This window comes from Gopherus evgoodei, unplaced genomic scaffold (assembly GCF_007399415.2).
Source record: "Gopherus evgoodei ecotype Sinaloan lineage unplaced genomic scaffold, rGopEvg1_v1.p scaffold_37_arrow_ctg1, whole genome shotgun sequence".
Taxonomy (NCBI): Eukaryota; Metazoa; Chordata; order Testudines; family Testudinidae; genus Gopherus; species Gopherus evgoodei.
Window position 1 is genome coordinate 1,122,872 of NW_022060049.1, and position 68,127 is coordinate 1,190,998.

Genomic DNA, 68,127 nt, shown 5'->3' on the forward strand with positions numbered 1-68,127 from the left:
GGGGCAGAGGGGAGGTGTGGGGGATGGAGGGACAGAAGAAGACCAAGGAAGAATGAGCGGCAGAGGGGAGGCTTGGGAGGATGTGAGGCAGGGGAAACCTGGGGGGTAGAGGGGAGCTGTAGGCAATGGGGAAAGAGGAGACCCAGGGGGGACGGGGGCAGAGGGAAGCCTGGGGGCAGAGGGGAGGCCCAGGGGAGCTGGGGACAGAGAGGAGGCTTGGGAGGATGGGGGGTAGGGGAAAGCCTGGGGAGCAGAGAGAAGGCCCAGGGGGGATTGGGGCAGGGGGAAGCCTAGGGACAGAGGGGAGACTTGAGGGGATGTGGGGCAGAGGGGAGGCCCAGGCGGAATGGGGGGTAGGATATTAGTTCAGTGATTGACCAGTTTAGGAAGCAAGAGAAAAAGCCAGGCCTGGCCCAGGGGGCTCCCCCTTCCTCTCTTGGGCTCAAGATTAGCCAAGGGGCCTCAAAACTCTACAGTTAAGGAGAGAGAGCAGGGTCCAGTGGTTACAGCAGGAGGACTAGGAACCAGGACTCCTCAGTTCTCTCCCTGGCTCTGGGAGGGGAGTGGCGGCTAGTGAGTAGAGCAGGGGGACTGGGAAGCAGGATTCCTGGGTTCTATCCCTGGGTTGGGGAGAGAAGGGGGGACTGGGAGCCAGGCACTTGGAGGGGAGTGGGTTCTGGTGGTTAGAGCAGGGAGAGGAGGCTCCCAGATGGGTCATGCTCTCCAGGGGAGATTCTCTCCTCACCTGTGGGGTGAGCTCATCCCCTGGAGCCTGAGCATGCACAGCAGCTGGCCCCACTGACCAGGAGCTGGGGAATGGGTAGGGGCGGTTTGAAGGTCTGGGGATGGGGGAGAGACAAATGCCTCAGGGTCTGCTGGTGGAGAGGGAGGAGGATGTTGCAGGGGCCCATGGGGGGGCTGGGTTGAGCCCAAGCGATTAAGGGGGAGAGTCTGCCCCAGGGATGTGGGGGTGGAGGACTCTGCATGGGGTGTGGCTCTGCGGAGAAGTCTGTTGGGGCAACACCCCTCCAGCTCCATTGCTGGGTCGAGGGCAGACAGAGCACGATCCTGCCCCCGAGCTCTGGGAGCTGGGGGCCAGAGTCACACCTGGTTTGGACTCCCTGGGGGCCCAGGGCAGGGGCAGGCTGGGAGCAGCTCTTTGCCCTGCAGGCTCTATCCCTCCCCACACTGCCCCTGCCCCCATCATGGGGTTAACTGAGCAAATCAGGGGCCTGAGGCTGGCCTGTACTCCTGCACCAACCACTCCTTGCATCCCGACAAGCTCTGGGGCCACTGGCCTGAGCTGCAGCCCTTGACCCCACCTGCAGGGGGCAGCAGGGGGAAGTGAAGCTTACAGGACCTCCCCCCCTTCCTGCGCAGCTCTCCCAGCAATTCCTCCTAGCCCGATCGTGGTTCTCTGGCCAGAGCCCAAGTGGGGAAACTCCCAGTAACAAATCATGGCCAGATGGACCAGCCCAGTGCCTGGGAAAGGGGAAGCAGCTCAGCTGTAAAGACCTCCCCCTGTACCCTCCGAGCCGCACCCCAACCACCCAGCTGTTCCCCTGACCCCTAACCACTCTGCCTGACTTCCCCAGCCATGCTGAAAGCACAGCGCTCTCCAGCTTGTTTCCCATTTACAAGCCTGTAAATTATTGCTCCTTTGCAGAGACTTTATCAACATCACCTTGGAGGGGAGGGGACCGGGGGGTGCAACAGTCCAGGGACTTGACTCCTTCCTTAGGGGCTGCTGCCACCTCCCCAACACAGGACTTTCTGTCCCTCTGGTCCTTTTTCCATGGTGGGGGGGGGCACGAGGCTGGGATAGCAGGGGGCTGTGGGTCAGGACTGGGTTCTGAGGGGTATCACAGTGGGGAGGTTATTGGTTGGGACTAAGGGACATTGCAGAGCTGGGTGGGTTGTGGGGTGGGACTGAGGGGCATCACATTGGGTGAGCTGTGGGTTGGGACTGAGGGGTATCGCAGAGCTGGGTGGGTTGTGGGTTGGGACTGAGGGGCATCGCAGAGCTGGGGGGGCTGTGGGTTGGGACTGAGGGGCGTCACAGAGCTGGGGGGGCTGTGGGTTGGGACTGGGGGCATCAGAGATCTGTGGGGGCTGTGGGTTGGGACTGAGGGGCATCAGAGAGCTGGTTGGGCTGTGGGTTGGGACTGAGGGGCATCGCATTGGGGGGGCTGTGGATTGGGACTGAGGGGCATCACATTGGGGGGGCTGTGGGTTGGGACTGAGGGGCATCGCAGAGCTGTGGGGGCTGTGGGTTGGGACTGAGGGACATGGCAGAGCTGGGGGGGCTGTGTAGGGGAGAAGTAAGAACTGCGAAAAGCCAAGCAGAGCTGGACCTTGCAAAGGGAATTAAAACCAACAGTTAAAGGTTCCATAGCCAAATAAATAAGAAGAAAACAAGGAAAGAAGTGGAGCTGCTAAGCACTGTGGATGGGGTGGAGATTAAAGTAACACAGGGCATGGCCCAACACCTAAATGAATCCTTTGCTTCAGGTTTTAATGAGGATAACGAGGCACTTAGAGGTAGTCACATAGTGGCTGATGGGAATGGGGATATGGAGGTAGAAATTACCACATCCGAGGTGGAAGTCAAACTCAAACGCCTCACTGGACTAAATCAGGGGGCCCAGATAATGTCCCTCCAAGAATATTAAAGGAACTGCAACATGAAATTGCAAGCCCAATAGTAAACTCGAGGGTCGTATCCTATGGCTGGAGTTCCTATTTTAAGAAAGGGGGAAAAATGATCCGGGAAACTATTTTTTATCTCAGCTGCATGCAAGGTCTTGGGACAAATTTTGAAAGAGAACGTAGTTAAGGACATAAAGATGAACAGTAATTGAGATAAAATAGAACCTGGTTTTACAAACGGTAGGTCCTGCCAAACCAACCTGATCTGTTTCTCTGCACAGATAACTGAGGTTTTAGACAAAGGAAATACAGTAGATCTAATCTACCTGGTTGTCAGTAAGTCATCTGATACAATTCCACATGGGAAATTATGAATTCAATTGGAGAAGATGGGGGTTAATATGAGAATTGAAAGGCGGATCAGGAACTGGTTAAAGGGGAGACTACAACCAGTCACACTGAAGGGTGAACTGTCAGGCTGGAGGGAGGTTACTAGCAAGTTGCTCAGGGATCAGTCTTGGGACCAGTGTTATTTAACATTTTTATTACTGACCTTGGCACAAATAGTGGGAGTGTGCTAATAAAATCTGCAGATGACACAAAGCTGGGAGGTATTGCCAATACAATGGAGGACCAGAATATCACACAAGATATTGGTTGACCTTGAAAACTAGAGTAATAGAAATGCAATGATATTTAATAGTGTGAAGGGCAAGGTCCTGCATTTAGGGACTAATAAGATTTTTTGCTATAAGCTGGGGGTGTATCAGTTGGAAGTGACAGACGAGGAGAAAGACCTGGGTGTATTGGCTGATCACAGGATGACTATGAGCCGCCAAAGTGGTACAGCTGTGAAAAAGTCTAATGCAGTCCTAGGATGCATCAGGCGAGGTATTTCCAGTAGCGACAGGGATGTCCTAGTACCATTATACAAGGCATTGGTGAGACCTCACCTGGAGTATTGTGAGCAATTCTGGTCTCCCATGTTTAAGAAAGATGAATTCAAATTATACAGGTGCAGAGAAGGGCGACTAGGGTGATCAGAAGAATGAAAAACTGACCTTGTGAGAGGAGACTTAAAGAGCTTGTCTTGCTCAGCCTAACCACACAAAGGCTGAGGGGAGATCTGATTGCTCTCTATGAGTACATCAGTGGGACAAATGGATATAAACTGCCCATCAATAAGTTTAGGGCTGAAATTAGATGAAGGTTTCTAACCATCAGAGGAGAGAAGATCTAGAACAGCCTCCCAAGGGGAGCAGTGGGGGCAAAAAACCAAACTGGCTTCAAGACTGAGCTTGAGAATGTTCTGGAGGGGATGGGATGAGGAGACAGCCTTCAATGGCATGTAACTGATCTGCAGCTACTAGCATCAAATATCCCCAATGGCTGGAGATGGGGAGGACTCTGAGTTATTACAGAGAATTCTCTCCCCAGTTTCTGGCTGCTGGGACTTGCTCACGTGCTCAGGGTCTAACTGATCAACAGATGTGAGATTGGGAAGGAAGTTTCCCCTGGGTCAGATTGGCAGAGACGCTGGGAGGTTTTTGCTTCCTCTGCAGCGTGAGGCCTTGGTCACTTGCAGGTTTAAACTAGTGTAAATGGTGGATTCTCTGTAACTTGAAGTCTTTAAACTGGGATTTGAGGATGTCAGTAACTCAGCCAGAGGTTCCGGGTCTATTCCAGGAGTGTTGGGGGGGTGAAGTTCTGTGCAGGGCCAGCTCCAGGCACCAGCATTCCAAGCAGGTGCTTGGGGCGATAATCTGCAAGGGGCGGCAGTCTGTGTGTTTTTGCCCCCAAGCAGCACACAGAATTGCCACCGTGGAAAACAGGGGCAGTCCGTGTGCCATTAGGGTGGCATGCATGTTTCTGCGGTGGCAGCAATTCAGCGGCAGCTTCTATGTTCAGCTGTCCACGGCGGCACAGTTTCTGTCTTCCAGCTGAAGACAGAAGCTGCCTCCAAACTGCCACTGCCGTGGAAATGCGTGTGCTGCCCTAAGAGCACATAGACTGCCCCCACCATCCACGGCGGCAATTTGGCACGCTGCTTGGGGCAGCAAAAACAGTAGAGCCAGCCCTGGTTCTGTGGCCTGCAATGTGCAGGAGGTCAGACTAGATGATCACAATTGTCCCTTCTGACCTGAAAGTCTCTGAGTGCTCACACCCCGTGTCCTGCCTGGCAGGGCCCCTGGCTCTGGGCTCACTGCAGCCTGGAGGTTGGTTATGAAAGGCTTTTGGTGGGTTTGTTCCTCTTTACACAGCAGCGAAGAGCTGAAGGGAGCACTGGGCACCAGATACTAAATCCCCATGGCCTGCCAGGCCCAGGCATGCACCCACGACTGCTCTGGGGGCTCCAGAGCACAGATGTGGTGAGCGCCACTTGGTGGGTCACAACCATGCTGCCCTAGCCTACACCACACCTGTCCATGGCACACAGCCATGTGGGGCCCTCATTCTTCACAAGCCGGAGCAGATTACACCCCCCAACCCCCAGCTGGGCATGGCAGTGAGGTGAGCCCGCTAAAGGTGGGAAACTGAGGCAGCGCAAGGGGAGTACCCCAACCTAGAGATGTGACTCAGAAGTCCTGGCTCCCTCTCTGCTGCCATGACCCTGTAGAACGGTGTGTGTGTGTATGTGTATAAGTTTTAAGGTTTTAGCTAGTGGTTATAGATCAAATTGTTTTATCATCATAAATGTGGCATCTTTGTCTTGCCCCCTAAAACGATCCTGTGTAGTTTTGTCTGCATAACAACCCTCTCCATAAAAGCAGCAAAGAATCCTGTGGCACCTTATAGACTAACAGATGTTTTGGAGCATGAGCTTTCGTGGGTGAATCCCCACTTCGTCAGATGCAACATGCATCCGAAGAAGTGGGTATTCACCCACGAAAGCTCATGCTCCAAAACGTCTGTTAGTCTATAAGGTGCCACAGGATTCTTTGCTGCTTTTACACATCCAGACTAACATGGCTACCCCTCTGATACTTAACCCCCTCCATGTGTTCCCCTTTGGGGAGCAGCTGGGAACTTCCAGGCCCAAAGGGATTTAATGTCCAATCATTGCAGAGAAAAAACAACCCAAGAAACAACCAAGTCAGGCCTGCATCCCTGCACTGCTCCAGAGCCAAGGCTGCAGCTGGGGAGGTGCAGCAGTGACCTCAAACAATGGCCACATGGGGCCACTCAGCTGAGCCAGAGAAGCCTATGCCCAGGGCCCCCATTCCCAGGCAGGGCAGACACATGGGAACTCAGCTGGGAAAGTGGCAATGTCCAAGTCTCCCTGCCCTGCCCCTGCAAGCCCCAAATGTTACTGGCTCTACCTGGGGATCCAGGAGTGGCTCTACCTGGGGATCCATGTGCAGCTCTGTGGGGGGATGTGGGGCTGGAGGGGAGATGTGGGGGGAGGTGGAGATGGAGGGGACATGTGGGGGAATGATGTGAGGCTGGAGGGGAGGTGTGGGGAGATGTGAGCAGGGCCGGTGCAACCATTTAGGCGACCTAGGCGGTCGCTAAAGGCGCTGGCATTTGGGGGGCGCCATTTTCTTCAGCAGCGACTGCGGCGGCCGGATCTTCAGCCACCCTGGTCGCTGCCGGCATTTAGGCAGAGGGAGCTGGGGCAGGGGAGCGCGGGGAGGGCCGCCTGCAGCAAGTAAGGGGGAAGCGGCACGCAGGGGAACTCCCTTCCCCAGCTCACCCCTGCCCCACCTCCTCCCGAGCACGCCGTGGCTGCTTCACTTCTCTCACCTCCCAGGCTTTCGGCGCCAATCAGCTTAGGTGCCGCAAGCCTGGGAGGTGGGAGAAGTGAAGCGGCCACATCATGCTCGGGGTGCTTGTGCACGCAGGGGTGAGCTGGGGCGGGGGGAGGGGTGCCTCAGAGCGGAGTGTGGGGAGTAGCCACAAAGGGGGCGCCTTAGGGTGAGGGTGTGGGGGGAGGGAGGGCGCAAGGTGGAAGTTTCGTCTAGGGCGCGAAACATCCTTGCACCGGCCCTGGATGTGGGGCTGGAGGGGAGGTGTGGGGGGACGATGTGGGGATGGAGGGAAGCAGGGGGTGGCTGGGAAGGATCGTTTTGAAGCTGAAAGATGCATCTTTGTCATCCATGACTAACCAGGGAACAGCTGCAGCGATTCCAGCAAAGCCCGTCTGGGCTGGGACCCAGCAGAGGCTGTGGCCGAGGGAGGGGGCGCCTGGGAGATGGTTATGGACAGAAATAACCTGCACAGGCCCCACTGCCCCCCCCCAGCCTGCCTCCCCCATCCCTACTGCCAAATACATGGTATGGAGGGACCAGCCAGCTCTGAGCTGCAGCCACTTCTGGGGTCGACCGGGGCCAGTTTAACAGCTACATGCACTACATGGCTGTGCAAACATGGCTGTTTAGGACAGGAAGTGAAGGATGAGGTCATAGCAGGGGAGATGGAGTCTGGCTGCCTGTTGGGGTGCCTGGCCTGGCTCTGGGGTGAACCCCCATAGTAGGAACCATCCCAAGGGCAGCACCTTGCTCCAGCTAGGATGACCAGATAGCAAATGTGAAAAATTGGGACGGGGGCAGAGGGTAATAGGAGCCTATATAAGAAAAAGACCCAAAAATCGGGACTCTCCCTATAAAATCGGGACATCTGGTCACCTTAGCTCCAGCCCTCCTAGGCCCCTGGAGTAGTTCTGACCCCACAAGGGGTGGAGCCTGGGCACTTCAGGGTGAAGCCTGCCCTCTAGCTGTGCCACCCAGAACTCACTATTCTAAGGCTGGGCAGCCTCCCCAGATCCAGCAATGTGCTCCCTGTCGTGGAAAGAGGTGGGGTCTGAGCCAGTCACGGGGTGCCCTTAGGCACCCCCAAATCCTCACTGTGTGAGCCCCCTGGGAACCTCTGAACCCTCACTAAGTGAGCCCCATAGGCACCCCCAAACCCATTTCTGTGTGTGTTCCTTGCCCCCCTGAACCCATCACTTTGCCACCCCAAACCCTTCACAGGGAGTACTCCTAGGCACCCAAAACTCTCACTGTGCTCCCCAAGTCCCACACACTGTCCCTCAACCTGTCTGTGTCCCCCAGAGCCCTGGAGGTGCCTTGCTCCCCCAGTCCATTGCTCTGGCTGCACCTTGGCACCCCAAGCCCATTGCTGAGGCTGCTCCCTGGTCCCCCAAACCTCTGCAGATGTGCTCTGAGCGGGCTGGGGGCTTGGCAGCTCTTTCCCAGCGCCCCGGCAGCCAGCCCTGCTCCACAGCTGGCTTCAGCATTCACACAAGAATGACAAAGAAAAATAAATAGGAGGATCTGGGCTGTGAGATTTGCACAGAAAGGGGGGAGCAGGAAGGGCTCACAGAGGAAGAGACTGTTGGACCTGGCACTTTGCAAAGCCTGGGGCAGCAACAGGGGGAGCTAATGCTATGGGGGGAATAGAGGAGCTGTGACTAGTGCCCCTCGCATACATCGTAGCCCTAGGGCAGGCAGCTGCCTTGGGACCTGAGGCCATTCCCATAATTCAGTCGGGATCCCAGGCACCCAGCCATGCTGCTGATCTCCAGCCCAGGGGACATCCCAGCCTGTCCATAACAAGAGTCCTCATGATGACCGTGTCTCAGCCCCCATGAGATGAGTTGTCTGGGCCTCAGCCTGGAGGTCACTATCTGCCCCCTGCAATAGGATAGGCCCCATGTTGGCAGCCTCAGCTAAACTCTCCGCTGCGCCCAGAGGGGCCTGTCCCAGTTAGGGGGCGGTGCCTTGCTGAGGGTCCGGGTGCAGATGCTTGCCCTGCAGTAGATGAATCTTCAGGGCCTGATTTACAGAGGCGCTGAGCACCCACAAGTTCTGCGAGTGCTCAGCCCCCCTGAAATGAGCCCCATAGCTCCAGCGGTGTCCCATATCCCATACCCCTTGGTGTCATGTGGAGACCAGTCCAAGGATGGGAGCATGGCCTGCCATGTGCCAGCCTCAGGGCACTCTGCCACTAAGACACAATTGGGGTAGCTGGGCGTCCCCACCTCATGTGCTGTGGGGTGAGGGGCCCAGAGAACGTCACCTGCCCTGCCCCCGCTCACACAGCAGCTATGCCCGCTCCAGTCAGTGGGGTCTGAGATGGCAGCAGCAGCGTTGCACCTAGTGGAGTAAAATGGGTGTGACGATATCTCATCCTCACCAAGGGCTCCATCATCCAGACAGCCCCCTAGCACCACTTGGCCTGTGACACCAGCCAGCAATTCCCCGAGCCCCATTGCTCCCTGGGGAGATCGGTCTCACCCCATGATATTGGGGGCTGAGGTGCCCCAAGGGGAGGGCATCTGCCCAAGGCCACCCAGTGAGTTTGGGGGAGATTTGGGACCAGAATCTGGAGCACAACCCCCCCCGCAGTTGAGCCTGAATCCCCAGGCCCCACCAAGGACCTTCTCTTTGGGGAAAACGGTTCTGCCAGATACACCCCCACTGCCAGCTGCAGTGGGGGCAGCAGGGCTAGGAAGCCTGCGGGGGAGGTTCTGCTGTGCAGGGTTTCTCCTCTGAGCTGCTGAGAGCTCTAAGGCCAGGGAGCAGGTGGGCCTGGGGGAGGAGAGTGGCCCTGTAGCGAGGGCACTGGGCTGGCCCCCAGCAGACCTAGGTTCTGTTCCCAGCTGTGCTGCAGCCCTGCTGGGTCACCTTGAGCAGGTCGCCTCTCCTCTCTGGCCTGTTTGCTCTCCCAGCCTGTGTCTGCTCAGCCTGTGAGCTCTGTGGGGCAGGGACTGTCTCTCCCTCGGCAGCTGTGCAGTGCAACGGGGCCGATCCCAGCTAGCAGGGCCGGCTTTAGGAAGTGCGGGGCCCAATTTGAACAGTTTCGACAGGGCCCCGGCAGGGATGACTTAAAAAAAAAGAAACCCCACACATGTAAAAGAACACGTGGGGCTTGTACTCACCAGGTGGTGCTCTGAGTCTTCGGCGGCACTTCAGCAGTGGGTCCTTCACTCACTCCAGGTCTTCAGTGGCACTGAAGGACCCGCTGCTGAAGACCCAAAGTGCCACCAGGTGAGTAAAAATTAAAAAGGCGCCTCTAGCCAGGGAAGGGATTCTCATTGGGCGTGGGGCCGAATTGGTGGAATAGGCCTAAAGCCGGCCCTGCCAGCTAGGGCATGTATATGGGCCACGCTAGCAATAACTCCCACCAGTACCAGCACCTCGGAGAATCAAGAGCCCTAGTCTCTTTGTGATGGAGCAATCTCTTGGGGAGAGGGGCAGGGCAGCCCCTGTTCCCTCCTCAGGAGGCCACTCAGGCTGAGAATTGGGAGCAGGCAGCTAGCTGTCTGTCCCACATGCCGACCAGTAGGAATAGCAGTGAGCTGGGGAGCAGGCGGTGGTGGGTGGGATGCTGTGCCAGGGAGCAGGAGGCCTGGTGCTATTCATGCTCTGCCACTGAGTTACTGAAGGGCCTTGGGCAAGTCATTTCCCTTCCCTCCCACTGGATGGTATTTCTTGCTTCAGAGCTTGAGGGGAGTGGGGCCTGTGGCTTGCAGCTGGCTGTGAAGCCCTATCAAAGTGCAGTGGTAGTAGCGGGATTAGAGCCCCACCAGCCCTGTGCCCATTCCTCCAGAGAGGCTTCTACTGCCTGGGTTGCCCTAGTCAGACAGGACGGAGCTTCCCGGTATGTGATTGCCCAGGGAGGTTGCACATGAGCCTTGGCATGGCTGTGGCAGCCAGACCCAGGGGGTCAGGGTGCAGACGTTCACCCAGATGTAGATGAATCTTCAGGGCCTGATTTTCAGAGAGCTCAGTGCCCCTGAAAAGAGCCCCACAGCTCCTTAGCTCTGCCCCATATCCCATACCCCTTGGTCCCTTCATGTCCTCTTCCTCAAGTAGAATTCAAACTCCCTTCACCCTCACAATTTGCCTCCGCAATGACACCTGGCCTTCTGGAGCCTGGCAGAGCAGTGTCTGGGCTGAGCTGCCTTGGACTCTCCAGGAGCCCAGCTGTCTTGTCTGAATTGCCTTGAACTTTCCAGGAAAGCTCCATCCTGACAGGGCAGCATGAGGCCGAAGGCTCTGAGCTGACAATGTTACCAGTGTGGGCTCAGCAGGGCCCAACTCCAGCTGGAGATGGAGCAAGGGGGGACTCTGCACTGAGGAGGGGCAAGTGGCTCTCTCCAGCCCCTGAGCAGATGGGGCAAAGTAGCAGAACCCCCGAGATGCTAACCAGCCCCCCATCAACTCTCTCCAGTCCCCTTGGCTGGTTCTGTTCCAGCTGGGACTCAGTCAGTTCATCCAGGGTCTGTTCTGTTCCATCCCCCAGTCTGCCTAGCTCCCCCCAAATGCTAACAAAGCAGCAGGGATCCTGCCAGGGCTACAGCTGCCCCAGTGTGCGGACCCCACCAGTCGCCTTGGGTTGGAGTCGCCGGAAGCGGGGGTGGATGAGGGGCCGCCCCTCGCCACAGCCAGCCAGCGATGGAAACTTTCGCCTCCTTGGGGACTTGGATGCTCATAAAAAACAACCGCTTTTTTGGTCATGTTGGAGGGAGGATTCATGACTCTGTGGGAAAGGCCGAGGGTATGGGGTCTGAGCCAGCACATCCCTGACCCCAGAACACACCGCTGCTTGTGCCTCCTCCCCCACCCTGCTGGGTGGGGGGCAGGTTTGGACCCCCCTCCCCTGGGGAACCATTATCCGGTCGCTCAGAGATCTCCCAGCAGAGCCCCCCCATTGCACCCCGCTCCCTCCATAGTCATCTGTCCCCGGCAGCCCGAGCCCCACTGGGCGCCGCGGTACCCCCTTCTCCCCCCGCCTGCAGCGAGGGAGCCCGGTCAGGCCCACGCCACCTGCCGGCGCCAGCTCGGGCAGGGGAAGCTGGCTGCAGCCCGGAGCTGGGCCTGGCCGGGAGCGGGCTGGGTAGGAGGGAGGGGAGGGAAGGAGCGTGGGAGCCCGGGGAGGAGGAGGCCGGGCCCCGCCCCGCGCAGAGGAGGGGCGGCCGGGCCAGGACTCGAGTCGCTGCTGGCGGGGGAAGTTTCCCAGGGTCCGGGAGGGAGGCAGCCTGGCTGCGCTGGTGTCTGGATCTGGGGCGCGGGGATTTCGGCCCCGCCATGGATCTCTAGGGCGGGTGCGGCGGAGGAGCGGGGTCCGGGTCCGGGATCGCGAGCGGAACGGCGGGATGGGCTCGGGGGTCGGGTCCCGGGCGCTGCTGGGCGGCAGCCTCCTGGGCATCGCGCTGCTGGCGCAGCTGGGAGCCGGAGCAGGTAAGCGGGCAGGGGCAGGGGCGGGGGATCCCTTGCGGAGGGCGCGCCGGCTGTGGGAGTTGTGGTCTGGAGAACTGGAGCAGGGATCGCGGCAGCTGTGAGTGCCAGGGGACCCTCGCCCCCGGCTATCTCTTGTTGCTCAGTCCGTTGTTGGGGCAGTTTCGGGGACCCTGTTGTTGAGGGGTCCTCTCTTGGTGTTTGGGGGTCCTGGCAATATTGGGGACCCCAGGTTGGCGTTCGGGTGGGGTGTCTGGTGCCGTCGGGAAGGGGGGCGACGTGATCTGGTCCCCTCACTTTCTCTTTACAAACTTTGCGAAAGTTTTTTTTTTTTGCGCGGCAGGGGGCGGGGGTTCAAAGCCAGGAATCCGCCGCGCGCCCCAATGATGCGGGCTCTCACGGCAGGGATCAGCGGCTGAATAAGGGGCTCAGGACGGGGACGGCTCCGTCCAACTTGGGAACCACTTGTAACGCGTCTCTTGTGCGCTCCCCCCTGCCCGAGCCCCCTCCCCTGTCTGCGCTGGGGGGAGGGGGCCGGCCCTGTGTCCCAGAGCACAAAGAAAATACTTAATCATTGTATAATCCCCGCTTGGGGGAGGGGGCTGGGCTGGGCTGGGAGTTCGCAGGCACTGATTTGAGGCTGCGGGGAACAATCCTGCGCTCCTCTTCTTTCACTATTGACTAGAAGTAAACTTTCCTCGCAGCCTGAGCCAGCCAGCCTGGGAGCGTGGGGGAACCTGGAGCTGGAGCGCGGATCCGGCTTCCCCAGCCGGCGCCTTCCCCCTTGCCGCCCTTCCCCCTCTGTGGTCGCGGCCTTCTGCCCATGAAGTCCGCACGAGCCAGGCGCAGAGCGTGGGGGCATCCCATTGCATTGTGGTGGGGGCTGTACGGGGGGGCTCGTGGGTGAGTTGGGGTGGGGGGAGCAGGGACCCGGGGGTTTAGCTGCGATTGCCATGAACCGGCTTCCGGGGGGCGCTGGCTTACATTTGATGGCATTTTTGTTGCGGTTCAGTGTGTGGAATTGTGGGGGGGCTGATGTCCTGCACAGATGCTCCAGCAGCTGTTTTGACTCCGTCTCTTCCCAGCCCCGGATGCTCAAACTTTTTGTGTTGGAAAGTAAATCTGAGGCGCCATCCTGGGGCACTCCCAGACCTTCCCCGGGCTGGGCTCCCTGCTTCTTCACAGAGCTGGGGCGTTGGGGCAGGGCACCCGCTGGCTAAGAAGCACTGAGGAGGCGGGGAGAGAACTTCAAAACGATTACCCAGCTCCGCATTGGGCCTGCTGGGATCTGGCCTCCCCTGGCTCTGCTGGGCAAGTGGCAAACTCAGCAAGAGTCTGGGAGCCCAGCTGGTCAGCCAGTGGCCCCCTCACCCTCCAGTGAGTGTGAGCTGGGACTTGAGGTGATGCATCTGGGAGATAAGATGATTTAATTGCGTGTCCTGCACCGACTTGCTAGTGCACAGCAATGCGCCAGTGATGAGAGAACTGCTGTGAAAGGTAAATACAGCGCAGGGTTATTATTCAGCGTGGGTTTCACTCGCCCATGAAGCTGCTGGACTGGTTTGTGCGGCTTGGGGAGGCCAGCCTGCTGCCTGCGCTCCCAGCTAGCGCATGGGAACACATGTGGATGGGCCCAGGGTCTGTGGGATGGCTGCTGCTGCTGCAGGTTGTGGATGCCCTGAAGTATAACCCCCTTCACCCCCCTTGCTGCCTGGCTGGACATAGACCAGCATTGTTCTTGTTGAGCAACTCGCTGCATTGCGGGAGTCCCGCCGTGCTGTTCGTTCCTGAGCAGCGCGTGGCCCCATGGCTAGACAGGGGTCTGGCCACTCTGCTCGCGCACATACTGCTGGTGCCAACCCCCCGTTGCAGGAACTTGGAGGTCTCTGTCCTGGAGCCAGGAACCAGCCTCTGGATGCACCCAGACAGTGTCCTCACTAGGGATAGCCGCTACAGCGAGTGAGGCAGAGGCCTTCGCAGCTCCAACTGCTTGGGGGCTGGGCAAGGGCTGGGAGGCCTTGGGCTCAGCTCAGGTCTCTTCTGGGTAAATTCTTGTTTTGGGCGGTAGTAGCGGAAATTAGGTTATGGGGGTGTGGATTATTCCCCCTCCTGGTGTGTGTGGGGGAGTGGCCCAGTCCCCCCTGCCAGTCCCTGGGAGGCGGCAGCTTGGTCCTTCTGTCTGGGAGGATGTGCTCCCAGGGGTGGTGGGAAGTGGCCTGATCCCCCACCATCCCGGGGATGTGGTCCCTGACAGGCAGCAGCCTGGTCCTCCTGTCTGGGGGGATGAGCTCCCAGGTGGGGGGTGGGGGACCGTCCCAGTCCCCTGTTCTGGGGTTGAGGTCTTGTGGAGGGCAACAGCGTAGCTCCCATCCTGAGTATGAGGTCCTCCTACCTTTGCAAAGTCTCCTGCTTTCTAGGACTTTCCCTGGTTGATTTTAGTCACCCCTTGTTTAACCTCCCCCTTCCTCCAGAGCAGCCTGGCTCCCAGAAAGCTGGCTTCTCTGTGCCCTGCTGCAGCAGCATGGGCTCCCTGGAGCACGATGGTTTATGTGGGACCCGGCTGGTTCGTGGCCAGGCTCCCCATGTTGCCCCCTAAGCGAAGGGGTTGGTGGGGGTGGCTGCCCCTGTGGGCCCTGTGGAATGAGGTGAGGACAGGAATTGGGTGGCAGGCAATGGCTCCATGGTGCTGGCCCCCTTCTGGGCACTGGCCTCTGTCATTCACCCACAGACAGTGTGGGACCCTGCCCCTCCCCAGCGCTGGCTATTCCCAGGAGCGCTCAGAGCCGCAGCAGCTGCCTCCCCTCCAGATGCATGAGAGGGCCGGCTGGCTGGGCCATTCACTGGTCTGCCCCTTTCTTCCCCACACTGTGTTGCTAGCCTGTGAACAAAGCGGCCAGGCAGCTGGAGAGCTGTGGAATCTGGAGAGGGCCCTGGAGCCGCCTGAACAATCACACTGGCTAATCCGGTTGTAAACACTCCTCCCATAGAGCTGCTGGCTGCAGCAACAGGGAGACCCAGGGACCCAACTGGCCAGGGAGGAGTGGGGCTGGGGGGCCCACATGCCCCAGCACAGCCAGCACAGGCCATGGTCTCCTGCCCAGCAGGACAGTGTGGACCTGTTCTCAGGGGCTCTCTGCCTGGCTAGTGAGCCCCCTCCCCTGCTGCCTTGCAGACTGCATAGCTTTCCCCAGGACAGCATCCAAATGTGCCCCAGAATCAGGGCCTGAACCTGCTCGTCCACCCAGGATGGAGACCAGGAATCCTGGGGCTGGTGATGTCTCCCGAGCCCCCCTCCACTCATGGGTTTTTAGCAACACTGACCCCTTCCCCTGCCATGGGGAGAGTGAGGGGCAGGTGAGCCTCCCTGGGCCCTGCTGGGGGTGCCAGTTGCACCGAAGGGTGCCTAATGGGGCCAGTGGTGGGGGTCCGGATACTGGGCTTGGACTGCACCTTGGAAGTGACAGGTCCTGTCTCCCACTCTCACCATCCCCGCATGAGTCAGTCCCCCTGCTCTGGGCTGAGTCACAGAGGCCCCGACTCTCCCAAGCCAACCACTTGGCGCTGAATTGGCTGCACTGTTGGGGCAGGGGCAGTTGGCTGTGTCTGCCAGTCCAGAGGAGCCAGCTCCGCTATCCTGCGATGATCAGTTCTGGTCCATTCGTGGGTCCTTGGCTGGCAGGAGCAGTCCTTCCCCTGCCCTGGGGAGTGGGGGAGTTGCAGCAATGGGATCCCTGACTGAACAGCCTGGGGTGCTGGCTGAACCCTTCCTGGGGCCCTGAGCTTCTCATGAGGCTTCACAAATGCCAGAGAGGAGGCAGGTTGGGGCTACTTCTGCACCAGCAGAGATGACTCCGAGAGGGCAAGTGACTGGCCCAGTCATTGGCAGAGCTGAGGGTAGAACCCCTGGCTGCCTCACCTTCCCCTTGTTCATTCCTCTCTGGGTGGCTCTGGATCCTGTGTTCTGCTTGACAATGTACATTGGGCTGGCTTGGCCCCTGAGGTGCTGTTTCAGGCAGTTGGGAGTCCCTGGGCTGACTGTGGCTGTCGGGTCCCTGCCTCACTGCGCTAGCTTAAGTGGTCCTGCGTGGCTGCCTGTGGTCAGGATCCCAGGGCACTGGGGCTGCTGGGCAGCATGGGCCGGGGTGGGAGACACTGTAGGTATGTGCCCTGCCTTGCCTGGCATACCTGTCAGGAAAGCTTGCCAGCCCCTAATGCTGAGGGGTGAGGGGCTGTGTCCCAGCATGCACTGCCCCTGTCTCAGCTGTGGGGGGCGGGGGAATACGGGTGCTGGGGCTGGGCCAGGTGTGTGTCAGCAGAGTGCCTCCCTCAGTGCCTGTGAGCTCCCAGGGCTCAGTGCTGAGCCCCTCACTGCTCGCAGCACCTTGCCTGCAGGGGCTGATGGGAGACTGTGCCTCAGGCTGCCGGAGTGAGAAGCTGGCAGGGAGTGGGGTGGGTGGCTTGTGTTGGCAGCAGCTGTGTGTTCTGAGCACAGGTCGGGGTTCCTGTGTGTGAAGATATTCCACTTTGGACACAGGACTTGGGGGAGGTGTGGGGGGTTGTTCTGTGACTCACCCCCTTAGGAATCCCAGAGCCCTCCGGGGCAGCAGAGCTTCCAGGATCATCCTGTCTTACCCTACCTTTGGCAGTGTGAACTCCCCCAGCGTTCCCACAGCCTCTTATCTCCACTGTCTTTTAATTTCTGCAGTGATGGGGCCTTGACTGCTGCTGGGTTTATATTTTTTGGGGGGAGGGAAGTGGGCACTAGTGGGTTAGAATTGGGGGGGAGGGGCTGGCAGTCAGGACTCCTGGGTTCTGTCCCTGGCTTTGGGAAGGAAGTGGGGGCTAGTGGATTAGAGTGACTGGCAGTCAGGACTCCTGGATTCTCTCCCAGCTGTGCCACTGACTCACTGGGTGACTTTAGGCAGCTCCCTTCCTATCTCTATGCCTTAGTTTCCTGTCCGTGCTCTCTTTGGAGGGCTGTGCATGCTGAGGGTTCCCCATTGCACTTCCCATTAGGCCTCCCTGCAGATGGGGAGTTGGAGCTGGCACTCAAGGGGTTAATGTTCTGGGGACCCCCCTCTCCCCCTTCTCACTCTAGGCTGGAAGAAGTTAGGGCTCTTCTTAAAACTCTGCCCCCTCCGCTGCTGGGCCTGCCCTGGGTATCACACTGGGGAGCGGGGGGCCCTCTCATCGCACGTATCTCAGTGTGGAACAGGCCCCCGCTCCACTGTGGGGGCACGACTGGGTTTGCTGCTCCCCAGACACATCTGTGCCTGACAGGCGGGGGGTTCCATGGGGGACCAAGCCGCCGCCTGGCACCTGGGACAGCCCCGCCAGCTACCCAGGAGAATGAGCCTCTCAGCATCTCGTCCCCCTCCCCCAAAGCTGCTGCGCCTGGGGCCCCTCATGGGGCTGGGGTTTGGCATCAAGGGCAAAGGAGCCCAGGGATCAGGGTATGTGTGGTGGAGCTGTCTAAACCTCATGCCATCCCTTCAGTTGCAGCCGTGTGTGGGGAGGGAGCCGGCTGAGCAAATTCCACTGCAGTACTGGCTCTGGGGGCTGGAGTGGGGGAGAGGGGCGGGGGCGGGGGCAGCATTGTCTCTGGGAGCTGATCTGTGTGCTGGGCACGCAGCGCGCTCCAAGTGGGTCTGGAGGAAATGGCTGGTGGGGGAAGGAGTGAAGCCCCTGAGCCCTACGTGGCCTGTGGGGCCCAGGCTCGGCCTCCTCTCTCTCTCTGTATGGGGGAGGGGAGGGGGCTGTTGGGTTTGTGCCTCGTCCTGCTCCCCAGCCATGGAAAACTGCTGCTGGGGTTTTCTTTTGGGATTGGCTCCTTCATAGGGCCTGGAACTGCAGCCCCAGGGGCATAGAGATGTTTAAACCCCATTTATTCAGGGGGCCAGTCCATCTGGGGGGGCTGGGACCAGCCCACCCTACCCTTCCAGTGAGTACCATTAGAAGCCCAAGCATTGGCCCATGAGGCGGTTGTGGGGTGTCTCTAGTTTGCCCCCCCCCATGCTAGCCCAGCTGCAGGCAAAGCTGCCCAGGGGTATGGAAGGGGAGAGGGCTCACAGGGCTGGGTGTACTGGTTCCTCGACCCTAGATTGGGTCCAGCCAGGGCTGGCAGCTGGTCACTGTCATCCTGGCACAGGGTCTCACTGTTCCTGGGGAGGCTTCTTCAGGAGCCTGTGGGGCTTGGCAGAGCTGGGGTTGCCCTGGGCAACAGGTCCCCGTGCTGGGGGTTGAGGGGGGCTGTCTGAGTCAGTCTCCCTCAGAGTGACCCTCCATCCCCAGGCTGTGGGAGCCTTGCACTCAGAGTGGAGGCAGAGGGCTGGGCTGGACTGGCTGTAGGATGAGCGGTGAGTGGAGGTTCCTGGCTTGTTTGTCAGGGAGTTGTGGGGCCTCAAGATGCTGTAACACCCAGGAGGGTGCAGTCTCAATCCCCTCCCAGCTGTGCTGCTCTGTCCCCTACATGTGGGGCCGAGGCCCCCAGCTCTGTTTTGCCTGTAGCCCTTTACTGCCTGGCATGGCCCAGCCTCCTTGGCAGGGTCTGAGCCGAGGTCCGAGCTTGCAGGCTACTGCTGTATGAGGGGCCCGGGAAGGGGCAGAGATTAGCAGGGCAGGTCCCTGGACACTTGATGAAGACACTGGCTGTGCTCTGAGGCTCTGACAGGCCCTGCTCTCTCTCTGGGGTCCTGGTGGCCTGGGACCATGTGCCACAGGGCAGAAGGTTCTGGGAGCAGGAGCTCTGGGAGCTGACTGCTGTTCCCTTGGTCCCGGGGGTGCGAGGCCCTAGCATCTGACTGGAACCTGCAGGTTGTGCCCAGAGCCCTGGAAACTCCTTCCCCCCCTCGTGCTGGATGGCACTGGGGGCTGGTGGTGGTGGAGTCACACAGACCTTTCCTAGGCTCATTGGTAGGGGGCACCCCCAAGTTAAACTTCCTAGTCATACATGGAACTTGTCTGTCAGCTGCCCTCCTGGTTTGTGGTGTGTGTGTCTTCCCTTTGCCTGCTGCTGCTGGGATGAAACTTTCCCCATGCAACTTCAGTACCAGTGTCAGTGTGGCGTTGACTCTGAAGCCTAATGATGGCTGTTTAAATCCCAGCCCTGATAGCAGCATTGCTGTTGATCATTTAAGGGTGGGGCTTGGGTTATGGGCAGGGTCCTGCCACATCCATCCAGTTTATGGGGTGCTCTGATGTTCCCTGGGACTTGCCCTGAACAGTGTGCTCTAAGCCAGATGGGTGATGGACCAGGGACCATCTGGGTGGGGCAGGGGAACAGGGAGACAGGGAAGCAAAGAGCAGCTGCTGTCAGGGGTTGCTGCTAGGAAGCCCCTGGATCCCAGTGCCCTGATGCCCCTTTCTTGGTGCAGCTGGCATGGCCAGTGACTGAGCTGGTCTCCCCACTGAGGGGCTGAGTGCGAGGGAGTTCTGCATGGGGATGGGGACAGGGAGGTGAGGGGTCCACTCCTTTGTGGTCTAATGGGCTCCCTCCCGCTCTCTCCCTGCAGCCGTGCAGTGTCTGGAAGGCTCCATGCCCTGTGAGAATGGCGGCCAGTGCATCCTCTACTCCAACGGGAAGGCAGCCTGCGTGTAAGTGACCCCCTACCCTGCAGGTTGGGATCCATGCCCACTGCCATCCAGCACGGGGCTGTGGGCAAGACGGGCTCCATGGTGGTGGAGTGTTGCTCACAGGCTGCGGGGGGAGGGGGTGGGCTTTCCCACCCTCTCTCCCTGGGGTGAGGGGATGGGCAGGTCTGAACCAGCAGGAACTAGAGGCCTGGGACTGGGTTAGCAGGAGGGAGGGTGGTTCCCGGCAGTGCAGCCATAAGGAGTAAGGGCAGCCTGGCCCAGTGGTTCAGCCGTCCCAGGCCAGGTTCTGGAGCACTGTGTTTTGTTCCTGTCTCTGCCCCTGCCCCCATGTTGCTGTGCCTCCCTTGATGTATGCCCTTGGCTGGGGGCCTGCATAGCCCCGTTACCGTGCCTGGGATGGCCCTGCCCCAAGGAGCTGGTGGTGATTGGGGAGTGCCAGCCAGCGGGGCGGGGGGAGGGGTGTCATGGCACCAAGCCCCAGTTGCTGCTCTGCTCAGTGGAGCTGGAAGAGCTGCCTGGGGGTAGGAAACTCCGGCAGGGCAGAGGGTCAGGGCTGGGGGATGTGGGGAGCAGCCACTTATTGTGAGGTAGCCTCTTGCCTGTGCCTTGTGGCGCCTGGGAAGGGATGCAGCAGAAGGGACCCTTGCCAGGCCAAGGGAGGGGAGTCACACCCTGCTGGTGCTGTGAGCATGTGGGAGGGGCTAGGGGTTGCCCTGAGCTGATGGGAGTGGGGTATGCTTGGGGCAGAGTGAGGGGGTTATAAGAGTGCGGGGGATGGGGTGGATCTGTTTCCATGTGGAATGAGGAATGTCAGCAGCCAGGCAGTGGGCAACTCACTCTGACTCTGGAGGCCTGACTGTTGGGTGTGACCCCTCCTGTCCCTCAGGCCCCGCGCTGGTGAGGGGAACGTGGGGTGATGCTTGTTGACACAGGGGGCAGGAGAAAGGGCTTCCAGCTGGGGTCGGATGAGCTGGGAGGGCGGCTGCAGAAGAGGTGAATCTTGTGCCTGGGGGGGGGCTAGTGGAGGACAGAGTGACAAAGTGCCTGGATGTTTTCTTTGGGACTCCCTGGGCGGAGAACTGACGCCCTGGGGCTCACATCCTCTGGCCCTCTCCCCTGCCCGCCCCTACTGGCAAAGGGGCTGAGATCTGCCTACCCTTATTTCCTCCCTGGGGTGGCTGTTGCAATCCCAGATTGCAGAGCAGTGTTAGCAGTGCGCTGGCCGCCTGCGACTCCCCACTTTCTGGCGGGGTGTGGGGCTGAGCTCCTTCTGCCCGGCCTCCTTCCTAGAGTCTCCCAGACAGGGGGCCTCTTCAGGAGGGGGCCGTGGAGTCATTTGATCCCAGCGACTGTAGACAGCTCTTGGAAAGGAAGCAGCTGCTGATCTGCAGAGCTGGGTGGCGGGGGATGTGAGACCCAGGCTGCGTCCGGAGCTGAGCTGACCCCATCAGGCTAGGGTGACTGGGCTGACCCCCTTCCCCAGCCCCCATTGGAGCAGCTGGCCCGCATGGGAGAGGCCAGGAAGGAGTGTGCTGAGTTTCCTGGTTCTCAGCCCTGTGTGCGGGAGCACCCGAAGAGAGGCTGTTTGTCTCCCTGGCCCTGGCTGGACCACCGGGGAAGGGGCTGACGGGGGTCCCAGCCTGGCCAGGTGCTTTCCCTGGTGGGGATGCTATAAAGGCCATATGGGGGGACCCAGGAACTCCAGCTGCTGGTGGGGAGGGGGCTGGGAACAAAGGGAAGGCGGCATTGGGCCATGGCAGCTCCTGCCGTGCCTGGGCCCACTCGGTCAGTGTGGATGGGAGATGGGTTTGGAATGGCAATTGCCACTTCTGTCGTGCTGTGTCACCTGACAGGTTTGCAGAGCCCTAGCGATCCAGCAGCAAGGGGCTGGAGCTGACTAGCCTGGGGTGCTTCAGTGAATGTCATCACCCTGCTTCATGGGAGCAGAGCTGGGGATAGAACCCAGGAATCCTGACTCCTAGTGCCCCTGCTCTAACCACTAGACCCTGCCATCTCTGAGCCCAGTAATGACTTTCTCTGTGAATCACTTCCATTTTCTTCCAGCGTCTGACTCTGCAGTGCGAGCTCTGGTGGTGGGGGCTGCCAGTGGAGCAAGGCAGGCTGATTATTTGGGAATTCTCTCTCCAGGGCAGGGCTCCAGGCCCTGATGCTGGGGAGTTGGAACCAGATGGGGCTGAGCCCTGGAGACTGGGTGAAGGGGGCCTCGGCAGCTCTTGGCAGTCTCTCTGCAGAGCCATCTCTGACCTGTAACCCAGGTTGTAGGTTCCAGGCGGAAGTGGTTGGAGCCTGATGGGGGCAGCGGCTGGCTCTGTACGGGTAGCCTGGGTGGCCCTGTGCCCACCACTTCCTGCCGAGTGAGCCAGGAATAGCTGAATAGTTTCTGTGCTGTGCCCTTGCCCGGTCCCCGCTGCCCCTAGTGCCAGGCCATGGCACAGCGGCCTTGCAGGCAGGTGCCGGAGCTCGGAGCTCGCAGTAGCAGGTTCCCGTCTCCTTGCTGCCTGCGTTGGAATGCCAGACAGGTGGATGGGCCTCCTGCTGCCCCGCCCCGAACAGGTGAATCACCGGCTGTGGCGCTGCCTGGCCTGGAGCAGGAGTAGGATCTGGATGGGGCCTTGCTGCCTGGCCACTGGAAATCGTGGGCTGGAGTGTGGGACTGGAGCACCAGCTGAATGCTGACCTGGCCCAGTGCAAGAACAAACACAGTGCCCCCAGCTCCCTGCCCCATCTTACTGGAACAGGCTCCTGTCTGCATGCTGGGTTCTTGATGCTCTGGAGACAGTCCCCCAGTGCTGTGGGAGAATCGGGGAGGGGGCAGAGAGGATTGGGTGTGGGGGGCAGGAGGTGTATGGCAGGGCCACTGAGGATCAGGGAGTGGGAAGGGCGGGAGGGGAGCAGTGGAGGGCAGAGAAGGTCAGTGGAGGGGTGGAAGGGGCACAGCAGAAGCAGAGATGATTGGAGATGGGGGCAGAAATGAGCAGCCGGGGTGGGTAGGAGAGGCATGGTGAGGTGCAGAGGGGAGGAGCAGCCAACGGAGGGGGGACTGGAGAGGGGCAGAGAGGAGTGGCCAAGAGGGTGGGAGCAGGGAGAGAGGAACAGTGCGGGGGCATGAGGGGGCAGCTGGGAGGGCAGAGAGGAGCATTGGGGGGGGCGTGGCACAGGGGACATTCAGGAGGACAGCTAGGAGTGGCCAGGGGGTGGGGAGCAGAGAGAAAAGGCCAGGGGGGATAAGAGGGGGATGGGGCAGAGAGGAGCAGCTCTGGGGCAGAAGGGAGGCAGGGGGTAGAGAGGGGTGGCCAGGGCGACAGGACGGGAGCGACAGGGAGCAGAGAGGCACAGCCGGGCAGGCAGGAAGGGGGCAGGGGACAGAGGGAAGCCAGGGAGGCAGGATGGGCGTGGCAGAGAGGAGTGACCAGGGGGCTCTCCCTGCCGTTTGGCTCAGCATGGTGCTGATGCTGCTGGAACCTGTCGAACGGGTTGGAACTGGCTCAGGGAGGGCTGGAAGGAGGAGAAACGTATCTCCATCCTAGTGCCAGAAATCCTTCCCCCTCCCCTCCCAGTATGCTGGGCCCCATGGGCCCTACTGTGCCAGCCTGGAGATGGGTTTGTCACCTGGGTCCCTTTGCGAGGCGCCCTCGGGGTGAGAAGGGGGGGCTAGTTTAGTCTGGATTGTGCTCGCCCAGGCGCCGCAGGAGGGGGCACCAAATGAACATGGGAGTTGGAGAAGTGGAGAGGTGGGGGACAGGATTGGAGCAGGGGCTGATGGGAGATGGGGTGAGGGGAGTGAGGATGGATGCGGGAGGGGGCTGCTGGGGAATGCATGTGGGACGATGGAATTGGAACAGGGAGGTGAGGTCAGGGAGTGCAACAGAGTCCATTGGGGGATGGGAGGGGGCACATGCCAGGATAGCCCCCATCTGCCAGGTGAAGGGGCATTCTGGGCGCAGAAGGGCAGTGTGGTCTGGTGGTCAGAGCAATGGGAGGCGGGCTGGGAGTCAGGACTCCTGGGTTCTATCCTCTAAAGCTGACTCTGCCTCCTGCGGCTGGGAGGTATGGGGGGAAGTTGTGCCGCCGTGCGCTCTCGTGCCCAGGGGCGTCCCATCCCTCCAGGAGTGGGTGCCTGAGGCAGCCGCCGGGGTGACTCATGGGGTGATGTGGCAGTGGAGCCGCTGAGTCACCGCCCCATGGAGCAGGCTGGATGCCGGCTCCACTCCCCAGACATGAGCAGGCAGGAGCACTGCCAAGGGGCTGGGAAGGGGGCTGCTTCCCAGCGTGGGAGCCTGGCTCTGCCTGCAGGGGAGGGAGCTGCCTGGTGCTGGGATACAGGGCCCTGCTCCCCTTCTGCTTCCTGCCACAGGGACGCCTGTCCCCACATCTCCTTTCCCTTTCCAGGAGTTGAGTGGGTGGATAGATGGGGTGGGAAGCTCTGCCAACCCCAGCTCTGCACTCAGGGTGCCCTCCCCCACACACATGCAGGGAGAGGGGAGTTGGCATCTCACCAAGTGCTGTTGGAGGGAGCCCAAAATGGAGTAAGCAGGATGGGGATGGGGGTCCACAGGGCATTCCTGGTCTGTACTGGGGCCAGTGGAGCTGCCCATGTCACTGCTTGGGGGGCTGTGGCCTAATCTGGTCGGTGACATTTGCCATGACTGTAGCTGAGGCAGGCGTAACCATTTGCAGGCTCCAGGGCACAAGGGTCAGGCAGGGACCAGCACACCAGGGGATGGGGAGGGGGTGGAGTTCCTACAGGCAGTATTGGTCAGTGGGTCTGAGCCTGGTGTAGGGGGGTTATGGTCTAGATGGTCCCATGGCTCCCATCTGGTCCAGTGGGGCAGGAGAGAAGGGCTACAAGGCTGGATGGGCCTGTGGGTCTGGCAGGCAGGGGGGATCTGGTCTGCTCTGTCTATCTCCTCACCATCCCTCTCCTCCACCCTGTCTGTGCCCCCAGCACCATGTGTGCTCTAGCACCGCGCTGCCCTCTCTTCTTCCCTTGTTGGACCAAGCCCCCAGCTCTGTGGGGTAGGGCTTGAGTCCCCCAGAAGGGCCCAGCACTCTGGGGAGCTGGTGTAATTCCAGACCTGGACAGAATCCCTGCTGTCCTGTGGTACCTGCCTGTAGGTGCTGGAGCTCCTCCAGTCCCAGCCTCTCCCAGCAGGGGGTGCAGTATAGAGCAGGCTGGGAGCCCCCGTTCTGCTGTGGGGTGAACTGACCGTCCCCCTGTCTCTGCTGCAGGGTCGTCATCTCCGCCCCTGGAATTGAGGGCCTGGTTTGCAGGTCCTGGACAACAGAGTAAACAGGCATTCTGCGTTGCCCTGGTGATGGCAGACGGGGCTGGGGGTCGGCCGGGGCTGCCGCTGAGCCAGAGACGGGAGCAGATTTGGGGTACAGTCTGTGCACCAGTACCCAGGCTGTGGTGCAGCTCCCCCCAGCCGGTGCCCTCTGGAGCCGGCCCAGCCTGATGGGGGGCACCCAGGTGCTGCCCAGCACTGGCTCCATCCTGAACCCTGATCTGTTGTCAGGAGCAAGCCCAGAACTGGGGCTGGGGAGGCAGGATGGTCCTATCCAGCCTGGCAGGCTTGGCTGCCCTCCCCTCCTCCACCCCTGCACACCGCTGGTCTTGGACCCAGCCCTGTGGTGCATGCAGAGCCCAGATCAGCCCCTTCTGTCGCCTCCCTATTGCAGAGCTCCCAGCATGCACTGCTCCAGCTCGGGGGCAGAGTTCAGGGCCCCTGCGTGACAGGGAGTTTGTGGGGGGTGGGAGGGACTCAGTACCCTACTCCTTCTGCATGCACCCCAAGGAGGTGTAGCTTTGGGGGGCAGGGCAGAGAACCCCTCACCAGGCTCTCCCCTGAGAGAGGTACAGACCCACTGGCTGGGCCAGGTTCCACTGGGAGTGGGTGCCCCTGCGATGAGCTCTAGGTAATGGGGTCCCTGGGTCAGAGCAGGGTCCTGGGGCTGCTCCTGTGGACAAGCTTTAGCCAGTGGGGTCCTGGGGTCAGAGCGGGGTCCTGGGGCTGCCCCTGCGACGAGCTCTAGGCAGTGGGGTCCTGGGGTCAGAGCAGGGTCTATGGTCGGCCAGGTGCTAAGAGGTGAAGAAGTGCAGCAGCAGGTGGGCTCTGAGGAATGACAGGGTGCAGGGGACCCAGGGAGTCGGTCCTGAATTGGCTTACGCCTGCTCTGCACAGTTTGTCGGGAGTGGGGGTGGTGCCAGTCTGGGGTTACCCATACAGCTTCATGTGAGGGGGTCGCTCTGCTGCTATAAAGGTGCCCTGTACTGGTGTAGCACGGTTCCTTCCCTGTGCAGGGATAGCTACACAGTGGGGAGACCCTTTGCATTGGCACAGCTTCCCCCATGCTTGGAGCTGTACCCTGAGGCCGAGCCCAATCTGGTTTGCCAACAGACCGGTCCTCAGGGGCAGGAAGAAAAGTCAGACTCAGCAGCCCCTTCTCCCCTGGCCAGGGCTATACACCAAGGCTGGGAGGCTCCCCCTTTGGGGAGCAGAGAGGGAGGTTAAAGGCTTCAGTGGAGATCTGGCAAGGGCTGAGGGAACAAGGAGGGGGCAAAGTGAGCAGCTGGCACAATGATGAGTCTAAGCTGGTGCCAGTTGAGGCCCTGCAGAGGGAACTGAGCCCACAGGGCAAATGGGCAGCACAGGGTAGGGGATGTTTGGAGCAAAGCAGTGCCAAGCAATGTCTGTTGGAGGGAATAACCTGAGATCTGGGGCAGCCCCCAGGACCAGCACCAACTGCATGAGAGCCGGGCTACCCTGGGGGCAGCTTGATGGAGCTGAGGGATGGAGGTGGCTGATGTATTGTAGCATAGGGGCCCATGGTTGGGTGCTGAGTGCAGGTCTGGGTGCCCGCCCACAGAGCACAGTGGGGGGATGGTCTGGGCCAGAGACATCTCCCCCCCCCCCCCGCCCACCAGGAACCCCTGGCAACCAATAAAAGCAGAGGAAATTGATGGACTCTAACCTCCCATGCTGCCCTGGAAAGGCAGACCAGCCGGAGACTCCATGATGCTGCCCCTAGGAACGTCATTGCCAGTGAAGTGATGTATAAGGCGCCCAGATTCAGTGGTGGTGGGCATGTGTCCTTCCTGCACTTGTTCCGTGCCCGTAGTCCCATTCCTCCCCCTGAGGGAGGGACTCACACCAGCATGCCCCCTCTCTGCAGGTGCCAGCCCGGGCTGATTGGCGAGCGTTGCCAGTTCCAGGACCCCTGCCACCAGTCGCCCTGTGCCAATGGGGGCATGTGTGAGAGCTCCCTCAAGGATGGCACTGTGCAGTACCAGTGCACCTGTCCCAAAGGCTTCCGAGGTGAGGGTCATGTGGGCGGGGGGCATGCTGCTCTAGGGGAGGCTGGGGAGGGGGTGGGACCCAGCTTGGTCCGGTTGGAGGCGGGGCCAGGATCTGACCAGGCCCAGGGAGAACCGATGCCACGCAGGCCTAGGGGAGATGGGGGCTGTGGGATATGGAGAGGGACCCTCAGCCCAGCCAGGTGAGGGGAATGGAACCTGACTGAATAAGGCTGGCGCGGGAAGAGGGCTGAGCACACCTTGGCCCTGGGATGGGGACCTGCTGGGCCTAGGGGGAAGGGCTCTTTGGGCTGTCCTCATGCCCAACCAGGTCCTGCTCACAGTCATCCCCCCCTAGGTCAGGACTGCTCCCTGGGTGATGCCTGCGCCAACAACCCCTGTGCCAATGGGGCCCGCTGCACCAACTGGAACAGTCGCTACAACTGCACCTGCCCGCCAGGCTACCAGGGCCGCAACTGCCGCACGGACGTGGACGAGTGCCGGGCACCGGGTGTCTGCCGCCATGGGGGCACCTGCTTCAACACGCCAGGCTCCTTCCGCTGCCAATGCCCAGCTGGCTTCACGGGGCAGCTGTGCGAGAGCGTCTACACACCCTGTGCGCCCTCGCAGTGCCTCAATGGGGGCACGTGTCGCCAGACCGGGGAGCTGAGCTACGAGTGTGCCTGTCTGCCGGGTGAGGGGCCCGGGGTGGGGGGCAGCATTTGGGGGAAGCAGGGGTTGGTGTGTGGGGTCCTGGCCCGGACAGTGCTGGAGGAACCTGTTTGGGGGGATGCTGTCCCCTCCCTCAGCCCTGGGGGCAGGGGTTGTTGGGGGTGTGTCTCTCCCCCTGCCCTGGTGTGTGCGCCCACGGGGCTGGCGGCTCTGAGCCGCGCTGCAGGAAGCTCATCGGAAGCTGTAAATGGCGCTGGGGGATCCTGGACTGTGGCCAGGAAGGAAACAATCCCAAGGAGCGTCCGGGAGAGCAGCATGGCCGGAGCTTGCAGGGGAGGGAGGGCACTGTCCCTCCCAACCTTGGGCTATCCCCTCCCCTGCTCCCAAGAACCTTTTGGCTCCCTCCCCACCTCAAGCTGACCATTTCTTTCTCCCCCTTAGTCCCTTCAGCCCCCTCCCCCCATGTAATGGCTCATTCTCATCTAAGCTGCAGCTCTGCTCCTGCCAAATCCTGCACCCTCTTGCCAGCTGGCCTGGCCCTGGGAACACAGAGAAGGAGGGGTATGGTCTGGGGGACCCTGTGTGTGAGGGGGGACCAGGCCCTGTGGTCCGTGTGGTGGGTGAAGTGGCTCTGATGCAGCTCTGTGTGTGTGTGTGGGGAGGGAGCAGGCTCCAAGGCTGCTGTGTGTTTGAGGGAGAGCAGGCTCAGAGGGTGCTGTGTGTGTGTGCTGGGGGAGTGGGTTTGGGGGTGCTGTGTGTGCACATGGGGAGGTACAGCGGGCTCATGGGCGCTGTGCATGCATCAGGGGGAGCAGGCTTGGCATCGCTGTGTGTGTGTGTGTGTGGGAGCAGGCTCCGAGGGCACTGTGTATGCATGGGAACGGCAGCGGGCCCGGTGGTGCTCTGTGCGCATTTGGGGGGAGCGGGCACTGAGGGCACTGTGTATGCATGGGGTGTGTGTGAGGGGGTGCTATGTGTGCATGTGTGGGGGGAAGCAGGCTTGGGGATGCTGTGTGTGCATGGGAGGCAGCGAGCTTTGGGGGTGCTGTTGAGAGAGTGGAGTTTGGGGAGCTCTGTGTTCATTGGGGGGGCAGGTGGGCTTGGTGGCGCTGTGTGTGCGTGGCGGGAGCTGGCTCTGTGTGCCAGGGAGTAGAGAGCTCAGGGGCGATGTGTGCATGTGGCGGGGATTGGGCTCGAGGGCACTGTGTGTGCTTGGGGGGGGCAGTGGGCTTGGGAGTGTTCTGTGTGCGTGGGGGGGGGGCAGTGGGCTCAGGCACTGTGTGTGGGGGGGGAGCAGGCTCCAGGGACTCTGTGGGTGCGGAGCAGGGGCGCTGTGTGTTTGTGTGTGGGGGGGAGCGGGAGCTGAGGTGCTGTGTGTGCATAGATGGGGATCGGGCTTGGGGGCGCTGTTTGTGTGTGTGGGGAACAGTGGGCTCGTGGGCGCTGTGTGTGCATGGGGAGGGGAGCAGCAGGCTTGGGGGTCCTCTGTGTGTGTGTGCAAAGGAACGGGCTTGGGGGAGCTGTATATGTAGCTGGCTCTGGGGGTGTTGTGTGGGGGGGTGGGGGAGCTGACTTGGGGGTGCTGTGTGTGGGGGGATGGGGGAGCTGGCTTCGGGGCGGTGTGTGTGCGTGGGGCAGGGGAGCGGGCTCGGGGGCACTGTGTGTTCGTGGGGCAGGGGTGCTGGCTTGGGGGGCCCTGTGGGGGGGGGGGCGGGGGAGTGGACTTGGAAGCCCCATATGTGCATGGAGCGGGGGAGTGGGCTCGGGGGCCCTGTGTGTGCGTGGGGTGGGGGAGTGGGCTCGGGGGCCCTGTGTGTGCGTGGGGCAGGGGAACGGGCATGGGGGCCCTGTGTGTGCGTGGGGCAGGGGAACGGGCATGGGGGCCCTGTGTGTGCGTGGGGTGGGGGCGCTGGCTTGGGAGCGCTCTTGTGTGTGCGTGGGGTGGGGGAATGGGCTTGGGGACTCTGTGTGTGCGTGGGGCAGGGGAGCTGGCTCGGGGGCGCTGTGTGTGTGCGTGAGGCGGGAGAGCGGGCATGGGGGCCCTGTGTGTGTATGGGGTGGGGGCACTGGCTCGGGGGCACTGTGTGTGTGCGTGGGGTGGGGGAGCGGGCTTGGGGGCTGTGTGTGTGCGTGGGGTGGGGGAGCGGGCTTGGGGGCCGTGTGTGTGCGTGGAGTGGGGGAGCGGGCTTGGGGACACTGTGTGTGCGTGTGGGGCAGGGGAGCGGGCATGGGGATCCTGTGTGTGTGTGGTGGGGACGCTGGCTCAGGGGCCCTGTGTGTGCGTAGGGCTTGGGAACAGGCTCGGGGGCCCTGTGTGTGTGTGTGCGGTGGGGACGCAGGCTCGGGGCACTGTGTGTGTGCGTGGGGCGGAGGAGTGGGCATGGGGGCCCTGTGTGTGCTTGGGTTGGGGACGCTGGCTCCGGGGCACTGTGTGTGTGCATGGGGCGGTGGAGCAGGCATGGGGGCCCTGTGTGTGCATGTGTGCACGTGGGGCGGGGGAGCGGGCTTAGGGGCCCTGTGTGTGTGGGGGGTGGGGACGCTGGCTCAGGGGCACTGTGTGTGTGCGTGGGGCGGGGGAGCGGGCTTGGGGGCCGTGTGTGTGTGGTGGGGACGCTGGCTCGGGGGCACTGTGTGTGTGTGTGGGGGGGGGAGCGGGCTTAGGGGCCTTGTGTGTGTGTGGTGGGGATGCTGGCTCGGGGGCACTGTGTGTGCGTGTGTGGGGCAGGGGAGTGGGCTTAGGGGCCCTGTGTGTGTGTGGTGGGGATGCTGGCTTGGGGGCACTGTGTGTGTGGGGGGCGGGGGAGTGGACTTAGGGGCCCTATGTGTGTGTGGTGGGGATGCTGGCTCGAGGGCACGGTGTGTGTGCATAGGGCGGGGGAGCGGGCTTGGGGGTGCTGTGTGCGCGTGGGGGTGTTCCTGCTGCAGCGTGGCCTAGGCCGAGCAGAGCTGCGTGGAGCCAGAGGGGTGGGCAGCACACCGGTTGCCCGCTGCAGCACATCCTGCTGGGGCCTGTGGAGAGGGCCCCCATGGAATCTGGCCTCGCCATGCTTGTGGCGGCTCTGCTGTGACCCTGGGGTTTTTCTGACCCCTCCAGGCCAAGCTGCTGAATTTCCCTTTGCCCTGGGAGTGTCAGCCAGGGGCAGGTGGGCATGGGCATTGCAGGGTCTGGCCTAGGGCCCTGTCCCCTCAGGGCTTTGTCTGATAAATGCCCCATGACTGGACCCCCTCCCTTGTCTGCAGTGATCTCTCGCCCTACTCCCTGACCCTTCGCAGAAGCCCCTGCTCCTCTTGCTGTAAGCCCCTGTGTGGGCAAAGCTGGGGAAAACTGGCCTTCCTCGCTCAGCCCTGCTGGAACCTGCATTTGTCCAGGAGTCTGCTGGGTTGCAGCAAGGGGCTGGGGACTGGAGCCAGGACTCCTGGGTTCTATTCCCAACACTGAGCAGTGTGAGGGGGCTAGTGGGTGGGTGCGTGGGGTGGCAGTCAGTTGTCTGGGCTCTGTTTCAGGTTTAGCCACAGACTCTCTGTTTGGCCAACTGCTTCTGATTGGGCTGGAGGTGGATTTAAGCTCTGTGCCTCTTGGAGGCTGAGTCAGAGGAGCTTGGGGCCGGGGCCATGGAGCGGGTGGGAGGCGCCTGGGGCCGGGGAGTGGGTGGGAGAGACACTCGTGGCCGGGTGTGTGTACACATTCTGACTGGGTCGTTCTCTCTCTCCCTCTCCACCTGTCCCCTCTCTCCAGGCTTTGAAGGGCAAAACTGTGAGATCAACATTGATGACTGCCCAGGCCACAAGTGTCTGAATGGAGGCACCTGTGTGGATGGGGTCAACACCTACAACTGCCAGTGCCCGCCCGAATGGACAGGTACCACCCAGCACCCTGCCCAGTGGCAGGAGTTAACTCCTCATTGCCCACCACCAGCTGTGCAGTCAGCACTATGGGCCCTGATCCTTAGAGCCAACATCCAACCCTGTGGGCAGGGACTGTGCGCCCAGCAGTCCAAGGCTGCCATAGGACCCCAGGAGGAATGTGACATGGGGTCTTCCCTTCTAGGGGGCACTGGCTCTGATCCACCCCAGGGCAGGGGACTGGCTGGCTCGGGGTGGGGAATGGGACATGGGGCCTTTCCCCTCTGGGGCGCCAGCTCTAACCTGCCCAGGCTCATCTCCCTTCTCCCCCAGGCCAGTTCTGCACAGAGGATGTAGATGAGTGCCAGCTGCAGCCCAACGCCTGCCACAATGGGGGCACTTGCTTCAACACCAATGGCGGGCACACCTGCGTGTGCGTCAACGGCTGGACGGGCGAGAGCTGCAGTGAAAACATTGATGACTGTGCTACAGCCGTCTGCTTCAATGGGGCCACCTGCCATGACCGCGTGGCCTCCTTCTACTGCGCCTGCCCCATGGGCAAGACAGGTGAGGTGGGAAGGGGGTCTGGCCTGGCTCAGCCCAATCTCAGATCTCCAAGCACCCCTCACTGCGGGATTTGGGATTCTTCCCCCCCATGCCTAACTCCCCCTCAATGATCTGTGTGGGGCTGAGGGGTTGGCCAGGGGGATGGGAAGGGCTAGGAAGGATCTGAAGGGGCAGGGGGTGGCTGAGTGGAAGGGAGAAGAAGATGGGGGCAGGAGGAATGGAAGGGGGTGGGAGAGAGACCTGAGGTGAGGGTGACAGGCTGGCTGAGTGGAAGGAGTTGAGAGGAGGGCTGTGAGGGTTAGGGAGCTGGGGCGGGGGCAATAGTATGGGAGTGGAGATGGGGGAGGACTGGAGCTGGCTGGGAGGCATTGGTGGGTGGCTGTGTGGGCTGGGAGAACTGGAGCTGGCTGGGAGTGTTGGTGGGTGTTTGTGCGGGGGGACTGGGGCTGGTTGTGGCGGGGGTTGGTGGGTGTTTGTGCGGGTGGGGGGGACTGGGGCTGGCTGGAGGGGTTGGTGGGTCTGTGGGTGGGAACTGGGGCTGGCTGGGGGGGTGAGGGTTGATGGGTCTGTTGTGGGGGGGACTGGGGCTGGCTAGGGGCCGGGGGTTGGTGTATGTGTGTGAGGGGGGAATGGGGTTGGCTGGGGGGGTGAGGGTTGGTGGGTCTGTGTGGGGGAAACGGGCTGGTTGGGGGCCGGGGGTTGGTGTGTGCGGGTGGGGAGGAGGGATGAGGGGCATTGCCTTAGCCTTCCAGGATCGGGCTGGTTCTCTGCTCTCTGAGGGCCAGGCTAGCTGGGCTTCCAGAGGGTGGTTGCCCCACTGCCGCCCATGCCCCTCACTCCCTCCCTCTGCCAGGTCTCCTGTGCCACCTGGATGATGCCTGCGTCAGCAACCCCTGCCATGAGGACGCCATCTGTGACACCAACCCTGTGAACGGCCGGGCCATCTGCACCTGCCCCCCAGGCTTCACTGGGGGAGCCTGTGACCAGGATGTAGATGAGTGCTCTATTGGTGAGGAGGGGCCCACTGCCTTGGCACAGGATTGGATGGGCCTGGCCCTTTGCTCAGTGATGGGGTGTGGGTGTGGGAGGCTGGGCCAGAGTCGGGGAGGGGCTGGCCTTTTTCTCAGTGATAGGGTTGGCTGGGCCAAGATCGGGGGGAGGGGAGCTGGGGGCCCTGGCCCTTTGCTCAGTGGTGGGGTTGGGGTGGGAGAGGCTGGGCCAGGATGCTGGGAGGGGGCTGGTGGCTGGAGGCCTGGCCCTTTGCTCAGCGATGGGGTTGGGGAGGCCTGCTGGGATTGGGGTGAGGCAGGGGTTCAGGGGGTCTGGCCCCAGCCCCATCTCTGACTTGGCCACATCCCTGCAGGTGCCAACCCGTGTGAGCACTTTGGCCGCTGTGTGAACACTCAGGGCTCCTTCCAGTGCCAGTGCGGGCGCGGCTATACTGGTCCCCGCTGTGAGACTGACATCAACGAGTGCCTGTCCATGCCCTGCCAGAACGACGCCACCTGCCTCGACCGCATTGGGGAGTTCACCTGTATCTGCATGGCGGGTGAGCACTCACCCCGCCCCCTGCATTGCCTGGGGGATGCCCAGCTCGGCCTGCCCCAGAACAGCTGAACTGCAGCCCTGGAGCCCTTGGGGATGTGTGTGCTCGGGGGCTGGGTCCCTGCCTTGAGGGGAGACTGGATCTGCACCCCACCCCCCTCTTGAGAACAGCCTGTGTCCAGGAGCGCCAGATCGCCTGAGGAACGGGGGCCAGTTTATCCCTCAAGATGCCAAATGCTGGTTAAGTGATTGTGAAGTTGACTAGGAGCCAGGACTCCTGAGCTCTATCCCCAGCTCTGGGAAGGAAGGGGAGTCTAGTGATTAGAGCAGGGCAGACTGGGAGCCAGGACTCCTGGGGACTCTCCCCAGCTAGGGGAGGTGAGCATTGTGCTTTCGCTCCAGGCGCTGGCTGGCCTGAGTATCTGGGAATGAGAGATGTGATTCTGATCTCCTGCCCCCGAGGGCAGGTGCAAGGCTTCACCTTCTAACACCACCTCACAGTGAGTTTGTTGAGAGGCAGCCCGGTGCCCAGCGGGATGGGAACCTGGGTCCCCTGCCCTGTATCCCAGCTGGCTCTAGCCATCCCCAGCTGAGAGGCCAGGGCTGGATGAGAGTTGGGTGCCACTCTGTGACAGGGTTCCCCATGGGCAGAGCCCAGCCTGGCCTGCATTCCTCTCCTGTCCAGAGCAGGGAATCCTGGCTTGGCTCAGCTCCCAGGGGTTGGGAGCCGTTGGGAAGCCCAGGCAGTTGGGGCGAGGGCCCCTCCCCTGGCGGCAGATGGCAGGATCCCAGGGGCCGGGCCTGGCTGGGAAGGATGCAGTGCTTAATTTGGAATGAAAGAGGTGCCAGGGCTCAAGCATAACAGATGTGGCAAGCCCAGAGGTGCCGGGGCTCTGAGCTCCCGAGCCCTGGCACAAGTTAAGCACTGGAAGGCTGGCTGTGGAGCCGGCTCCTCACCCGGAGGGGCTGGAGGGGCAGGGAGTGCGTAGCCAGCAGCCAGACGGTGGGAGTGCAGGGCTGTGCCTGGAATACTAATGGGGCAGGGGGGAGGCCTGCGCGGGGCTGGACTGCTCCTTTTTGTCTCCCCGTTACCCCCTGTGGGGAGGAATCTTCCCTTCATTAATTTCAGCCTTTGTGAGGCTGGTGGGGGGGAGGGGCAGTGCCGGCACAGCACTCGCCAGGGCACTGAGCCCTCTCCCCCAGTCTAGCACCCTGGTGCTCTGCTGTTCCATGCTGGTGCCTGGGCATCCTGACGGGATGGGGGCCGCACAGGCCCCTTGTGGTGCAGGAGGGTGAAGGAGCCATAGTGCCTCTGCCCCGATGCCTGTGCCGGTGATGTGGGGACCAGGGAATGGGCACAAAACCAACCCGTGGACTCCACATGCCGGCTGCCTGGCTGCTGCGGGAGCCACTCGCATCGCTCAGCTCAGAGCATGGAGAAGGGTTCAGTGCTGTCCTAATTCTGGGAGACTCCTGGGTTCTGTCCCCAGCTCTGGGAGGAGTGTGGGGCCTAGTGGGTAGAGCAGAGGGGCCTGAGAGCCAGGACTCTGGAATGCTGTCTCCCCAGCCCTGCCACTGACCGGCCTGAGCCCTTGGGCAAGCGTTTCATCTCTGAATGAAATACTCTCCCTGTGTTTGAAGTCCCTGAACCAGGCAGCAACAGTCCCCCCGCCCTTCTCTGCTAAACCATGCAGTTTTGTAGGGGACCCACTGCCCCACAACCGGCAGTACTGGCAGCCCTGAGCTGGGTGTGTCCATGGGGCAGAGCTGGGGTTGGGATGGGGCCTGGATAGTGAGCTGGGGAGATAATAGTTTAGGAGCCCCCAGGTCCCCTCCATTTACAGCCAGGGCAGCACAGCCATCGGGAGCTCTGCCACGCTGAGGCTGGAGGGTGCTCTGGGCCTGCCCCAGATCTATGGGCCCAAAGGCACTGGAATTTATGGGGAAAGGGGGCTCCCAGATTTTAACAGGGGCTGGGAGGGCAGGAATTCCCAAATGCGTCGTGGTCTCCCCACCCCATGTGGCCAGCTGCAGGAGGAGCTGTGGTCCCAGGGGGTAGGGCCCTCCGGCCATATAGGAGCAGCCTGTCCATGGGGTGAGGTCACAGCTCTGGTGGAAACCAGGGCTGTTGAGCCCCAAGAGGGAGATGGCAGGGCTGGCTCTGCTCTCCATAGCCTGGGCACCCCCTGCTCCCTCAGACTGTTGTCTGCTGCTGCCCTAGCTCTTCTCCCCCACCCCCCCGGAGACACATTGCCCCCCAACACTGCCCTCTCCTGTTCCAACCCACATGGGGCAAGAACTCCCACTGCTGCAGCCTGTGCCCGTCGTCATCCCCCCTCTTCCCCCCACCCCATAGGGGGATCCCACTGCCCTAGTGATGGAACCCCCTCTGGTAATGGGCTTACTCCAGACCCCCCCCCACAGCCCATGGTGAAGCCCTAACACCACACCGTCTGTTGCTTCCCCTGCCCCCACAGCAGTGCCCTGCCCCCACAGAGCCTGCCACCTCCTTGCCTCCTATGCTTCATGACGCTGCCCTCCTTCCACACAGCCTGCCACCTCCTCATGGCACTGCCCTGCCCCCACAGAGCCTGCCACCTCCTCGCCTCCCCTGCCCCATGGCGCTGCCCTGCCCCCACGTACCTTGCCACCTCCTCGCCTCCCTTGCCCCATGACGCTGCCCTGCCCCCACATAGCCTGCTACCTTCTCGCCTCCCCTGCCCCCACGTACCTTGCCACCTCATCGCCTCCCCTTCCCCATGCTGCTGCTCTGCCCCCACGTACCTTGCCACCGCCTCGCCTCCGCTGCCCCATGACGCTGCCCTCCCTCCACAGAGCCTGCTACCTTCTCACCTCCCCTGCCCCATGGCGCTGCCCTTCCCCCACGTACCTTGCCACCTCCTCGCCTCCCCTGCCCCATGGCGCTGCCCTGCCCCCACGTACCTTGCCACCTCCTCGCCTCCCCTGCCCCATGGTGCTGCCCTGCCCCCACAGAGCCTGCCACCTCCTCGCCTCCCCTGCCCCATGATGCTGCCCTGCCCCCACGTAGCCAGCTACCTTCTCACCTCCCCTGCCCCATGGTGCTGCCCTGCCCCCACGTACCTTGCCACCTCCTCGCCTCCCCTGCCCCATGGTGCTGCCCTGCCCCCACATAGCCTGCTACCTTCTCGCCTCCCCTGCCCCATGGTGCTGCCCTGCCCCCACAGAGTCTGCCACCTCCTCGCCTCCCCTGCCTCATGATGCTGCACTGCCCCCATGTACCCTGCCACCTCCCCTGCTGCATGCCGCTGCCTGCCGCACGTGGCCTCTGCAAGCAGCCTCGCTCCTGCCCCAGGGAGCTCTTCTGCCCCTGCCCCGTCTCTAATGCTCCCTCTGGGTTCTGGCTGCAGGGTTCAGCGGCACGTTCTGCGAGATCAATGTTGACGAGTGTGACAGCAACCCCTGTGTCAATGGTGGGGTCTGCCGGGACGGCGTCAATGGCTTCACCTGCACCTGCCCCTCTGGTGAGTCTGGCTCCTCCCGGGGCCATGGGCAGGCACAGAGCTCCCTGCGCGGCCTGGCTGGGCTCCTCCCGGGGCCATGGGCTGGGGGCAGGCACAGAGCTCCCAGCACGGCCTGGCCGGGCTCCTCCCGGGGCCATGGGCTGGGGGCAGAGCTCCCAGCGCGGCCTGTCTGGGCTCCTCCCCGGGGCCATGGGCTGGGAGCAGGCACAGAGCTCCCAGCGCGGCCTGGCTGGGCTCCTCCTGGGGCCATGGGCTGGGGGCAGGCACAGAGCTCCCAGCGCGGCCTGTCCAGGCTCCTCCTGGGGCTGAGGGCTGTGCTCATGGAAGTGCCCCGGGCTAGACAGGCTGGGCCCAGCAGCAGGGGGCCCTGTGGGGCAGAGGGGAGGGAGCTCTTGCTGGGGAAGCATAACAGCGCCCCCCTCCCCCCGCCCCATGCACGGCTTCTTTCACCCTGGAGGGGCTGATGGACAGCCAGGCCATGGCTCTCCCTGCTGACTGGGGACAATGGCACCTTTTGTTCTCTTGGGGCTGCCTCCCCTGCTGTCACACAGCCCCCTGAACCCAATTTACATGTGGGGCAGATGCAAGTGATGGGGTTGGGAGAGGAGCTGGCCTGCCCCATTGCTGGCCCCAGTGGGGAGCCTGTGCCATGGTCCTGCACAGCACTCGCCTCTAGGACAGGATGCCCCCACCCAACTCACTCGCAGATCCACAAAGCTCACACCCAGCCCCTCCCCAAAGCCCTTCTCCCACTCCCACACAGAGCCTGCACCCCATCCTGGAGCCCCTCCTCACCCCCAGAGCCTGCACCCTGCCCCTGAGTCCCTCTCTTCTCCCACCCCTGGACCCTGTGTCCCATCCCAGAGCTCCTCTTCTGCCCCACCCCTGGACCCTGTGTCCCATCCCAGAGCTCCTCTTCTGCCCCACCCCCGGACCCTGCACCCCCCAGCCCACCCCAGCTCCTCTCCTGTCCCACTCCCACTCCTGGACCCTTCACCCCGCTGCATCGCTGGGGCCTGCACCCCCAACTCGGAGCTTACCTCCCCCCACTACTGTGGCCTACTCCCTGACCACAGCATATTCCTGTCCCCCTTACTCCTTTTTCATCCCCTCCCCCCAGCCCCTTTGTCCACTTGGCCCCTTGCTGTCACCCAATCCTGACTTGGATCCTTTGCCTGAAGTTGCTCCAAGCTGCACCCCACTCCCAAACTGCAGATGACAGCGCACCCTTGTAGCTCCTCAATACGGGGCTGCCCCTCACCACCACAATGCCCCGCAGGTACAGAATGGGCTGCCCCTACTCACCCCCAGATTTGCCTGGCTAATCCTCCCTCGCTCGGCCCCCAGCATCTGTCCCCGAGTAGGCTGCGTCTGAGAGCACAGCCCAGGGAACATCCGGTGGGGAGTGGGGGCTCCATGGGGAGGCAGTGCAGGGCCCCGGCATACGTTTGAGCCCCCTGCCTTTCTGTGCCCAGGCTTCTCCGGTTCCATGTGCCAAATCGACATTGACGAGTGCGCCAGCACGCCCTGCCAGAACGGTGCCAAGTGCATGGATCGGCCCAACGCCTATGAGTGCCGCTGCACTGAGGGTGAGTGAGGGCTGGTGCTGAGACCTGGCTGCTCCGTGGCCTCAGCGCAGGCTGGGCAGCTTGTCCCCCAAGGGCCACAATAGTTCTTCCCATCAGCAGAGAGCAGCGGTGCCCCATAGCACCCCCATTCCCAGGTGTGGCTAGGGTCCCCACCCAGCAGTCTGGGGAAGACACTGCAGCTGCACCCCCAAACATAAGACAGTCAGGGGTACATCTGTATTAAACAAGTATTCCTGGTGCCCGGGGAGGGGGAGCCAGTGCCAAGGCTGGGACTCACCTATCAGCCACACTCTATGGGGGCTGCCCTTGCCCCATCGGCGCCCCCTCCCCTCACAGCATGGAGGATGGAGAGCCAGGTCTGGCAATGTGTGGGACCAGTTGCCTGCATTGGGGACCCCCACAAGCCTGTGGCTGGGGTCACATTCCATGGATCTGGGCTGTCCAGGGCCCTCCGGCATCTGGAGACAGGACAAGGATGGAGCTGCTGGAGTCTGTCCCGCGGGAGTGACACTACCCACATGCCATGTGGCTGCGGGTCACTCGGGCCACACCAGCATCACAGAAACCTGGCACTGACCCCCTTCCCTCCGCTCCCACGCCCAGGCTTCGAGGGCACGCTGTGCGAGAAGAACATTGACGACTGCTCACCTGACCCCTGCCACCATGGAACTTGCCTGGACGGCATCGCCAGCTTCACCTGCTCCTGTGCCGCCGGCTACACCGGCTACCGCTGCGAGAACCAGCTCAATGAGTGCCACAGCAGCCCCTGCCAGCACGGGGGCAAGTGCATCGACCGCATCAACAAGTACCAGTGCAACTGCCTGCCGGGCACTTCAGGTGGGGGCAGGGCTGGGGTCCTGCGTCATGCTGGCCAGGTCTGTGGCCCCACCTCACCCCCTGCTCCCACCCTTAGGATCCATAGCCCCTTTCCTTCCCAAAGGTGCACTGTGTCCCATCTCACCCCCAGGGGTGCACAGTGCCCCTCCTCTGCATCCCCGGGGTCCACAGCCCCTTCCCTCCCCACCCCAGGGTGCACTGTGCTCCTTCCCACCATGTGCCTATGCTGCCCCCCTCACCCCCCCTCTAGGTCCATGGCTCCTCCCTCCCCATGGTCCTCTGGCTTCCATTACCCCCAACCCTAGGACATGCACTACACCCACCTCAGAACACACCATGCCTCCCACCCCCTGTCCCAGGGTGCATCTGCTGCCCCCTCTCTCCCCTGGCTCCCACCTGCCTAGTCCTGGGGCATGTGCTGTCCCCAGGAATACGTTATTCCCCCAGCTTCCTTTCTGCTCTCCTGCCCTCCCAGCCCACACGCCCTGCTCTGGCCAGGCCATGGGGCTGAGGGTTCCCCGCGTGCTGTGGGGTGCTGCTGGTGGCTGGCTGGCGCGGATGTAAGGCGGCCCCTCTCCCCAGGTGTGAACTGCGAGGTGAACTTTGATGACTGTGCCAGCAACCCCTGCGACTACGGCGTCTGCCGCGATGGCATCAATCGCTACGACTGCATCTGCAAGCCCGGCTTCACAGGTGGGGCAAGGACGGGGCCCAGCTCCAGGGAGCCCTGGCTCTGAGGGGTGGAGTTGGGGTCCTGTGACTCTGATTCTGAGAGGATGGGGATGCGGGGGGCTGGCTCTAGGGGGTTGTTTGGGGTGGAGCCTAACTCGGGTGGTGAGGCCCTAGCTCTGTGGGGCTGGATGGGGGGTGGGAACAGGGCCCCATGACTTGCCTTTGGGGGGTGGGGCCCTGGTGTTGGAGGGCTGGGCAGGCAGGGGCGGCTCCAGGCACCAGTGCAGCAAGCATATGCCTGGGGCGGCAAGCTGGTGGGGGGTGTGGCATGTCGGTCGTCATGGGGGCGGCAGTCAGGGAGCCTTCAGCAGCGTTTCTGCGGGAGGTCTGCTGGGCCTGCGGCCTTGGCGGCAGTTCGGTGGTGAGTACGCTGAAGGCACGGGACCGGTAGATCACGCGCAGAACCATCGCCGAATCTGCTTGATAGGGGTGGACCTCTGGCAAAACACCACCGAAGGCTCCCTGAATGCCGTGCTTGGGGCGGCAAAACCCCCTGAGGTTGGGGTCTTGGCTCTGGGGAGTTGTGGTGGCTAGGCCATGGGGTACCCTGGGCCGAGCCATACGTGGTCTCCATGCCAAGCGGGCGTGTCTCATAGGGCCCCTGTGCAATGTGGAAATCGACGAGTGTGCCTCCAGCCCCTGCCAGAACGGCGGCACCTGCCTGGATGGCAAGAATGGCTTCACCTGCCTCTGCCCAGAGGGCTTCCACGACCCCCACTGCTACTCCGAGGTGGACGAGTGCAGCAGCAGCCCCTGCGTGCACGGAGCCTGCCGCGACGACATCAACGGGTGAGGGAGCATTGTGTCCGCCTGTTCTGCCCCTGCCTGCATGTCCCTGCCCTCCCCCGACCTGCCTTGCCTGCATCCGCCCGCCCTGCCCACGTCCACCTGCCTTGCCCGCACCCCGCCCTGCCGGCATCTGTCCTGCCCATGCCTGCTCACCCTTCCCCCAACATGCCCTACCTGCATCCACCCTCCCTGCTCTGCCCGGCCCTGCGTCTGCCCCACCCTGCCTGCATCCACTCACCCTGCCTGGCCCCCTGCCCCACCCTGTCCTGACTTGCCCCACCCTGGCTGTGTCCGCCCAGCCCTGCCCTACCCCGCCCCACCCTGCCCTGCATCATCCCCATAGTGCCTCGACCTGCCCTGCCCCGTCTCCACCTGCTCCTGCCCCACCCTGCCCTGCATCGTCCCCATAGTGCCTCAACCTGCCCTGCCCCTGCCCCACCCTGCCTGCGTCCGCCCAGCCCTGCCCTACCCCGCCCCCCCCGCCCTGCATCATCCACATAGTGCCTCGACCTGCCCTGCCCCGTCTCCACCTGCTCCTGCCCTGCATCGTCCCCATGGTGCCTCAACCTGCCCTGCCCCTGTCCCACCCTGCCTGCATCCGCCCAGCCCTGCCCTACCCCACCCTACCCTGCCCTGCATCCTCCCCACAGTGCCTCGACCTGCCCTGCCCCCGCCCCACCCTGCGTGTATCTCCTGCCTTGCCCCGCCCCACCTGTGACCGCCTTGCGTTGCCCCCACCCAGCCTGCCCCCGGCCCTGCCCTGCCTCCGGTGATACTTGCCCTGCTTCGACCTGCCTGCATCTGCCCGACCTGCCCTGCTTGCGTCCGCTGCCCCCACCCCGCCCTGCCTGTGTCTGCCCGCCCTGCCCTGCCCTCCACCTGCCCTGTCCTCACCCTGTCCTGCTTGCCCCTGCCCCACCCTGCTGCCTGCCTGCCCGCCCCTGCCCTGCCCACTCTGTGGCTAGCGCTCTGCCCGCCTGCCCTGCCCAACCTGGGGAGCAGTGCTGGGCCCGTGCGCCTGCCCTGCCCAACCTGGGGAGCAGTGCTGCATCCGCCCACACTGGGGGCATTGCTGCACCTGCTTGTTCTGCCCCTGCCCGCCCTGCCCTTCCCATCTGGGGGCAGTGCTGCCCCTGCCTGTCCTGTTCTGTTCTCGCGTGCCCTGTGGGCAGCACTGCACGCACCCACCCTTCCCTGCCCATCCTGGGGGCAGTGATGCACTTGTCCGCCCTGCCTGGGGGAGCCCCTGGACCCAGCAGCCCCATCCCAGTGATTGCTGTGTGGTGCCAGTTCCCCAGAGAGCCCTGGAGGCACAGGGTGGGGTCCCCATGGGGCAGGACCTGCATTGATGCCCCCTCCCCCACAGGTACAAATGCGAGTGCGAGCCGGGCTGGGCCGGCACCAACTGCGACCTGAACAAGAACGAGTGTGAGTCCAACCCCTGCCAGTTCGGGGGCACATGCACTGACTACGTCAACGGCTACCGCTGCAAGTGCAAGGAGGGCTTCCAGGGTACGTGCCTCCGCATCCCCTCTCCCCGTCCAGTCCCCTTCTCCCTCCCCCCAACTGACCCTCTGTCTCCCTCCCAGGGACCTACTGCCAGACAAACATCAATGACTGCCTCTCCAGCCCCTGCCTCAACAAGGGCACCTGCATCGACGCCATCGCCAGTTACACCTGCCTCTGTGACCTGCCCTACACAGGTGGGGTCGTGCCCATTGTGGGGAGAACAGGGTGCCCGGGCCAAGTGGGGAGGGCCTGTTTCTGGGAGCCAGGAGGGGTGGGGGGTCCCTCTGGTTTGGGGGTAGGGGATTCCTGTGGTTCGGGCGGGTGCCAGGCCAGGTGGAATGAGCATGTGTTTGTGTGTGTGAGAGGTTCCTGTGGTTCTAGGAGGGGTGGTGGGGTATGGTGGGGGGGTCCCCATGTTCTGAGTGGGGTGGGGATTCCAGTGGTTCTGGAGGGAACAGGGGTCACCATGGTTCTGGGAGGTGTGCTATGGTGGGTGGGTGTCCCTGTGGTTCTGTGGTGTGTGGTGGGATGGGGGGGGTGTCTCCATGGTTTTGGCAGGTGTGCTGTGGTGGGTGGGGGTCCCTATGATTCTGGGATGTGTGGTGGGGCCAGGTGTGTGGGTCGCTGTGGTTCTGGGGTGGGTGGTGGTGGGGGTCTCTGTGGTTCTGGCAAGTGTGCTGTGGTGGGTGGGGTCGCAGTGGTTCTGAGGTGGGTGGTGGTGGGGGTCTCCGTGGTTCTGGCAGGTGTGCTATGGTGGGTGGGGCTTCCTGTGGTTCTGGGGTGTGTGGTTGTGGTTGGGGAGGTCGCTGTGGTTCTGGGACCCATGGCAGGGCAGTTCTTGTGTTGAGCAAGGCCTGTGGCCTGGGCAGAGGCCTCATGTTGACTCTGGGTGGGAGAGTCGGAACTGCTCTCACCATCGCCTCCTTCTGCCTGCAGGCCGCAACTGCGAGAACGTGCTGACACCCTGCTCCCCTAACCCCTGTGAGAATGGGGGGGTCTGCGACCACACCCCCGATTACGAGGGCTTCACCTGCAGCTGCCCCCCAGGCTGGCAAGGTACCATCCCTCTGCTCTGCCCCTCCCCTGTGGCCTCCCTGCCCCACCTGCTCTGACCTGTGCCCTTTCCCTCCCGCCAGGTCAGAGGTGCCACATGGATGTGAACGAGTGTGACCGGACCCCCTGCCGGAACCGGGGCACCTGCACCAACCTGCACGGCGGGTACAGCTGCACCTGCCGGCCGGGGTACACAGGCACCAACTGTGAGACAGACATTGACGACTGCTCCCCCAGTGAGTGCGGGGGAAGGGTTCACGTGCACTGGTCAGGGTACCGCACACCAGCTTGATTGGCTTTGCCACCCCACAGCCCAGCCAGGGCACCGTATGGAAACCCAGCCCTGCAGGCTGTGGGTGGGGGGCTCGGCAGGGGGTGCTCTCCCCTCGCAGTCCCTGCTGACCTGGTGCCCCAGAGTGGTTCTAGGGGGCGCTGTGCTATGGAGGAGGGGGCTCAGTAGGGGGTGCTCTCCCCTCGCAGTCCCTGCTGACCTGGTGCCCCAGGGTGGTAGTAGGGGGTGCTGTGCTGTGGAGCGGGGGGCTCAGTAGAGGATGCTCTCCGCTCGCAGTCCCTGCTGACCTGGTGCCCCAGGGTGGTGCTAGGGGGCGCTGTGCTCTGGAGGAGGGGGCTCAGTAGGGGGTGCTCTCCCCTCGCTGTCCCTGCTGACCTGGTGCCCCAGAGTGGTGCTAGGGGGTGCTGTGCTATGGAGGAGGGGGCTCAGTAGGGGGTGCTCTCCCCTTACCGTCTCTGCTGACCCGGTGCCCCAGAGTGGTGCTAGGGGGCGCTGTGCTATGGAGGAGGGGGCTCAGTAGGGGATGCTCTCCCCTTGCCGTCCCTGCTGACCCGGTGCCCCAGGGTGGTGCTAGGGGGCGCTGTGCTATGGAGGAGGGGGCTCAGTAGGGGGTGCTCTCCCCTCGCTGTCCCTGCTGACCCGGTGCCCCAGGGTGGTGCTAGAGGGCGCTGTGCTGTGGAGTGGGGGGCTCAGTAGGGGATGCTCTCCCCTTGCCGTCTCTGCTGACCCGGTGCCCCAGAGTGGTTCTAGGGGGCGCTGTGCTGTGGAGCGGGGGGCTCAGTAGAGGATGCTCTCCGCTCGCAGTCTCTGCTGACCCGGTGCCCCAGAGTGGTGCTAGGGGGCGCTGTGCTCTGGAGGAGGGGGCTCAGTAGGGGATGCTCTCCCCTCGCTGTCCCTGCTGACCTGGTGCCCCAGAGTGGTTCTAGGGGGCGCTGTGCTATGGAGGAGGGGGCTCAGTAGGGGGTGCTCTCCGCTCGCAGTCCCTGCTGACCTGGTGCCCCAGAGTGGTGCTAGGGGGTGCTGTGCTATGGAGGAGGGGGCTCAGTAGGGGGTGCTCTCCCCTTGCCGTCTCTGCTGACCTGGTGCCCCAGGGTGGTGCTAGGGGGCGCTGTGCTATGGAGGAGGGGGCTCAGTAGGGGGTGCTCTCCCCTCGCTGTCCCTGCTGACCTGGTGCCCCAGAGTGGTGCTAGGGGGCGCTGTGCTATGGAGGAGGGGGCTCAGTAGGGGGTGCTTTCTCCTCGCAGTCCCTGCTGACCCGGTTCCCCAGCATACTGCTAGGGGTGCTGTCCGACGGGAGGCACTGTTAATTGGAGATTTCCCACCAAGTCCTTGCTGTCCCATCATCCCGCCGTTCCTCATGGAATGCGCTGAAGCTGTCCTGGAAAAACCCTTCCTGAGGGCTGATCCTGGGCCTGCCCAGCCTGCTCATGCTGGGTTCTCCTTCCCCTCCTACCCAAGGGACTGGGCAGCAGGGCTATGGGGCTGGGGGACAGCCGCTGCTCCTTCCCCAGAGGGGGCTGGGTGAGTGAGTGGGGGAAGGGCTCTGGGAATGACAGGAATCTGGGGGTGAATCTCTCCCTGGGGATGCCTGCCCTGAATGCCCACGGGAGAGGGGAGGCCTGACTGGAGGCCATGAAGTGGCTGAGCTCCTCTGGCCCCTTCTGACACCGCCTCGTGACCCTGCCACTTACCTGCCCGCAGACCCCTGCCTGAATGGTGGCTCGTGCCAGGACGGCATCAGCTCCTTCTTGTGCACCTGCCTGCCGGGCTTCACGGGCCCGCGCTGTGCCAGCGAGACCAATGAATGCCTGAGCAGCCCCTGCCGCAACGGTGCCTCCTGCACTGACTACGTCAACAGCTTCACCTGCACCTGCGCCCCAGGCTGGGCCGGCCTGCACTGTGAGCACAACGTGCAGGAGTGCACCGACAGGTGAGTCAGTCCTCCCCTTCCCCCCCCACCGGACTAGGGACCCCCTCCCATGCCCTGGGCTGGGCCGGCCTGCACTGCGAAGGGGTGCACCGACAGGTGAGTCAGTCCTCTCCCTTCCCCCCGCCCCCCGACCAGGGACCCCCTCCCATCCTCTGGGCTTGGCTGGCCCACACTGCGAGCACAACGTGCAGGAGTGCACTGACAGGTGAGTCAGTCCTCCCCTTCTCCCCCCCCCGCCCCCCACCAGGGACCCCCTCCCATCCTCTGGGCTTGGCTGGCCCACACTGCGAGCACAACGTGCAGGAGTGCACTGACAGGTGAGTCAGTCCTCCCCTTCTCCCCCCCCGCCCCCCACCAGGGACCCCCTCCCATCCTCTGGGCTTGGCTGGCCCACACTGCGAGCACAACGTGCAGGAGTGCACCGAGAGGTGAGTCAGTCCTCCCCCTTCCCTGCCCCCCACCAGGGACCCCCTCCCATCCTCTGGGCTTGGCTGGCCCACACTGCGAGCACAACGTGCAGGAGTGCACTGACAGGTGAGTCAGTCCTCCCCTTCTCCCCCCCCACCCCCCACTAGGGACCCCCTCCCATCCTCTGGGCTTGGCTGGCCCACACTGCGAGCACAACGTGCAGGAGTGCACCGAGGTGTGAGCCCCCCCCATCTGATCGGGGACCCCCCTCCTATTCCCTGGGCTGGGCCGGCCTGCACTGCGAGCACAACCGACAGGTGAGTCAGTCCTCCTCCCCCCCCCCCCCCGACCAGGGACCCCCTCCCATCCTCTGGGCTTGGCTGGCCCACACTGCGAGCACAACGTGCAGGAGTGCACTGACAGGTGAGTCAGTCCTCCCCTTCTCCCCCCCCACCCCCCACTAGGGACCCCCTCCCATCCTCTGGGCTTGGCCGGCCCACACTGCGAGCACAAAGTGCAGGAGTGCACCGAGAGGTGAGCCCCCCCCCCCCCGACCGGGGACCCCCCTCCCATTCCCTGGGCTGGGCCGGCCCACACTGCGAGCACAACGTGCAGGAGTGCACCGAGAGGTGAGCCCCCCCCCCCCCCCGACCGGGGACCCCCTCCCATCCTCTGGGCTTGCCTGGCCTACAGTGCAAGCACAACGTGCAGGAGTGCACTGAGAGGTGAGGGCCCCCCCACCGACCGGGGACCCCCCTCCCATTCCCTGGGCTGCACACTGTGAGCACAACGTGTAAGAGTGCACCAACAGGTAAGCATGTCCTCTCCCCCCCGAAAGCCTCCCCTGGGCTGCCCTGTGAGCTCAAGGTGTAGGGGTGCACTGACAGGTGAGCCCCAGCCCCCATCAGGGAGCATCCTCATCTCCCTGTCCCCAGAGGACCCCTATCTGCAAGGAGCTTCATCCCTTCAGAGGGAACCTTGCCCCTGGGATTCTTGGCACCAGCTTACCTCAGCGCGGCCAGGCCCGGACCCCCAGCCAGTCAGTGCCGGGAGCCCTTGAGAGAGTGGTGCCAGGGCAGTGGGGTGGGGGTGGTTGTAGGGGGGCAGGGGACAAACGGGAGGAGTGGGGGTGTTTCTGGGGGTCAGGGGTTGTACTGATGGGTAGCGAATGGGGCATCGAGTTAACTGCCTGTGACCCTGCAGCTCCTGCTTCAATGGCGGCACCTGCCTGGATGGAGTGAACTCCTACACGTGCCGGTGCCGTGCCGGCTTCACGGGCACCCACTGCCAGCATGAGATCGATGAGTGCCAGTCCCAGCCCTGCCTCAATGGGGGCATCTGCCTGGATGGCGTGGAGTCTTACCGCTGCACCTGCCCCCAGGGCTACACAGGTGCCCAGTGCCAGGTGAGCCCTGCGCTGGGGGTGGGCAGTGGCCCGGCAGGGAGGGGCAAGGACACAAGGTCCCAGCGTCTGGGGAGGGTGAACATGAGGCCTGGCATTGTCAGGGGAGCCTGGCCTCGGGCAGGGGAGGAATCCAACAGCCCAGTGCAGTTGGGGGGTGGGAGGCAGGGGCCAGGGCCTTGGCGTCAGGGGAGAATCCAACACCCCAGTCCAGTGGGGGCCAGGGGCCTGGCCTGTGGGGAGATCCAACACCCAAATGTGGTTGAGGGCGGGGACCTGGCATTGCTGGAGCCCAGCCAGGGCTATATTGGTTCCCCAGGTCGCGTCCCACCAGAGTACATTGTCCCCTAACTCCCCCTCTCTTGCAGACCCTGGTGGACTGGTGCAGGCGCTCGCCCTGCCAGAACGGGGGCCGCTGCGTGCAGACGGGCACGGCCCTGACCTGTGAGTGCCCGGGGGGCTGGACCGGCCGCTACTGTGACATTCCCAACGTCTCCTGCGAGGTGGTGGCAGCTCATCGAGGTGAGGGCACCCCTGGGCAGGACTGACCCCCACTGGTCCCTGCCAGGCTGGGCAGGGAGGGGTCTGTCCTTGGCAGGCACCGCCCTCGCTCAGGGATCTGGGTCTCCCGTGCCCTTGAAAGATGTGGGGAGAGTTGGGGGCAGCTATTGCATGGAGCTGTCAGCTCAAGTATAGCGTGTCCCCTGCCCTGCCCCCACTGGGCCCTGCTGTCCCAGTCACACCTGCTCCAGCAATGCTCTTGGTACCCTCACAGCTATCCCCAGCTCTGGGAGGGAAGGGGGGAGGGTCTAGTGGTTAGAGCCGGGGGAGCTGTGAGTCAGGACTCCTGGGTTCTATCCTCAGCTCTGGGAGGGGCTGGGGGAATCTAGTGGTTAGAGCAGCGGGGGCTGACAGCCAGAGTCCCTCTCCTCTCCGTGCCATGGTTTCCCCTGTTGGAGCTGCGCTGGGCCTGTGGGCCGGGCACAAGGCATCAAGTCTCTATCTATCTGGGGCAGGGGTCTCCAAGGAACAGGTGTGTCACTACCGGGGCCAGTGCGTCGATGCTGGCAACACCCACTACTGCCTGTGCAAGGAAGGCTACACGGGCAGCTACTGTGAGAGCGAGGTCAACCCCTGCCAGCCCAACCCCTGCCAGCATGGCGCCTCCTGCCACAGCTTCATAGGCAGCTACGACTGTGAGGTGAGCCCCAGGGACGGGGGCTGCATGAAGGGGCTCCAGGCGCTGCCACCAGCTCTAGCCAGGCTGCTAGGGCGGGAAAGCTGCAGGAGTTGTGCCCCTCCTCCCCCGCCACGAGGGCAGCTGGGCCAAGGGGGTACTGAGCAAGGCACATTCAGATGGGCTTACCTCGGAGCAGGGCAGCCAAGAGTGGTCTGAGCATGGGCCTGGGAGCCAGGACTCCTGGGTTCTGTCTCCGGCTTTGGGAAGGGAGCAGGGTCTAGTGGTTGGAACAGAAGTGCTGGGAGCCAAGATGTCTGGGTTCTATTCCTGGCTCTGGAAGGGCAGTGGGATCTAGTAGTTGGAAAGGGGGGAGATCTGGGGCCAGGACTCCTGGGTTCTCTCCCTGGCTCTGGAAGGGCAGTGGGATCTAGTGGTTACAATGGGGGCCTGGGAGTCAGGACTCCTGGGTTCTCTCCCTGGCTCTGTTGTTGACAGTTTGTGCTGTGAGGTGAGTCCTCCTTCTCCCCCTGATGTTGCTCCATTGCTCCCCACAGCAGTGGAGAGGGGTTGGTGGTGGCAGCATGTGGCCTTATTTAACCCCTCTGTGGCTGGAGGGGGTGGAGCTGAGGGGCTCGGCAGCCCTAAGGTGGGGCCCTCAGGAGTGGAGCTGGGGCCCAGGGCCCTGACTGGGCTGTGTCTGTCTCTCCCTGCAGTGCCCACCAGGGTTCGAGGGCAAGAACTGTGAGTACGACATTGACGAGTGCCAGTCCCACCCCTGCCAGAACGGGGGCTCCTGCATCGACCTCATCGGGCGCTACATCTGCTCCTGCCCACCGGGAACCCTAGGTAAGGCCAAGCCGGGCTAGTGGCCAGGCACCGTGGGGGGCAATGGGAGGCAGGTTACTGGGGAAGGGGGTGGCTCTGGTTACTCCCAGGAGGGAGGGTACCTGTAAGACAGGGGGCTCAGGTTAGGGGACGGGGCCTGGTTTCCTTGGGGGGCCAGATCTCCACAGGATGGGGTGGTTGGGGTGCTCTGGTTATGCCAGGGGCTGCAAGGGCTCTGCCCCCTGCCCCCCAGGTGTCCTGTGCGAGATTAACGAGGACGATTGCGCTGCGAGCCCTGGCAGCCGGGCACCCAAGTGCCTGAACAACGGGACGTGTGTGGACCGGGTAGGTGGCTACCGCTGCAACTGCCCCCCGGGCTACACGGGCGAGCGCTGCGAGGGCGACATCAACGAGTGCCTGGCCAAGCCCTGCCTGCCCCAACGCACGCTGGACTGTGTGCAGGGCGCCAACGACTTCCACTGCGTGTGCAAGCCGGGCTACACGGGTGAGTGTGCTGAGGGGTGGTGCTACACCCAGGCAAGGGGCAGGGCTTCACGGGGTGTTTACACCAGGGGCACAGGTGCATGTCAATGGGGTGCACTCATTGCAGGGTGGGAGAAGGGGAAACCCCTGGGGGGGTGGGACTCTCTAGGCTTGGGGTCTGGCTGGCACAGGGAGGCTGGGGGTCTGTGCAACCATGAGGGGCTGAGCTGTGGGAAGGTGGCGGTTCTGGGAGCAGTGCTGGAGGTGGGGTAGGAGGGCAGATCCCCTCTCCCTGGACTCTCCATGACCCCTCCCTGGGCCCCTTCCCCCCTGCTTCCCCCCGCAGGCCGGCGCTGCCAGAACATCGTGAACACATGTGAGTCTCAGCCCTGCCAGAACGGTGGTCAGTGCAAGATGACGGTGAACACGCCGCTGGGCTACACCTGCCGCTGCCCCCCGGTGAGTGCCCTGCGTGGGAAGGTGCAGGGCGCTGGGCGCCTGCCCTTGGCTGTGCACAGCCTGGAGTCTTCCAGGCCAAGGGAATGGGGCTGGGGGCCTGCTTTGCCATTCCAGTCCTGGAGCTACAGGATGGGCTCTGATCTGAAGAGGGGCATCTTGGTTCTGGTGCTGCAGGGGAGGGTTTAGGTGTTGGTCCTGGTGCCCCAGGGGAGCAGGCTGGTCCTGCTGTGGGAGTGGGTTCTCATGTCATGGGGGAGGCGGGGGCAGGGGCAGTTTCCATGGCACTTGAGGATGGGGTGGGGTAGGGTTCCCATGGCACCTGGGGAGGTGGATAATCAGCTGAACATGAGCGCCCAGTGCAACTCTATGGCCAAAGGAGCTAACACAATCCTGGGATGCCCAGACGGGCATAGAGAGGTTCTCTTACCTTGTACCTGGCACTAGTGCAGCAGCTGCCAGACTCCTGTGCGCAGTGCTGGTCCCACAGTGCAGGGATGCTTGTACATTGGTGAGGGTCAGAGGGGATCCCCGAGAATGGCGGAAGGATCCGAAGAGCAAGGAGTTCGAGCAGTTCAGCTTCCCAGAGGGAAAGGGGCAGGGAGTGGAGCCCAGGCTGGGCTCCTGGGCCTAGTGACTGACATGTGATGTGATGTAGCGGCTGGGAGCTGGACACGTTCAGACTGGAAACAGCTCCTGGAATGGGCCAGCAAGGAAAGGGCTGGGCTGGGTTCTCCACCCCGTGCCGTTTGCAGTGGAGCTGGGCTGTGGGTCTAGCTGCTCTGCACTTGGTCACACAGGAATTAGTTCAGGCCTTGTGATATACAAGCCAGGTGGAGGGGCCCGTTCTGGTCTGGGTCCTGGTGCTGCTGGATGAGGAGATCCTGGTTCTGGGTCAGTTTTGGTCCAGGTCCCAGCGCTGCTGGGCAAGCAGGAGGTGGTTCTGGCCTGTGGCCTGGTCCCAGTGCCATCTCTCTCACCCTCTTCCCTGCCTCTCCCCAGAACTATTCCGGGCCCAACTGTGAGCGAAGCGTGCTGTCATGTCGGGAGCTTGCCTGCTTCAACGGGGGCAGCTGCCAGCACACAGTGCTGGGTGCCCGCTGCTCCTGCCTGCCGGGCTTCACTGGCTCTGACTGCCGCCTGCGAGCCAACAGCAGCTGCACCAGTGCGCCCTGCCTCAGCGGGGGCACCTGCGTGGAAATGTCCTGGCCTCCCCATTTCCAGTGCCTCTGCCCCAGTGGCTTCTCCGGCCTGCACTGCGAGCAGAAGCTGCAGCAGCTCCTGGAGCTGCAGTGCCTGCAGGAGGAGTGCGCTGCCAAGGCTGGAGATTCCTACTGCGACAAGGAGTGCAACAGCCCTGCCTGCAAGTGGGACGGGGGCGACTGCTCCCTGCTGGTGGGCGACCCCTGGCAGCAGTGTGAGGAGAGCCAGTGCTGGCAGTTGTTCAACAACAGCCAGTGCGACGAGGACTGCAACACGGCCGCGTGCCTCTACGACAACTTCGACTGCAAGAGCCACGACCGCAGCTGCAAGTAAGGGGGGCGCTGGGCTGGGGGGGCAGGGCAATGGGCCAGGGAGGTGCTGGGGGGGACTCTACACAAGACATTCTCCCTTCAGAGTCCGCACTTGCTCCAGTGTGGTGCTGGGGGGCACTGTGCTGTAGGGGGTGCTTCCCCACCACAGTGTCCCGCCGTGGTGAGTGTGTGCTGTGCACCTAGGGGTGTTGTCTTGTGTAGGACACATGAAAATGAGGGCCTGGGCAGTCGTCCCCAGTGCAGATCCCATGGCTTTTGCCAGGGTTGAGGCTTTAATCCTGGTGCTGTGCCCAGGTGGGGCATGGAGGCTGTTTATACAGGGACCCCTCGCCTGGCGCTGAGATGTGCTTCCCTGTGGGGTGGCGTGTGGGAGGAGTATTTATACAGGGATCTCTTGCCCAGCTGAGGTGCAGCCCCCTCTGGTGTGGGGCCTGGGGGCTGTTTATACAGGAACCCCTCCCGTGGCTCTGGGGTGGAGCACGGGACTGTGCGAGCTAAAACTCCCTGCTGGCTGAAGACGGCTGTGGGTACTGGAGCCGTGTCCAAGATGTTTCTCACTGTGTGATGCAGTCTCTCCTGCAGGAGCCAAGTGACCCGGGTGCCCAGTGGGACTGAGGGGGGCTTGCCAGAATGGGGCGGGGCTGGGGGCTGGGTGGGGCTGTGCGCTGACCATGCCTTCCCTTCTCCCCCCCAAGCCCTGTGTATGAGAAGTACTGCTCGGACCACTTCGCTGACGGGCAGTGCGACCAGGGCTGCAACACTGAGGAGTGTGGCTGGGATGGGCTGGACTGTGCCCGCGAAATGCCGGAGCACCTGGCCAGCGGTGTGCTGGTCATCACCGTGCTGCTGCCCCCCGACGAGCTGCGCAGGACCAGCACCACCTTCCTGCAGAAGCTGAGCGCCATCCTGCACACCTCGTTGCGCTTCCGCCTCGACAGGGACGGCAACTACATGATCGAGCCCTTCTACCGGCCCAGCCGCCTCCGTCGCCGTGAGCTGGGCCGTGAGGTCATTGGGTGAGCTGTGGGCCGCAGCTGGGGCGGGGGAGGCACAGCTCCTCAGGCTGCAGCCATTGGGAGTGTGGGGGCGATGTGGCCACAGGGAGTGGCAGGGAGATTTGGGCCACAGCCAGGAGGTGGGGGGAAGAGACAGCCCTGTGGGCCACATCCATAGGGATTTGGGCAGAGATGCAGTGCTGTGGGCCACAGCCAGGGGATGGGGGAGAGAAACAGCCCTGAGCCACGGGGGGAGGGGGGAAGATGTAGCCGCATGGGCTGCAGCGGGGGAGGGAGCCGAGGGCCTGGGATCCTGGCCTTTGGGGGCTGGTACGGGGAGATGGTGCAAAGGTGGGGCTGGTTAGCGCTTTGTGGGGCTGGCACTGGGAGTGGGAGCCAGTGCCAGCGGAGGCAGCCAGCCCTGGGGCAGGCACTAGGAAGGTGTCTGTTGACTTGCACCACAACAGCCCTTTGCTCCTAGAGGTGTCCCGCAGCTGCCTTCAATCAACAGTCGAGTTCGCCGCCTGCTCTGATGCGGGTCTCGAGGTGGCTCAGCTGGTGCCTGTCACCCGCTCCCTGTGCTCTCTGGGGGCAGCATCCAGGAGTCTTGCCTCCTGCCCAGCCCTGGGACCCAGATGGGAGTGGGTAGGGACAGGGAGAGCACAACAGTGCTAAGCAGCTGCTGGCAGCCTGGCAGAGACCACATGGTCCATAGGACCAAGCCCCCACTCCCTGGGCCATGCCTGCTCTGGGACGTGCACAGCCCTTGCTGCAGGGAGTGCTGAACCAGCCCTGCCCCAGGGCTCCATGTGGGGCAAGGGATGCCCAGGCCCCCTACAGTCTGGGCCTTGGCACCACTATGGGCGAGGCCACTGGTAACTGTCCCCCTCCCTGCCCCAGCTCCGTGGTCACTCTGGAGATTGACAACCGTCTCTGCGTCCAGGCCTCAGACAAATGCTTCCCTGATGCGCGCAGTGCTGCTGACTACCTGGCTGCACTGGCCGCTGTCGAGCGCCTGGAGTTCCCCTACCCCATCAAGGCTGTGCACAGTGAGTGCAGGTGGGGCCGGGGCCAGGGGTTGGAGTTTGAGTGCAGGGCTCTCAAGAGGGGGTGGGGTGAGTGGGGGAGGTGGGGTGAGTGAAAGGGGCTGGGATATAGGGAGGGGGCAGAGTGAGTGGGGGGGTGGAGTGAGTAGGGGTGGGGTATCAAGAGGCAGGGTCTGACTCCCGTCCACTCTTGCAGGTGACAAGCTGCAGCCGAAGCCCCCGGACTCCGTGCCCCTGGTGCCCCTGGTGGTGGTGGCAGCGGCCGTGATCCTGCTGGTGATCCTGGTGCTGGGGGTGCTGGTGGCACGGCGGAAGCGGGAGCACAGCACGCTCTGGTTCCCCGAGGGCTTCAGCCTGAAGAAGGAGAACAGCAACAAAAACCGTCGGGAGCCCGTGGGCCAGGACGCCTTGGGCATGAAGTATGGGACTTGCCCTCACGGGGCCAAGCCCACAGCCTGCTCCCCACACCCAGGCCTGGAGCCTGGGGGATCCCCACTCTCTGCAGCAGCATGGGGGATTTTACCTGCTGCAGGCCCCCACCACTACTACCATTACCAGAGGGCAGCATGCAGACCATCTCTGCCTGCACGCCCCATGGCTGCCCAATGCCTTGTGCTGGGAGGATGTCCTAAGAGTGGCCCCCTGAAACCCTGGGTGGGTGGGGTGGAAGGCAGGGGCTGCGTGGCAGGGGCTGGGGTCTAAGCTCTGGGCTTCCCTCTAGGAACATCAGCAAAGGGGAAAGCCTGATGGGGGAACACTCAGATGACTGGATGGATGCAGAGTGCCCAGAGGCCAAGAGACTCAAGGTACCAACACCTGTGGACCAGCTGCGAGCTCTGGCTTGCTGTGGGCCAGATGAGTGATGGGCGCTGGACTCAGTGACGTGGGGGAGGAGGGATGCGGGGCTCAGTGACGCGCCGGGGTGGGGGAGTCCTGATGAATCCCAGGGGTTGCACTGAACCCCTTGCTCAGAGCCGCATAGGTTCATAACACAAATCCCATCTTGGGAAGGTGGAGGGGATGGGGGAATGGGAGCCCCCAGCAGGTCTGGGGCAGGATCTACCAGCTCTATGATTGGTTGTGCTCTCCCCCAGGTGGAGGAGCCGAGCGGGGACTCAGAAGACCCTGTGGACTGCCGCCAGTGGACACAGCATCACTTGGTGGCAGCTGACATCCGCATGCCTCCATCCATGGCCCTGACACCACCCCAGGGCGAGTTCGACACCGACTGCATGGATGTCAATGTCAGGGGGCCAGGTAAGGGGGCATGCTCCATCTCAGGGACTGCAGCTCCCAGCATGCAGTGCAGGCATGCTGCACCCTGGGAGAAGTAGCATCACTGAGGAACTTTGGATGGAGTAGTAGCTCATGCATATGCAGCTGACCACAAGCCCCAGCATGCACCACTGCCCCAGTTCAGCCACACAGCATGCTGGGAGTTGTGATCTCTCATGCTGGAGCCCCTGGGGCAGCCCCCAGTTAACCCCTTGGTGGTGGCTCTCCTTGCAGATGGCTTCACTCCGCTCATGCTGGCCTCGTTCTGCGGGGGCGGTGTGGAGACCGACCTGGCCGAGGAGGATGAGGCTGACGACTCCTCAGCCAACATCATCTCGGACCTCATCTGCCAGGGCGCCAACCTGAGCGCCCAGACGGACCGCACGGGTGAGACTGCGCTGCACTTGGCTGCCCGCTACGCCCGGGCTGACGCCGCCAAGCGCCTGCTGGATGCCGGTGCTGACACCAATGCCCAGGACAACACGGGCCGCACGCCACTGCACGCTGCGGTGACTGCCGACGCCCAGGGCGTCTTCCAGGTGAGACCCTATACCCCCACCGTGATGCCGATGCCCAGGGCATCTTCCAAGTGAGACCCCATCCATGATGCCGACACCTAGGGCCGTCTAGATGAGACCCCTTCCCCCACTCACCCTGCGGGACCGCCAGTGCCTAGGGCATCTTCCAGGTGAGCTCCTGCCTTCCCTCACCCACCTGGGATGGGCCCCAGTTGCTCACTCTCCACCAGAGCTCCCCCACGCTGTTGTCTTCCACTGGAGCCCCCCGTCCCCACATCCTTGGCCAAGCCCCTGGGCAACCCTGCCCTTGCTAGAACAACCCCCTGGAGAGCTCCCACTCTGTCCACACTGGGAGGGCTCCGAGGGCCCCTGGCTGTGCCCATGCTGGGCTGGGCAGGGTTTCCCAGGTTTGGCTCACAACAGCCCTGCCTGGCAGATCCTGATCCGGAACCGCTCCACGGACCTGGATGCCCGCATGGTGGATGGCTCCACGGCACTAATCCTGGCTGCCCGGCTGGCCGTGGAGGGAATGGTGGAGGAGCTCATTGCCTGCCACGCAGACGTCAACGCTGTGGATGAGCTGGGTATGGGGCAGCTTCCTGCCATTGGGGGTCTCTGCTGAGGCCCACCCCCAGCTTCCCCTGGGGAAGGGCCTGGCTGTGGGTATAGGGGCTCAGCTCTCCACCCCCAGCATGAGCTCACTGTGGGGCTTTGGTGACATGGGAGGGCACTGCCAACCTGTGAGGATTTGGGAGGGGCTGTGCAGGGGGAGGAGCCCAGGGCTGGGCTAGCCAGGAGCTGCGGATAGTGACTGAGGGGCACCAGTAGAGCTGGCGGGAGCAGGGGGCTGCGGGTTGGGACTGAGGGGCGCACTGGCAGAGCTGTGAAGGGAGGGGGGGAGCCCAGGGCTGGGCTAGCAGGGCTGCAGGTCAGGACTGAGGGGCAGCGGGGGGATGGACCAGCAGAGAGCCTCCTCTCATGGCTTGGTTCCCCCAGGTAAATCTGCGCTGCACTGGGCCGCGGCCGTGAACAACGTGGAGGCCACGATCGCGCTGCTGAAGAATGGGGCCAACAAGGACATGCAGGACAGCAAGGTGAGTGGCGGGCAGGATGGGCAGGCGAGCAAGGCCTGGCTGTTGTTCACCCCGCAGGCCCCGCCCACAATGGGGGCCTCCACTGTGCCTTCTTCATAGAGCCTCTGGGCCGAGCACCAGGACATGCTGCTCCTGTGCTGGGGAGGGGGAGCCCCGTGTGCCCAGGGCCCGACCCTGGCTCCAAAGCCCCAGCACAGAGGGCTGTGGGCATCTCCCAGTCCTGCCCTGGCATTCCCAGTGCTCCAGGGATGAGGGCAGCCCCCTCAGCACAGTCTGAGCCCCGCTGTGCCCCCTGTCCCCCCAGGAGGAGACCCCGCTGTTCCTGGCCGCTCGGGAGGGCAGCTACGAGGCAGCCAAGATCCTGCTGGATCACTTTGCCAACCGGGAGATCACAGACCACATGGACCGGCTGCCGCGGGACATCGCCCAGGAGCGGATGCACCACGACATTGTGCGCCTGCTGGATGAGTACAACACGGTGCGCAGCCCGCAGGGAGCACTGCCCCCCGGCCACACCATGTCCCCACTTATGTGCCCTCCCAACAGCTTCCTGCCCAGCCTCAAGCCCACGCCACAGGGCAAGAAGAGCCGGCGGCCCAGCGCCAAGAACACGGCAGGGGCAGGCAGCAGCGCCAGCCTGGCCAAGGAGGCCAAGGGGCGTAGCAAGAAGCTGAGCTTGGAGTGCCAGGGCTCCCTGCTGGAGAGCTCAGTCACTCTGTCACCCGTCGACTCGCTGGACTCTCCCTATGTGGCCAACCCCACCTCGCCTGTCCTGGCCTCTCCTGGCGTCTTCCACCCAGGCAGCTCCTCCATGTCAGTGGGCTCCACGCCCATGGTACATGGCCTGATGGACGGGCCCTTTGCCGTCAGCCTGGCGCGGCTCAGCGACCTGGGCGAGGTGGCATCGGCCCAAAGCACCATCCTCTCCATGAACCGGGTCTCCATGCCTTCGCTGCCACGCCAGCCCGGCTGCGTGGGGCTCAGCCTGGGCATGGTGAGCCCGGTGGCGGTGCCCTTCGACTGGCACACCCGTGTCCCCACCTCCCAGTGCAACCCAGTCATCGGGGTGGTGCATCCGGCTGCCTCCCACCCCAACCTGCACCAGCCAGCCCAGCCCTTCCCACAGGGGCTGCTGCTGCCCAACCACCTGGCCATGGTGCACAGCTCCCAGGTGCTGGCTGCCCCCAGCCCTGCCAAGGAGCAGACCCCGCCGGCAGCCACCCCTGGGCAGCCCATGCCCCCACCGCCCCCTGCGGCACCCACCCTGGGCCACGCCAGCCAGCCTATCTCGCCCAAGGAGGGGCAGGGGGGTGCACGCCCAGGCCCCCCACCGCCTCCCCAGTATTACAAGGCACCCAGTGGGCAGGGGGCAGAAGATTACCCCACACCCCCTTCGCAGCACAGCTACACCCCCAGCCAAGACGGCACCCCCAAGCACTACCTGCACCTCCGCAGCGAGCACCCCTACCTGACGCCCTCGCCTGAGTCCCCTGAGCAGTGGGCCAGCCCCTCACCTCACTCACTGTCCGACTGGTCCGAGTCCACCCCCAGCCCGGCTGTGCTGGGGCCCCCCCAGCCCCTCTCCCACCTGCCCGACCAGCCCACCAAGATGCAGGTGTTTGCGTGAGGGCAGGGGGGAGGGGGCCAAGGCCCCAAGCCCCTCTCTCTGTCCCCCTGACCTCCTTCCTGGGGGAGCCCCTCACTCGCCCCCAGGCCCTGCCTCCTGGAGACACCCCCCCTTGTGTTTTTTAATAAGAAAAATGTCAAATGTAAAAAGGAAATGATCCCTCTCTCTGTGGGTGGGGGCTGTGGGCTCCCCCACAACTGCCATGGGGGGGGAGGGGGGTCTAGCTATGCCCTGACTCCCCATCTCCCTGGTGAGGGGTGTTGGTCTTTTTTAAAAAAAAATCTTTGTATAGAAAAAAAGTCATTTAAACAAGCGCTTTATTTTTACAAAATATTATATGTAAAGTGTCCAGTAGGTGTTGCTAAAGCACCATAGGCAGGGGTGGGGCTGCAGCGGGGGAGGGTGATCCCTGGCCTCCCCCGTCCCCCCACTGTTGCTCGGTGGGCAGCGTGCCCCCCACGTTGGGGAGGAGCCCGCTCACTGTAATTGTGTACTGCATATGCGGCGCTAGCCTGTGGTTGCTGTCCAGGGCACAGCCCCCCCCCGCACTCCCCGCAATGCGGGGTGCTGAGCCCCCACCCCCAGCCCCCCTGCTCAGGGCCCTCCGCAATGCGGGGGGACTGAGCCCCCCACTGCCCCGAGCTCCCTGCCTGAGGCTGAGCCCCCCCAGGTCCCCTGCCCTCCCCGTCCTGTTTCTTGGCACTTCATCACATTCCAGGTTAATTTATTCCTTGGAGATGCCGCTGCTCAAGTGGGGCCTGTCTGGTGGGGGGCTCCGGCCAGCGGTGGGGGGCTGCCAGCTGCTTTTGGTGTCTGCCTCCCCCGTGGCACCACTGCCACCCCCACCCTGGGCACAGCTGATTGGGATCGGCGGCACCTGTCCTCCATGGCTGATCCCACCCCCTCTGCCCTACAATGGCAGCTTGGCCTCCCACCGTGGCCCCACCCGTGGTACGATGCCAGGCAGTGAACTGACAGCCAGCTGGGCTCCGTCTCCTGTGTACATTCCCCACCTGACTCGCCTGTCCATGGCTCTGGGAGCAGGGGCTGGGGAGGAGCCTGGTGGCCGGGCACAGCTCCTGCCACTCGCTGTAGCATAGACAAAGTGTAGCTCATTTTTAAACTATTTTTTAAATCTCTGTTTAAATCGAGTAGCTTTGAACCAACTGGGTGCCGCTGTACAGAGCTTGGCCCTGCGCTTAACCTCCCTGGGACGTGCGGTACCGGGGCCTTGCCCGTCCCTGCACCTACGCCCCCTGGGACCCGCTGTGCAGAGCCGCCCTGCCCCTGACTCCCCTGGGACCCACTGTGCAGAGCCGGCCCTGCCCCCGACTCCTCTGGGACCCGCTGTGCAGAGCCCACCCCGCACCTAAGCCCCGGGACCCCCTGTACAGGGACCCTCACCTTCATCCCTGCCCTCCCACATAACCCTGCTGGGACCCACTGCAGAGCTTGCCCCTACACCTAATCCCCCTGGGACCTGCTGTACAGGGGCCCCCATCCCTGCCCCTGCCCCCTGGGATCCGCTGTACAGAGCCCACCCTGCCCCTATCCCCCTGGGACCCGCTGTACAGAGACCGGCCCCACTGCACCTAATAAAGCTGTAGTTAACAAGGAACCTGTCTCTGCCCCCATTCTGTGTGCCTGTTCTCCCCCCCCTCCCCACTTGCGCCGTTTGCCATACCCAGGGCCTTGCCGTGGCTCTGGTTTGGGGTGGAGCGGCTGCTGTGGGTCAGCTCCAGTCCTGGGCTGATCTTGGTTGGTTATAGCAGCCTGTTTCCCTGGGGTCATCTGGGCTGGTCCCCGCCGAGCAGTTCAAAGCCACAGTGGCAGTGCCACCTGGGCCTCTGCCGGGGGCTCCTAGCAGTTGTCTGTGGCCTGAAGCGCTGTGGTTGAGCGGTGGGGCCCTGGGGGAGAGTCATGGTTGCACACTCCAGGACAAAGAGCAGCTGGCAGAAATGCCCATGTCCACCTCTCCCCCCCCCCAACTCCCTGTGTGAGCTCTGTGCTCAAATGTTCTCTCTGCGCTTCCCCAGGTGCTGGAGCTCTGCCTCCCCGCTGCACCCCATCTCCTAGCCCCTTGCCCTGGCTCAGCACTGACTTGCCATGGGTGCCCCCCCGCTTGCAGCTCTCGCACAGTTGTGCTTTCACCCCAAGGTGCCTGGTCCCTGTGGGGCTGGAAGGAGGCTTTCACTCAGGGAACTCGCCCACCTTGTGGTGGGGACACACTAACCCCCTTGCCTGCTGATCGTCCTCCAGGGTCTTCCCATGGTTCCACGTGCATGCCCAACCGGGCACAGCTGTTCCCCCACAGGCCCTGGGGTACAAGCGGAGAGGGCTCAGAACCCTGGGCTGTGTCTCAGCCTTCCTGGGTGCGAGCGCAGCACCAGCGAGCCCCAGAATACGAGAGCTGCTTGCAGCCAGGCACCCGCTGGGCAGCCTGGAGGGGGGGGCATGGCAGCTGTTGGCTTTCAGGAGACTGATTGTCCTGGGTTCAAAGCCACTAGCACTTTCGGTGTGATACACCCTGTCTCCACTCTGCCCAGCATCTCTGGGGGTCTGACACACTGTCCCCCAGGGGGATGCAGCCCCAACAGAGAAGAGACAAATGAGTGCGGCCAGCTGAACGATTTGCATCTCACCAGGATGTGTCAGGACAAGTCACAACCCAGCCCAAATCCTCAGCGCTTCCCCTCCCTGATTCCTGAGCAGCTGCCGGGAGGGGCCACCTTTGACGGGCACCTGCTGCACCTCTGTTGTTTCGGTGGAGTCTGCAAACTCGATCTATCCTAATGGGGAATTCATGCCTGTCACAACTCTTCTGGCCTCAGTTTCCACAGCCCTTGTTCTCAGCGCTTGGGGCAGCCCTGGGTGGCCATGTTCATACTCCCGGCTGTAAGTGCTGGCGTTCAGGTCCAGCAGGAGAGGGGGGCGAAGTGGGCAGGCCATTCCCACTCAGACTCCCACTCCAAGTCTCTACCAAGACATTGCAGCCCCTGGCTTTGATCGCCGGCATCTCGCCATCGCGGGTCTGCCCGTTGAGGCCATTTGCGGAGCAGATTACCATCAGTACCAGTCCTCCCATGTGGAGATGGCAGTCCCATGGCGATTGTAGATGCCGGCAACACGGCTCCTCCCAGTCCAGAGATAGCAGTGGAGCTTACGCCATCCTTCGATGGGCCAGGCCAGCCAACCCAGACAGCCGGCCGGCCGAATGGTAACAGTAGGCACCGTGGCCTCAGTGCAGCCCCCAGTGGGAGCTCGCTCAGTGGCCAGAGCTTCAGAAGCACCATTGGCCTCCCTCTCCAGACCCCTGAGAAAGGAGTCGGTGGGAAGTACGTCTTCGGCATCGTGCCCAGAATCCGACCAGGTGGTGGACCCTCCGGTGCTGGCCGACACCCAGAGCACTGCACTAGCCTCTTCGTCCCGCCCGTTGTCGGTGATTGTGATTGCGGCCCTGCCCCCCTCTGTCCTGCAGGAGGACTTCAGGGCCTATGAAGAACTCTTAAAGAGAGTGGCAGCAAGCCTACACCTCCAGGCAGAGGAGATGGAGGAGCCCTCGGACTCCCCGTTTAATGTGTTGTCCCCATTGGCACTGGGTAGCGTGGCCTTGCCTCTCCATGAAGGAGTGGCTAAGATTTCAAGTGCCCAGTGGCAAACACCGGCCTCGCTGGCCCCCACCTCTAAAAAGGCGGAACACAAGTACTTTGTGACCACTAAGGAGCATGAGTACTTGTATACCCACCCGGCGCCCAACTTCTTGATGGTCAGTTGGTCAACCACAGGGAACGGTAGGGTCAGTCAGCCCCAACCCCAAAGAACAAAGACTCTCAGAGACTGGACTCTTTCAGAAGGAAAATTTATTCGTCTTCGAGCTTCCAGTTACGAGTGGCAAACTATCAGGCTCTCCTGGGCCAGTATGAATTCAATCTGTGGGGCTCCCTCCCTAAGTTTGAGGACTCCCTCCAGGAGTGCAATAGGTAGGAGTTTAAGGCGCTAGTGGAGGAAGGGGCAGCAGCCGCTAGGGTATCCCTGCAGGCAGCCTCGGATGCTGCGGACACAGCCGCACGATCAATGGTCTCCGCGGTGTCCATGAGACGGGCGTCATGGCTCCTGCTCTCTGGGCTGTCCAGTGAGGCACAGTCTTCCATGCAGGATGTCCCGTTTGATGGGAAAGCTCTGTTTTGCAGAGGAAACAGATACAAGGCTGCATGGCATGAAAGGCTCTTGCATGACCCTCCAGACTCTGGGCCTCTATGTCCTGGCTCCGGCAAAACCTAAATTCAAGCTGCAGCAGACTCCTGCCCAGGCCCCCCTCTCAAAGTATAAGGCTGCCCATAAGAAGCAGCGGGACTGTAAGAGACGCCCTCAGAGGTAGTCTTGGCCTGCCCCCTAGCCTGGGTCCTCCAAGGGCAAGCAGGCGGGGAAAAGGCGTTTTTGATGGGATGATCGGGGGCACCCCGCCAGTCCTCATCAGGGATCCACTGCCCAAAAAGCCTCCCTTCTCCAACCAGTTGTGTGCTTTCCTCCCGGAATGGTCGCGGCTGACCTCGGACCGATGGGTCCTCAACATCATCTCCGGGGGTTACAGCTTCCAGTTTACCTCCTCGCCCCCCAACCACCCCCCTGCCCCCGTCCCTGTTGGGGGACCCCTTGCACAAAGCTGTGCTCAAGCAGGAGGTGGGGCAGCTCCTAGGACTAGGAGCGATAGAGGTGGTGCCTGAGGAGTTCATGGGCAAGGGGTATTACTCCCATTATTTCCTTATCCTGAAGGCAAAGGGTGGCTCAGGCCCATCCTGGACCTCCAAGGTCTGAATCAGTACATGGTGAAGCTCAAATTCCAAATGGTCTCCCTGGCCTCCATCATCCCCTCCCTGAATCCCAGTGACTGGTACGCTGCCCTTGATCTACAGGACACACACTTCCAGATCCACATATTTGAGAGGCACAGGAGCTTCCTCCGTTTCATGGTGGGACGGAATCATTATCAATTCCTGGTCCTCCCATTTGGTCTGTCCTTGCCCCCAGGGTGTTTACAAAATGCATGTTGGTGGTAGCTGCCTACCTCAGATGGCGGGGGGTCCAGATATTCCCCTATCTGGATGCTTGACTTGTCAAGGGCACCTCCCGGTCACATATGAGGGATCACGTGGCGCTCCTGTCCACGTGCACCGCCTTCAGCCTGTTGGTAAACAGCACCAAGTCCACATTAGTCCTGGTCCAACACACACAGTTTATCGAGGAGCTCCTGGACACACAGTCGGCCAGCGCCCCTCTACCACCAAACAGGTTCAAGACCATGAAAGGTCTCATTGACTCAGTCACAAGGTTCCTGGTGACCATAGCCAGGGTTTGCCTGCAACTCTTGGGTCACATGTCAGTGTGCACATACGTGTTCCATCATGCTAGACTCAGGATGAGATCCCTCCAGCTCTGGTTGGCCTCAAAGTTCTCCCAGGCCACTGACAGGATGGACAAAGTCCTCACCATGCTGGACTCTGTGATCACCTCTCTACAGTGGTGGTCCACCACAAACAACATGCTCCAAGGGGTCCCATTCAGGGACAGGGCCCTGTTGTTGGAGCTTGTGTCCGATGCATTGAACCTGGGTTGGGGGGCCCATGTGGGGAACTTTTGGACCAAAGGCCTATGGTCGGCTCAAGACCTGACCCTACATATAAACATCAAGGAGCTCAAGGCGGTGCGGCTGGCGTGTATGGCCTTCCGCTTGCACCTGGAGGGCAAGGTAGTCAGGGTCCTCATGGACAACATGGCCTCGACAGTCTATATCAAGAAGCAAGGTGGGGCCTGATCCTCTGCTGCGAAGCCCTCAGGCTGAGAGACTTCTGTATAGCCCACAACATCCACCTGAAGGCCTTCCACCTACCGGGTGCCCAGAACGAGAGGGCGGATTGCTTGAGCAGGGACTTTTCCTCACAACACGAGCGGTCCCTCCACACGGAAGTGGCACACCGGCTCTTCCAAAGGTGGGGAACTCCCCAGGTGGATCTATTCGTGACTTGGCAGAACCGGCTATGACCCTGGTTCTGCTCCGGGGGGGCCTGGGGAGCGGCGCTATCTCCGATGCCTTTCTCCTGTCCTGGTCAGGCCAGCTTCTGTATGTCTTCTCCCCGTTCCTGCTGATCAGCAGGGTCCTGGAGAAGATAAAGTCAGACAAGGGCTGGGTCCTCCTGATTGCTCTGGCATAGCCGAGGCAGCATTGGTACGGGACCATCACGAGCCTGGCAGTAGCTCCGCCGTGGCCATTGCCGTTCCGCCCAGACCCGCTCTCTCAGGACCAGGGACGCCTTCTCCATTCCCAACCTAGCGACTCTTCACCTCACAGCGTGGCTGCTCAGTGGTTAGGTGCTCGTACGAGGTTCAGCGTGTCCTTCTCAAAAGTAGATGGCCCTCCACTCACCACGCTTATTTAGCAAAGTGGTCCCTGTTTTCTAGGTGGGCAGCGGACCAGGGTGTCTCCTTGATGACCGCCTGATCCAGCTTATCTTTGATTACCTCCTCCACCTGAGGCCCCAGGGCCTGGCACCCTTGTCGGTTAAGGTGCACCTGGCAGCCATATCAGCCTTCCATCCACTGGTGCACGCGGTATTTTCCTTAAGGGTTTGAATCATCTTTTTTCATATTCTAGACCCCCCGGTCCCGCAGTGGGACCCTGGTATTGGCTCGTCTCACTGGGCCCCCATTTGAACCACTGGCCATGTGCTCCTGGTCTCACCTCTCGTGGAAGGTGGCCTTCCTGGTTGCAATCATGTTGGCCAGGTGAGTCTCGGAGCTCAGGGCCCTGACCTCCGAGCTGCTGTACTTGGTCTTTCATAAGGAAAAGGTCCGGGTCCGCCCACACCCAGCGTTCCTCCCGAAGGTAGTCTCTGCCTACTACATGGGTCAGGACATTTTTCTACCAGTCCTCTGCCCCAAGCCTCATGCATCCAGTGAGGAACGCCATCTCCACATGCTCGATATGCAGCGGGCTCTGGCTTTCTACCTCGAGTGGCCTAAACTGTTCAGAAAGTCCTCACAACTGTTCATCGCCTCGGCTGAGTGCGTGAGGGGCCAGCTGATTTCCACTCAGTGGCTTTCCAGTTGGATCCCTTCGGGCATTTGTTCCTGTTATGAGCTGGTGGGTGTTTTCCCGCCGCCCATTGTGAGGGCACACTAGACCTGGGCACAGGCCTTGTCGGCTGAATTCATGATCCACATCCCCATCCAGGACATTTGAAGGGCCACCACGTGGTCTTCAGTTCACACGTTCACCTTGCACTATGCGATCATCCCAGGGATGACGCCGGGTTCGGCAGGGCTGTGCTCCATCTGGGAACTTGTGAACTCCTACCCACCTCCAACAGATACAGCTCGGAATCGCCTATTGTGGAATACACATGAGCAATCACTTGAAGAAGAAAAGAACTGGTGTTCTTTGAGATGTGTTGCTCGTGTCTATTCCACATCCCGCCCTCGTTCCCCTGTGTCAGAATTGTCTGGCAAGAAGGAACTGAGGGTGGGGGGAACATGCAGCTCCCCTTATACTGCGCCAGGCAGGTGCCATTCCAGGGGTCACAGGGGGCGCTCCCCCCTACGGGGACTGCTAGGGGAAAAACTTCTGGCACTGGTGCACGTGGCGAGCACATATACCTATTGTGGAATAGACATGAGTACCACACCTCGAAGAATACCAGTTACGGAAAAGGTAACTGTCTTTTTCCAATCGTCCGGGACCTCCCCCAATCACCACAAATTTTCAAAGATAACGGCTAATGGCTCTGCAATCACATCAGCCAACTCTCTCAGCACCCTTGCATGCATTAAATCTGGACCCAGGGACTTGTGCATGTCCAGCTTTTCTAAACAGTCCTTAACCTGTTCTTTCACCACTGAGGGCTGCTCACCTCCTCCCCATACTGTGCTGCCCAGTGCAGCAGTCTGCGAGCTCACCCTGTCTGTGAGGACCAAGGCAAAAAAAGCATTGAGTACTTCAGCTCTTTCCACATTATCTGTCACTGTGTTGCCTCCCCCATTCAGTGAGTGGCCCACACTTTCCCTGACCACTACCTTGTTGCTAACATACCTGTAGAAACCCTTTTTGTTACTCTTCACATATCTTGCTAGCTGCAACTCCAGTTGTGCCTTGGCCTTCCTGATTACACCCTTGCATGCTCGAGCAACATTTTAATACTCCTCCTTAGTCATCCGTTCAAATTTCCACTTCTTGTAAACTTCCTTTTTGTGCTTAAGCTCACCGAAGATTTCACTGTTAATCCACGCTGGTCGCCTGCCATATTTGCTGTTCTTTCTGCACTTTGGGATGGTTTGTTCCTGTGCCCTCAATAAGGCTTCTTTAAAATACAGCCAGTTCTCCTGGACTTCTTTCCCCCTCATATTAGCCTCCCAGGGGATCCTGCCCATCAGTTCCCTAGGGGAGTCTAAGTCTGCTTTTCTAATGTCCAGGGTCCCTATTTTGCTACTCTCCTTTCTTCCTTTTGTTAGGATCCTGAAGGCCAGTGCTTAACCTGACACTTGCCCCTTTGCTCTCTAGCTCAGGGCCTGTGCTCCATTTCCCTGGGCGGTTCCTTCCTCTGGGCTTTGTGAAGTTCCTGGCCCTTGGACTCACCTGTCCTTCCAGATCCTCCACTGAGACGGGTCAGTTTCAGTCCCGTTCACTCCACCCTTGCTCTGCCCCAGGAGCGGTTAGCTTGGCTGCACGCTCAGGGCAGCATCTCCAGACCAGGAAGTCATGGCCCTGCATAACACTCATAAACACAGCACAGAACACGCCACCTTGTCCCTGTTGAACTGAAAGCAGGGGCTGGGGGCTGATCCCTGGACCACAAATTGTGGGCGGGGCTTTTGCCAGATGTTCATGCTGTTGTGGCCAGCCCAGATGTGTATTTCTCAGTCCTTTTCATGCCCACTCAGTTCCCAGACTGGACGTCACTGAATGGCTGCCCTTCGGGTTTGCATTAGTGCCCATTCCCCTGGTTTTACAACCCACATGTAACAACGTTTCTCTGGTCAATAACATCATGTCCCAGAATCGAGTCCCCATGTCCAGCCTCTGCATCAGACCCAGTGCCGTATGGGCAGAGCTCATGGCCACTGTCTTCCATCCACCTGGCTAGCAGCTGCTTCCTCTGCTGGTGCATTGCAGTGAGAGAGATTCAATGGCTGGGGCCCATTCCACAGCTTCTCAGCATGTCCTCAGCTCTCTTCTGGGCGCTGGATCTGCGAGTCCGAGTCCAGCTGAGCATCCATCAATTACCCAGCTGCCCGTCTGCCCCAGGCGTCCTCCGGTATCTGGGTATGCCAGGATCACAGGTTTCTGTGGGTCCTCGGCTAGCCCAGGTGGGCGTCTCTTCTTTCCCTGGCCCGCTCGGCTCGCTGGCTGGCTCCAAACCATGCAGATGGAGCTTGCAGCAGGTCAATCCCCAGAGCCGGTCCTGTGGGAGGTGTCCCGGGGAGGACCCCTTCAGTGTGCCAGACCCCTTGAGGGTCTCTTTCTCACTAGGGTGAGCCACTCGGCTTCACTGCCTTGTTGGACCAAACCTCGGTGCCTTCAGCACCCCTGCCTCACACCCTGCACTCCCCTCAGAGAGTTCACCTGGGAGATGTACCCCCAAAGGGAGCAGTTCACCCTCCCCCTTCAACCCCGCCACTGACTCTCAGTCAGC

At 62.3% G+C, this 68,127-nt stretch overlaps 1 protein-coding gene across 2 annotated transcripts; it reads left to right on the top strand.

Moving 5' to 3' along the window:
* The first annotated feature begins 11,612 nt into the window (after window positions 1-11,612).
* Window positions 11,613-59,020, top strand: NOTCH3 (notch receptor 3). 2 transcript variants are annotated; one of them, XM_030545486.1, is made up of 34 exons: window positions 11,613-11,834; window positions 19,343-19,424; window positions 26,619-26,761; window positions 27,098-27,433; window positions 31,148-31,270; window positions 31,588-31,821; window positions 32,675-32,830; window positions 33,185-33,370; window positions 36,756-36,869; window positions 38,345-38,458; window positions 39,062-39,295; window positions 39,878-39,988; window positions 40,624-40,816; window positions 42,183-42,328; window positions 42,406-42,519; window positions 43,262-43,381; window positions 43,462-43,614; window positions 45,372-45,600; window positions 47,212-47,413; window positions 47,779-47,932; window positions 48,427-48,611; window positions 49,304-49,436; window positions 49,669-49,920; window positions 50,245-50,357; window positions 51,357-51,886; window positions 52,585-52,905; window positions 53,785-53,933; window positions 54,127-54,349; window positions 54,652-54,736; window positions 55,025-55,187; window positions 55,440-55,744; window positions 56,160-56,307; window positions 56,720-56,817; window positions 57,122-59,020. In XM_030545486.1, the coding sequence occupies exons 1-34, from the start codon at window positions 11,750-11,752 to the stop codon at window positions 58,442-58,444; spliced, it is 7,257 nt and encodes a 2,418-aa protein (XP_030401346.1). In that variant the 5' UTR covers window positions 11,613-11,749; the 3' UTR covers window positions 58,445-59,020. The 2 variants fall into 2 exon arrangements, with proteins under 2 accessions (XP_030401346.1, XP_030401347.1); XM_030545487.1 differs by lacking the exons at window positions 11,613-11,834; window positions 19,343-19,424; window positions 26,619-26,761; window positions 27,098-27,433 and adding an exon at window positions 27,848-27,972.
* Window positions 59,021-68,127: the final 9,107 nt, after the last annotated feature.

What these genes read in the sequence shown, in the direction of transcription:
- NOTCH3 (XM_030545486.1), top strand. Translation starts at nt 11,750, where the DNA reads ATGGGCTCGGGGGTCGGGTCCCGGGCGCTGCTGGGCGGCAGCCTCCTG. An exon ending in AACGGGAAGGCAGCCTGCGT is followed by an intron (nt 19,425 to 26,618) that starts GTAAGTGACCCC and finishes CCCTCTCTGCAG; the next exon opens with GTGCCAGCCCGGGCTGATTG. An exon ending in CTGTGACCTGCCCTACACAG is followed by an intron (nt 42,520 to 43,261) that starts GTGGGGTCGTGC and finishes TTCTGCCTGCAG; the next exon opens with GCCGCAACTGCGAGAACGTG.